At 35.5% G+C, this 62,334-nt stretch overlaps 3 protein-coding genes and 1 pseudogene across 5 annotated transcripts in view; 1 reads left to right on the plus strand and 3 right to left on the minus strand.

Annotated features, from left to right (window-relative positions):
* The first annotated feature begins 3,580 nt into the window (after positions 1 to 3,580).
* On the plus strand, positions 3,581 to 7,406 carry LOC132186339 (basic helix-loop-helix (bHLH) DNA-binding superfamily protein). 2 transcript variants are annotated; one of them, XM_059600268.2, is made up of 6 exons: positions 3,581 to 4,086; positions 5,682 to 5,804; positions 6,135 to 6,200; positions 6,536 to 6,601; positions 6,723 to 6,767; positions 6,947 to 7,406. In XM_059600268.2, exons 1-6 carry the CDS (start codon positions 4,045 to 4,047, stop codon positions 7,097 to 7,099), a joined length of 495 nt encoding a protein of 164 aa, XP_059456251.1. In that variant the 5' UTR covers positions 3,581 to 4,044; the 3' UTR covers positions 7,100 to 7,406. The 2 variants fall into 2 exon arrangements, with proteins under 2 accessions (XP_059456251.1, XP_059456259.1); XM_059600276.2 differs by having other exon boundaries at positions 6,536 to 6,595.
* A 21,693-nt stretch (positions 7,407 to 29,099) lies between these two features.
* On the minus strand, positions 29,100 to 31,231 carry LOC132167613 (GDSL esterase/lipase At4g16230-like). The gene is made up of 5 exons (XM_059578623.2): positions 30,949 to 31,231; positions 30,743 to 30,873; positions 30,048 to 30,293; positions 29,707 to 29,962; positions 29,100 to 29,615 (listed from the first exon to the last, which is right to left on the minus strand). Exons 1-5 carry the CDS (start codon positions 31,196 to 31,198, stop codon positions 29,392 to 29,394), a joined length of 1,107 nt encoding a protein of 368 aa, XP_059434606.2. The 5' UTR covers positions 31,199 to 31,231; the 3' UTR covers positions 29,100 to 29,391.
* An 11,192-nt stretch (positions 31,232 to 42,423) lies between these two features.
* LOC132192256 (peroxidase 29-like) lies at positions 42,424 to 44,141 on the minus strand (annotated as a pseudogene). Its single transcript, XR_015911308.1, has 3 exons — positions 43,929 to 44,141; positions 43,489 to 43,849; positions 42,424 to 42,818 (listed from the first exon to the last, which is right to left on the minus strand). The product of XR_015911308.1 is annotated as a peroxidase 29-like (transcript).
* Positions 44,142 to 58,301: 14,160 nt separating this feature from the next.
* The window catches only part of LOC132168161 (selenoprotein family protein), a 5,002-nt gene continuing 969 nt past the window's right edge, over positions 58,302 to 62,334 (minus strand). The window contains exons 2-4 of the mRNA XM_059579259.2: positions 62,153 to 62,211; positions 59,322 to 59,503; positions 58,302 to 58,631 (exon numbers count right to left, since the gene is read on the minus strand). Of these exons, the coding sequence (XP_059435242.1) occupies positions 58,559 to 58,631; positions 59,322 to 59,503; positions 62,153 to 62,211 (314 nt within the window). The 3' untranslated portion in view covers positions 58,302 to 58,558. The remainder of the gene's footprint in view (positions 58,632 to 59,321; positions 59,504 to 62,152; positions 62,212 to 62,334) is intronic.

Raw genomic sequence — 62,334 nt, forward strand, 5'->3', positions numbered from 1 at the left:
GGGGTAGAGGCCGCTAAACATGGGAGGATACCCATCTTCTTTGTACCGTCCCTCTGTGATGCCATCTGTGGGCCTTTCCTGTTCCAAGGGGTCATCGTCATCGGGGTAGAGGTAGCCAAATATGGGAGGGAACCACCCTTCTACGTACTCTCCTTCTAGATCGGATGGCAAAAGTCTTTCCTTAAGATCTTCATCGTCATCACTGCGATCGTTATCATAGATTGGTGGAAAATCCAAATCCCTGAATCCTTGTGAAATATCTTCATCATCATGATTTGACTCCTCATTAATGAACTAGAACACCTCATCAACAGATTCACCTTCCTCCTCCACAGAATATGGATTTAGTATGTGTAGTTGAGGATCGCGAATTACGGTCAAGTTAACCTGTTGCGGAATTGCCACCCCAATTCGTGCCTTCCTCCTTTGAGATTGTGCCTTACTAAAGATACGCACATCATCCTCATCCATAAAACGTGGAGTTGGTGGACGTCGACGAATGTTAGAACCATTCATATTGGTCACTTGGTTAGTGAGGACCTCTAATTGTTCCCACAGGGTTTCCATCTGATCATCCCAATGAATCACCGATTGACTCTTCCTCTCCGCCGCCTCCCTAGGCATCTTCTTTTTGTCGAACTTTTCTAACTTTTCTTTAATAAGGGACCTTTTGGGTTGCAAGCAACCTTGGAAGTCCGAGGTGTCGAACTTGACATCTGCGTCTTGTGGAATAACATAAGCTTGTGTTGTGGGAAACTCCCTGCGCACTCTACACCCTACAAAAGGATTGACAGGTTCATTCTCGAAGATAAATTTGCCTTCAGCCTCCGCATACCACAGTCTTGGTTGGCGACAGCGAACGTTCGTACCACCCATGTCGGCCAAGTGATCGGTAAGGACTTCGTGTGGGGTGCGCACCCTCTCCCTCTAATGCACGGCTATACCACCAAACATCTCCTCCATGTGCCGCAAACAAATCACCGGTTGTTCCTTACATGCCGCTTCCGTGCGCACGTACACTTTGTTCAAGTCTGCACAACATTTGCCCCTCTACATTCATGGAAAGTAACTTGGGCTTTGATACTAACTGATGCAGCGTAACTTAATGAGTTGCAGCGAATAACAACAATAAAGAACGGATATGTATTTCTAGATCTTGATTCTATAAAAGGATCTAAGAAATATTCTCTAAAATGCTAGATACTCTCTAGGTTTTGAAGGAAAATCAAGAAGAAACTCAACTATGAGTAATTCTTATTAAACAAACTTAAATATAATCAATAATTGCGTTCTAGGGTTTCTAAAACATGTATTTATAGAGTCCCAAACCCTAAACCTAAAAATAATATGAAATAGAGTCCGATTTGTAATTCTACGAGGCCCGTTCGAACGAGACATACCCCCCGTCCAGACGGGCACTAATTAAAAGTGCATGAATTAAACATAGCTTCGTCCAGCTTTTCAATCTTCCTTTTGCAGCCCGTTTTGACCTAGTAAATATCGGTATTAGCCAAACTTTGTGAAACCTGACTTTGTAGATCTTTGAGTTAGCTTTCCAACACCATAAAGCTTGCTCCAATCAGAGGTCTGAAACTCTAGATATGTCATTTTTAGTAAAATACATCAGGTACAAATTTTAGTAAAACACAAAAATAACATAGGCGTCCAGACGGTCTACATACGAGCTTGCAGACGAGGCTCTCGGGTTGAGCTCGTTCGGACGGGTTGCTAACAAGCTTGCAGACAAGGCTTGCCGATCTACGTCAAAATGCCCCAATCTACATGTTGAAAATCCTTTGAGCCCATGCAAATCAAGCAACGACTCTAGGATGCCTTAGTGAGTTCGTCAAGATACTTATGGGGTTTATTTAGTATTAGCAATGTATTTACGAAAGCGTAAGACGTCTTGCTCATGACACATTTTGTAAGTCATTTGAACCAGTCACATCAAGATAGCTAGCTTATGTTAGCGCTGACGAGGCTCTCAAGGGTACTACTGGAAGGGTTGCATCAAGACACCTTTGCTGAAGCTAATTATGTTCTTTAAGAAATAACCTCCATATGAAAAGAATGAAACACCTAACTGCAAACGAACTTACAAACCTTGTTTTTGTCTAACACTAAAACCTAACAAAATCTAAACCACAAGCCTAATTGGGCCATAAAAGCTAACGTGCCATTATATTAATTGCACAAAGAACGTTGAGAGTAGGGCATAGAGAATAACTATCCCCAATCTTGTCCTATGATTTTTATCTTGGTGAATGAAACAACATATTTAGATGTAGTTATGGTTGGCAATTTTTGACACTATCCGCGAACCCGATATGAAATTATAAGGTTAGGGCTTTGTATAAACAAATTTGATTCATAAACGTGTTGACTCGTTTATGATATTATATATATATATATATATATACATGTTGAAACAAGTCAAATGTGTTAAACGGGTTGTGTTCGGGTTGAAACAGGTCAAATATGTCGTGTTAGGTTAGGTCAAATAGGTTAAACATGTTGCATTTGGGTCTAAACGAGTCAAGCATGTTGTGTTAGGTTATTCGCGGGTCGGATTTGGTTTTAATTGTTTGACCCTGTTTAGCTAAACATCTGGAGTTTAGGTTTACCCTTGTCGGGTTGGCAGGTCATCTTGAAATTGACTCGCCAACCTGCTTTGCCAACCTTAGACGCAACAAATGGGTATTGCTTTCTAAACTAGATATCGAGATGTTGGAGTCAATTGACAAGGGGCGTAAAAACTTGAAATTCCTGTCCATTAGGTGATTACTTTACAGCTATGTGTCAATTACGCGATGAAAAGTCAAGAAATACATCCAAAACCCCCTATAAAAAATCTTGCAAAAAAATTGTCAAAAAGTTCCAAAAAAAAGAAGAAGCATGGCATAAAAATAGCCTATAAATTCTATTAATGTTAGCTCAGAAAAATTATTTAATTTAAGCATCGAAGGCTCCCCTAGATGTCACCTACTGATATTTCCTTTAGTCTTGCAAGTCCAAGTCTGATAGGTCAAATTTCCACATCAACAGCTAAAATTCGATTATACATTGCATTGGGATATAGATGGTCACATTGGTGATAATAACCATCAATATAACGGTATTCTTTTTTTTTTTTTTAAAGAGACAGTAACGGTATTTAGGGACGACCAAGGCCCCCCAAATATATATTACCTAAATTAAATTATAGAAAGTAGATGTAAAAAAAAAAAATTAGTATGGCTAACTTCGTCACTTCCTAAAAAATTCAAATATCATACTAATAAAGCATTAAATTATCAATTTTTGCATTTCTTGTTGGATAATTTGTAAAATTTGATTTTTCTCTGGGCTAACTAATAACTAGCCAAGCCACAACTAGTTCCTTCAACCATGGTTAGGAAAATGACTTCATCTATGGTTAAGTTAACTATGTTCTCTCTCTACACAGTTGGATATTAGCTGTCAAACAAATAATTCATATATATTTTTTGAGAGAACCTTTTACTAATTTTAAAAATATTTTCTAAAACTTTATAAAACACTCTCACAACTCCTCCTTTTTCTTCCCCCTCCTCTCCCCCCCCCCAAGGGCCCCAGCTTTCTCAGACGCTCTCTCTCTCTCTCTCTGGTTCAAGTCTCTCCCATTCTCCAACCATTGTCGTCCCTTGGAATTCTTCTCGGACTATTTTGGCCTTTCAACGCTCCATACCAGCCGATTTTTGTGGTTTAAGCAAAGTTATTTTGGATAAATGTACATAGCTGATTCAGTGATTTCAGCAAAACTTCGTCCCTGATTTTTGCATAAACTTCACGACGCAGAAACGTGAAAACCCAACAAATTCTAGCAGAAGTCTAAACTAATACACTCACAGAAAGAGACGCGGAGAAAGAAATAAGAGTTTTTTTTTTTTCTTCTCTGAAGGGGACGGGAGGGTCAAAGTAGAAACACCAATATAGGCCATTATTCATTGGGTTTTGACTAGAATTTCGTGTGTTTTGCGTGATTTCTGAAGTGGGTTCTGGAGGCTTTGGCGTACAAACCTGGAAATGATTGTGAGCTCCTTCTGCAATGCAGACTCAAAGTTCTCGGTGAGTTCCTTAAAAGCTTTAAACCTTTCCTTTATTTTCTCTCAATCTTTTTCCCCTGCTTTTATTTCTCTAGCTTTAATTATTATAGCTTTAAAGTAAACGTGTTGCTTATTCTTCACGCCAATTTGTGACTTTTTTTTTTTTGATGAATAATTAATCATGCCCAGTTAACCTTCCGATTAAAGTACTTGCGTCTACTCCTCTCTCTGTTTTTGTCTCTTCTTCTTTTGAGATGATTGAACGGTCAGGATTGTGTTGATGGCATTCTTTGGATATATACTCTGGCCCTGTGGATTGCTTGCTGTCTGCAGTATTTTGTGTTCATTAAGATATTATTCTGGGCCCTGGCTATTAAATAAAATGGGTAGGTATATGAATATGGGCATAATTGATTAGATTTTATGTTCGTTCATGCATGGTTTAATATTTAATTTGGTACCGCTAAACCCAAATTTCTTTAATTTAGTTTGTTCCCAATCATACCCACAAAAAAGATTTTTATTTATTATTGTCATCTAACTTTTGTATCATATACCCTTCTCTGTTTAATTAATTGTTAAGCTTGGCTAATCGGTGCGCACTGTGATTAACAAAATCATGGACTCTTGGCCCTTTTGAAAGAATATATGCGTCCTATATTATTTTATTGTTTTTATTAATTATATGATTTTGTCATCCTTAGTGTAGGTGATTCTGTTCTTCATGGATTCATGGGCCTGTTGTCTGCTTGTGAGCATATTGTTAATTAATTAATTATGATGATATTGTTTTCAATTATATAATTTATATATATATGATGTTAGGAAATGACGATTAACCTCTGACCAAAACAGTGCATGTCTTTTTTTTTATGATATAAACTTATTTTGCATGGTTTCGTGTACGATTCATGTAAAATTAGATTATTTTAAGGTATTATGAGAGTGCAAATATAGTATATAATGGGCTCATAAGTCATAACGGCTTTGCTCTTAATAGGATGATGCTTCTTAAGGTAAAGTCAATGACATTGGATGGTTGAGATTTAATTTTGTTATTACGTTGGGTATTGCAACATGGGTGGATTTTGCAAGTTTCAATTTCTCCATTTCCAAAATGCTTTTGCTTCTTGGGCTTTTATTTTAGTGTTTGATTCGCCCCATGAATATATAATGAACTGTTTCCCGGTGCTTTCGATGGAGTACTGCCCCAGATGGGTTGCAGTCTCCTTTGTTAAACAATGATCGGCCCAAAATTTAAAAATATCTAGGAATTTTAAAACTATTAATAAGTCCATTATTGATTTCTTAGAATATGGTATAAATAATTTTCTGTTCACATCATATCACATATGTAGACTTTGATATGAAGGTTCCTGTTATGGCATTTTGATAGTGTTATCTTTATTTTAATGTGTTCTACCTTCATTTGCATAATTAACTCTGGATTTTCTGGTGCAACTTGATGCCAATTGAGGAAAAAACAAGCTGATTAGTTGGTTTAGAGTTAAGTATTCTCCTTGTGGTGGTGTCTGGACATGCAAGTTGATTACTTTTGTTGCATTTTGTCTTTTTTTTTTTTTACAAAGACTGGTTCTTATTTCTGTTTCTAATTAGGTAGAAGAAGGGATAGAGGTAGGAAAGATGGCGACGGAACACAAAAGGAGCCCCTGTTCTGTTGAACAAAGCAGTCTCACTTCTCTTACATCTAAACGACACAAGGCCGATTTATCTGCCAAGGTTTCTTCTTGTCTTTTTCCTCCTTTTCAAATTTTCTTTTGTTGGAGTACGGATGTGCAGTCCCAGAGTATTAGCAATTATAATAGGCAGGTCATGTGCTTTAAGTAGCCTAAATTATTCATGTGAACATATGATATCATGTCTCGAAGGTGGTCTAAGATTCACCCTAAAGTAGCTTTGAGTCCCTCTTGGAGCTGGTTCAATTCCTATCTCTTGGATCTTACCCAATGAGAAGTAGCTTACAAGGGATCTGTCATATTTTGGTCTCTGTAACTTTCTTATGTTAGTTTTTTATTTTTATTTTTCTAAATTTGCTCACTTTGACAATAGGAGAGGAAGGAGAAGCTCGGTGAGCGAATTGTGGCCCTGCAACAGCTTGTTTCACCATATGGGAAGGTAAGTATGGAAAACTGATCTTTCTATTAAAGAACCCTTCTAGGATATTGATGTCATGAGCTTGAATTACTCACTGGCCATTCATCTCCAATGGAGTTTATGAAAATTATTTCTTGCCTCCATTTTAAATTACAAAAATAATCTTAAAGTGAACGTCGTTGAGTTGCCCTAGAAAAAAGAAAAAAAGACAAACAATCAACAAAAAAGGAAAAAAAAGATGTTATTTGGGGCATGCCATGCTTATGCTATTTAGGTTATATCTAATCTCTTACATTCTTTATGATAGAGATGTTCACCATTGCTGTGATTCTGAAACTTTTCTGATTCCACTGCAGACAGATACAGCTTCTGTCCTTTGGGAGGCAATGGAATACATACAGTTCCTTCATGAACAAGTTAAGGTTTGGCCTTTTCCTTCTATACTTTTCTGAACTATCATTAGTAGCCACTTATTTACTGCCATTATATGAAATACATTTTCTTTGCTGGGCTCATTGCTTTTGTCTTTATGGGTGCTTTCAGGTGTTGAGTGCTCCATACCTTCAAAATAGCCCAACTAAAATGCAGGTGAGCATGAGCAATCCAGGAGAAAAAACTTTGAATGTTTTTTTTTTAAGCATGTCAGATAATGGTTGTTTTATGATACCTAGGAATATTAGTGAGATGTTTTTAGTGCATTTACCCATTGACATGATAAAGGTTGTTTTATTTCATAGTTGGTGAAAAATTGGTTGTTTTGTGTCCAGGAATTAGGAGCATACAACCTGAGAAGTAGAGGATTATGTCTTGTTCCAATCTCCTGCACTGCTGGAGTGGCTCGAAGCAATGGTGCAGATATCTGGGCCCCCATTAAGACCACTTCCCCTAAACTCGAGAAGGCTATTTCACAATTCAATTGAGACAATTTGGTGCTCAGAAACCAGAGGGTTTTGATCATCAACCTTTTTATTGTGCAACAAATTTTTGTTGGGCAGATGCAAAACTTGTGATTGAATCTTTAGCTAGCACAAAGCATCATCCGTGGAAATATGGCGTTCGAATGGGAAAATCTTTCAACTGTCTGAAAACAGTATTTTCCCACACCATATACTAGTGCCGAATGTGTATTTCTATACTGATTATGCGAAAATGTATATTTAGAAACTTGAGAGTTGTATAAAGACCATCATAATATGAATTAATGAATATGTGGGGAGGTTAACATAATATTTCATTAATAAAAGCAAAGATTACAAAAAATTTCAAGAAAATAGGACACTATGTAACGATCTAGGAATAAAAGTTAGCCACATTTGCAATATTACTCTAAAAGGATTAGTCAATTTGTTGCTTTCTTACAATTTATTATAAAGTTTTGTTTTACCTTTTAACTAGGCAATGTGGGGTTTAGCATCCATGATAATTTTTATAAATCACCTACTTTATATAGGTTTTTTTTCATTTTCCCAATAAGAGATCGGATGTTGCAAACTTTTCATCTTAAATTCCTAATGTCCTCTATAGGGTCATGTCATGCAGTGCTCCAGTACAACATGACCTGGTGTTATTCGGTGGCTTTGATATCACTTGTAACGACTCAGGAAAAGTGTTGGCAACACCTAAGATATTACTGGAAAATGACTAGTAAATTTGAAGCTTTTTTAAAATTTATTAAAAAGTTCAGTTTCACTTAGTAATTAGGCAGTGTGAGACGTAGCATCTATAACTATCTGTATAAACTACCTATTCTATGTGGATTTTTTTTCATCTTCCTAATATGGGCCGGGGTGTTGCACAATACATAGTTAAGGATCCTAAAAATTAACTATCCTAAAAAAAAAATACAAGTTTAGCTTATGTAGCACTCATGGATCGATTAAAAAACCAGTTGTGTCAAATAAATTACTTGACTCAAAATTAAGGTTTTGTTTACTTTGACGTAAATTTTGTTCTTTTTTTTTTTTTTTTTTTGTGAATCAATAAGCGTTCAATTTATTCACTTCGGTGGAAAATCTAGAGTTGTAAAACTCTATACAGATAGAGCAAATTGCTCTATGGTAACAACATAAGATAATGTTAGGGGTCTCTTGTTGGAAATAATTTTAGATGGTGCACAAATTCTCATTGATATAAAATAATTACAATATGAATATTAAAAATAAAATAAATAAAATATAAGAGATGAAAATAGAGTATGGAAAGATCTCACAATGCTATAGAATCACGCAAGAACGTTGTCCTTAAAGGTTGATTCGTGTCTTCCGGAGTGTATGACTCGGTGTGATTGGATCCTTTGACACGCAACCTCCTAGGATTAGACTATAGCGTCTATCTTCGTTAATGACGCACTTCCAAATAACAAAGAGTAATAGAACAACTCAATTGTCAAAGTTGATGAAAGACTTCAGAATATTATTTTGTAGAAAAACCAATAATAAAGCATATGACATGAAACAAGTGTTTTGCAACACACTATATGGCCTTAGCCTTAGAAAACAAGTGATTTTTTCTTCTATCTCTCATATATGTTCTTACCTTCAATGTATTAGTATATCTATATATACAAGTGCTGGAAAGTATGTCATAAAGGAAATCTAATGACCAAACGGTCAAAACGTTAAAAAACTCTCAAGCATAAAACTTGTTATAAAATGAAATAAAACATATTAACTCCAAACGGTTATAAAACGGTAAGGAAATCAATGAGTTAATGACATAACACTAAAAAACGGTAAAACATTTGTTAATAATCAAATAGTCAAACTACAATAAAAGTTTTTTTTTTTTTTTGTTTTTTTGTTTTTTGTTTTTTGTTTTTTTGAAAGAAATACATTCCAATTTCATTGATAATAATCACGAACATAAAGCTCTTACATCGTAGGAGCACAAAGCCCTGAAAATGCAAATTATAGCCGAAGCTATAAGGATACAACATTACCTAAAACCTCTGCTAACCTATGACTAGTTTTCAATTGAAATAACAGATCTGCATAAGACAAACGCAATCCAATGCATAGGTAGCGCAAATTCCTCCTCGACCCAAAAGCCAAGATGAAGTTCACGTCCACAACTCGAAGGTTTGGACTAAAATTCACATCCACAACCTAAAAGATTTGGACCAAAGTTCAGTTCATATTCAAGCAGGCAGATCGAGTGGCCAAGCTTTATTACAAAACAGAAGCAAGAAAACCAAAATAAAACGTGGGCGAACCAAAGAGGCAGAGCCTTATTACAAGCAAATAACATGAATGAAATGCATACAGGGAAAAAACATGAACAAAGACAATACAAGGAAAATAAAACAAACGGGAACAGGCACACGTAGCGTGGATGTTGATTGTGCACTTGTCGGAAACTAGCACCGGAAGGGAACAATGGAAGCTCGACTCGGTGGGGACGCAGAAAAAGCCCAAAACAGTGGATGGAGGATGGCGAAACCGATCGCCAGCTGGCCGAAAAAACATTGCAGCAGGGGACGTTGAAGCTCATCGCTGGAGGGGCATGAGGAAAGACCCAGCATCGGACGATGGGCGGCAGAGCGGGCAGAGGAGATCGGCGGCGAACACAAAACAAAACTGGGGGGAGTTTGAAAGAAACCCCCAAAATCAGCACCCACACCGAGTGGCACACAAGCAAGGCTACAAGAACATCACACCAAAAACATAGCAAAAAAACAGAAAGGAAAGGAGCAGAAAACAACCAGAGAGCCCCGCCAAGGACAAAAGCGGAACAAAGAGGAAGGGGCGGCAGAGAAAGGGTAGGGAGGAGGCAACCTGGGTCAAGGACATCAAGTAAACTACTGGCATCTGGTATAAGGGCAGGCGAGGGGGAGGAGGGAGGCAACAAACGGCCCTCCCTCCTCCCCTCACCATGGGGGAGGGGGCTTACCTGAAGCTGCGGCGCTAGAGAGAAAGTGAGAAAACCCTAAGGCTCACGACCCCTCTGTTGAACCACCAAACTACAATAAAAGTTGTTAAACACTAACTGTCAAAACAATAAAAATCAATTAAAACTAATTTTTATTTAATAACTCATAACCAAGTAATAAATACAAACAGTCATAAAAGTTATATCTCATAACCAAGTAATAAATACAAACGGTTATAAACCAAAATGGTTAAAGATGATTTTTATTTCTTATAAAAACTTATGAAGATAATATCAAATGATAAAACATTTTCAAGTGACTAAAAAATGAATGTTTGTAACAAATATTACAACAATCCCCCACATGTTACAAATATTAGAATAAAAGGAGATTGAAAACATGCATCGATGTGGTACCCGAAAGTTTTAACCGCACCTAGGATAAATAAGTAGGAACTTAATGAATCATGGTAGAGTTAAACTCTTTTAACCAAATTCACAAGTTAAACAAAATTATCATCCACATAACTTTCTCCAAAAACAAAAAAGTAAATCAAATCAAATAAACAAAAAGTCGAATCTAATCAAATAAAGAAAATTGGATTGTTCTATAGCGGGTTGGCGCCTTATACAGGCCATGCGCCTCTGGGCTTCATGAGTGCTCTAGGGACTTGCCAAAGTCTCATAGGAGGCGGCACCACCTCCATACTCACATAGGTGGCGTCCATCAAGAATGTGTGCAGAGAGCATCCCATCCCAACAAGTAGGGACTATGGACACATTAAGAGTTTTAAACTCATTCTTACTCACTCTTCATCTTTTGTTATTACATCATAACATGGCTTTTATGAGCGTTCTAGTGACCTACCCAAGTCTTATAGGAGATAGCACCTCCACACTCATGTAGGTGGTATCCATTATGAGTGTGTGCAGGGAACACCCCATCCCAACAGGTAGGGACTATGGACCCATTAAGAGCTTTAAGCTCACCCTTAATCACTCTGCATCTTGTACTGTCTTACACCATAGGGATGGACTCATCACTAATCTTCTCAACAAGATAGATAATAAACATAAATTGACAGTACCATACCTCATTTCACTTGTGACTTTGTTTCCCATTAAACCTCATTCATGGGATCTCCAATCACAGAGGTTGGGTATCAATCACAGTGTCATGATTTAGGTATCAGTCCTATCCCCCTAGATGCTTCTCTCACTAGCCTTCTTGCTAGTGGCATGGTCAAAGAATCTGCAGAATTCTTTTATGACCTCACAAAGTCCATGGACATATACCGGTCTAAATAAGCTGCCTCACAATATTGTGCACTTTCTCATTATAAATTATTTACTCGAGCTTTGGCAGCCTGACAATCACAATAAACACATAGATTTAGCTATGTTAGCATATAAACGCAAATTAAATAAATTAACCAATAGGTTCTTTAGTCATTCATCTTCAGTTCATGCCTTCTTCAAGGCAATTAACTTTGACTCTATAGTAAACCTTGCTATGCAAGTCTTTTTGAGGACTTTCAAGAGATAGCTCCTCCAGCCAAAGTAAACACATAATAGCCATTAGTAGGCTTGGCTCATCTGAATCAATAATACTGTTGCCTTCCTTTCAATATAGCAGGATAATCACAATAAAACAAACTAAAATTAATTGTGCCATTTGAGAATCTCAACAATTTAAGATCGCATCACAATGGCTCAAAACCATGATTATGAGTATATCTACTCAATTTACTAACAATATATGTAATACCAAGGGATATACAGTTTGTCAAAACATCAAGCTACCAATGATTTGTGCATATTTTTCTTGCAAAAACACCATCACCATGATTCTTAACCAAGTGTATTTTTGAATCATATGGTGTAGATATAGATGGATAATAAAAGTGCTCAAATCTTTTAAGTATCTTTTCAACATAATATGTTTGAGATAAAATAATGCAACATTATCCCTAATAACTTTAATGTCCAATTTGACATTAGCTTTACCTATGTCTTACATATCAAAATTAGATGCAATAAATAATTTAACTTTATGCACAACATCAATGTTAGTTCAAAATAAGCAAGTCATCAATATATTAAAAAATAAATAATGACACATTCATTATTGTAAAATTTGCTATATATTTACTTGCACCATTAATCAAATATGCAATAGACATTACCTTGTCAAACTATTCATGCCATTGTTTAGGAGCTTGCTTTAATCTATACAAGGATTTCACTAGTTTGCACACCTTATGTTATTGACCGAGAATTACTAGTCCCTCGGGCTGCTCCATATAAATCTCTTCATCATTTAGAAAAATAATTTTGACATCCATTTGATGTACAACAAATTTATAAATATAAGCAATGACAAATAACATTCCAAAAGATGCAATTTTAGTAACCGGAAAATAAGTATCAAATAATCAACATATACATTTACTTGTAGCTTTTAGCTACCAAGTCTACCATGTGCTTATCTATTGTATCATCTGGTTTAAGCTTATTCTTAACCACCTATTTATAACCAATTGATTTGGTCTTATGAGGTAACTCAATGAGTTCCCAAGCATGGTTAGACATAATTGATTTCAATTATTTATAACTTCTAACCAATTAAAAATAAATAAAATGCATCAAAAATAGATTTAATTGCTTCACCATAACATATTGGATCATCATCAACAATATAAGCAATAAAATCCATACCAAGATTCCTTTCGTTCTAGCTCGCTTGCTTCTTCTCAATTCTTACACATCATCAACAATTTTAATAGAAGCACCAAAAAATCATGAAATAATTTTTTTCTTATTTTTCAAAGGAGCGCATGCTCAAAGATAATAACATTTTTTTAGATTCAATAATATTATTGTAATATAAAATATCACTCTTGATAGTAGGAAATCTATAGCATGAATTATTACATGTAAAACCAATAAAATCAAAATCATAGGAAACCAAGTTTCCTCATTTTAGGTTTTGGGTAACATAACATTTGTCAAATACCCCCACACTTCGAGGTATTTCAAACAATGCTTATGAATATGACAAACAAAATAAAGGCCTCCCCCCACACTTTGGTGGATAGCCCAAAAATTGACAATCATAGCATTCATCAGTTCTTTTCACTTTCTTGGTGTCACCAAGATTTACATGTATAAATCTATCATACCGAATGAAATTAATCAAGTAATCACAAGAGAATAAAATTTCATTAATAGCTCACAAGAACTTTAAGAAATAACTTCTATGAGCCCATTTTTCTATAAGTATAATCTATCATTTACTCTTCTTTCTTTTCTGTCAATTGACAGTTCTAAAGACGTTTTAAAAATACTAATCACCACTTGTGATTTTTCAACATGATCCTTATATATTATATATATAGGGGTTGCATATTTCAAGTTCTATCAAGATTTTAAAAATAAAATCTTTTTAACAAAAGCCCCAATAAATATGCAAAGTATCAAGCCCAACCAAATAATAATCAACTATTATTGGCTCATTTTAATAAATATGCCAATGATATCATTCTTATGATATGATAAATTTATCATGTATCAAATGAACCTCAATAATCACATATATTTTATTTTGAACCATCATGTCAGAGAAATTTGAAAGCTGAATGATATATATGTGGAATTACCAAATAACTTAAAGTAGTTATGCTAATCTAGCATGTCATAGCTAACATAAATGCCAGATACTATTTATTTTTTGAAATAGATGAATCAATAGAAGCCATCACTTATCATATACAAAATTCATGTAATTATAAAATTTTGCACCAGCTTTAATTCAATCAAGGAGCACCATCATAACTTTATTTTTCATTTTTTCATTTTAATAAATGAAATGTATATTATGTCTTAAAAAATAAGACATATGAATCACAGTTTAAAACTCACAGCGGAGCCAACAGCTTTACTCCAAGATCTTCCAAAATAAATTGTCGTCACCACATACCAACTAGGTGTCGTGAGAACCAATCGATTCAATACGAGCACGACATCTCTTCCTCTTACTATGTGCTTACCTGCAAAAATCTTTTGCAAAGTGGTATTCTTTGCACACAATTAACAATACCTATGTATTTTCTCTATCACAAAAATGAGTAATCACTCAAAGTTATTATTCTTAATTTACATGGATGTTTTCCAGCCAAGCTTAGCACAACATAACCAAAAAAAATGCTAAGTTCTAAAAAATCCATAAAAAGGCTTAACTCTTTTTATTGTAAGAATAGTAACCCAACAATAAAAGATTATTTGACAATCAATAAATTGAGTTCAAATAATTGAAAACTCTTACAATCAAAATATTTTCATTTTCAACAACTACACAAGAAATTAAATTCTTTTTTCTGATAAATGAATACAAAATCTTTCTACTCAAATATTTGATTTCATCTTTCTCATATGCGAATTGCATATTGCAAACTCTTATAGTATTTGCCTTCTTATAAGTTTAAATACTATTGTTATGATACTAATCAAAATATTTGTGCAACCATCACAAATCAACCTTTAAGATTGTTGGAAATAATTTTGGATGGTGCACAAATTCTCATTGATATAAAATAATTACAATATGAATATTAACAATAAAATAAATAAAATACAATAGATGAAAATAGAGTATGAAAAGATCTCACAATGCTATAGAATCACGCAAGAGCGTTGTCCTTAAAGGTTGATTCGTGCCTCCTGGAGTGTATGACTCGGTGCGATTGGATCCTTTGACACGCAACCTCCCAGGATTAGACTATAGCGTCTATCTTCGTTAAGAACGCACTTCCAAATAACGAAGAGTAATAGAACAACCCAATTTGTCAAAGTTGATGAAGGACTTCAGAATATTATTTTGTAGAAAAACCAATAATAAAGCATATGCCATGAAACAAGTGTTTTGCAACACACTATATGGCCTTAGCCTTATATAGAAAATAAGTGATTTTTTCTTCTATCTCTCATATATGTTCTTACCTTCAATGTATTAGTATATCTATATATACAAGTGCTGGAAAGTATGTCATAAAGGAAATCTAATGACCAAACGGTCAAAACGTTAAAAAACTCTCAAGCATAAAACTTGTTATAAAATGCAATAAAACATATTAACTCCAAACGGTTATAAAACGGTAAGGAAGTCAATGGGTTAATGACATAACACCAAAAAACGGTAAAACATTTGTTAATAATCAAATGGTCAAACTACAATAAAAGTTGTAAAAGACTAACGGTCAAAACTATAAAAATCAATTAAAACTAATTTTTATTTAATAACTCATAACCAAGTAATAAATACAAACGGTTATAAAAGTTATATCTCATAACCAAGTAATAAATACAAACGGTTATAAACCAAAATGGTTAAAGATGATTTTTATTTATCATAAAAACTCATGAAGATAATATCAAATGATAAAACATTTTCAAGTGACTAAAAAATGAATGTTTGTAACAAATATTACAACATCTCTTCTATCCAAATCCTCTCTCCTAGGTCCCTAATTGCAGCCTTTGCTAACCCGTGAGCGGCCCAATTTGCCGTCCTTTTTACATGCCCAATATCCCATCTTCTAAAGGCTTTCAAAACTTCACGAATCACGAGTGTCTCCCACGGTATGCCCATATTTGTAGCACATGAGACCCGTAGAAGTTATGGCATCTACTACTTGCTTGAAGTCTCCTTCAAGGATAATGTCAAAAAACCTGAGATCCTAGCAAAATTCTGCTGCACCAAGGGCCCCCAAAGCTTCACCAATGACCGGATCTTGCAAGGTTTCCAACGTTCTACTCAATGCTGCTGAAACCAGCCCTTTGTCATCCCTAGGCCCATGCGCTTCTGGTTTGAATCAATCGTAATATCCCAGTTCACCTTGTGTCGGCCACAGAGAGGATTTTTCCATCTCTCTTCCATAGCAGGGCCTGTCAATGGTTCAATATGCACCCCATCAACCTGCGCCAACCTGAACTGATGTAAACTGTTAATTGTCCCACTCACAATGGCATTTGGATGGACAAAAGCTTCCCCATGCACAACGGCGTTCCTTCTTGTCCAGATTCCCCTTGCCACTGCACAAAGTTCTACGTCCTCCCTGCAATAGCGGTCCGTAAGCCCTTCAATCACGACTTGAAAATCCCTGATCGTGGTTAGCATTTTTTGAATCCTGGGGTTACAGACTCCCTAAACATCTTGAGCAGCAAGACATGTCCATAATGCATGGAGAATAGTTTCAAGTTCCATGCTGCAGAGCTTGCACAAATCATCTTCCACAACCCCTCTTCTGGCTAAATTCACTTTGGTAGGGAGAATACCACAACACGCCCTCCAGAGGAAAGATTTGGTGGTGTTTAAGACCTTCATTTGCCATATTGTTTTCCAAATGGTATTACTTTCAGGTGGTTTGGACCCTTCACCCTGTTTCCTTTGCATTCTGTCTAGCTGCAGGAAATATGCACTTCTAACCGTAAACTCCCCTGACGGAGTAGCCCGCCAGTATAACATGTCGCTTTGCTTATATTTACTGAAGGGCAAGAGACATATAATAATATCGGCTTCTTCATTGCTAAAGGACTCCCCGGACAAGTGAACAATTCCAGCTTGCTGTAGAGGGGTCTATTAACGTGCTGAAAGTTGCATTCCTATTTAGCCCTCGACATGAGAATTGAATTTGATAAGAAGATGGCATTGGCAGCCACCTATCCCCCCATATATGCACCTTTCTACCATCCCCTATTCCCCACATCAACTCCTCTTGGAGCAAATCGGTTGCAGAGAGGATGCTCCTCCATGCCAAGGCAGGTCTATTCCCCACCTTCGCCCCCAGTAGCTCTCCGTGAGGATAATATTTCGCCTTTAGGATTGTGGCAATAAGGCTATTCGGATATTGAAGTATTCGCCATCCTTGTTTGGCTAGGAGAGCTTTGTTAAAACATGTTAGGCCTCGAAACCCCATATCTCTTTGTGCTTTTGATCTCCCCAACCTTCCCCAACTCATCCAATGGATTTTCTTTTCATTCTCCTTATGACCCCACTGAAATCTCTACATAATAGAATTAATCTCCTAACACAAAGACTTAGGCAAAAGGAAGATGCTCATACTATACATGAGGATAGCTTGCACCTCAGCTTTCAAGAGAATTTCCTTCCCTGCTTGTGATAAAAACTTGGTCTTCCAAACGTTAACTCTTTTGCTTACCCACTCTTTGATAGATTGGAATTCCATAATTCGGGATTTTCCTACCAAGGCTGGCAAACCCAAGTATTTATCGTACCTTTGTGTTGCTGAGACCCCCGCCAATCTAAGGAGCACTTCTTTAAGCTCATCGCAAGTATTCTGACTGAAGAATATGGATGTTTTATCTTTGTTGAGCATTTGCCCTGAGGCCCTTTCATACACCTCCAAAATCTCCTCCAAACATTGCCATTTTGAAGGAGTAGCCCTGCAAAATAATAGGCTGTTATCTGCAAAAAATAAATGGTTAATACGAGGGCCTTTAGGAGAGGTGGGCACCCCTTTCATCTTCCCCATCCGTTCTGCCTGCAAGAGTTGTGAGCTCAAAGCCTCCACACATAAGAGGAACAAGTAAGGGGATAAATGGTCCCCTTGCCTAATCCTTCGTGTTGGATGTATACTCCCTGTTGGCTCACCATTCATAAGAGCTGAATACTTCACCGTAGAGATGCATTTCATTATCAACCCCATCCATTTATCCGCAAAACCCAACCACCTCATAACTGCTAGAAAGACCCACTCCACTTCATTATAGGCTTTTCTCATATTCAACTTGATAGCCATATATCTAGTCTTTCCCCACATCCAGGTGTGCATGGAGTGTAAGGTTTCATAGGCCACTAACACATTGTAAAAAATTAGCCGCCCCAGTATGAAGGCACTTTGGTTAGTAGAAATTAGGGGTGCAAAGGCGGGCGGTTTTTAACCGCCCGCTAACCGCTAACTGCTCTAACCGTTAACCGCTCTAACCGCTTAACCGTATTAACCGCTAACCGCCTAACCGCTATAACCGTCTAGCGGTTATTGGGTTTACTAACCGTAACCGCTAACCGCTTACCGCCTTTTTATATAATATATTTTTATAATTATAATTATAAAAATATTTATACATATAACATAATTACTTGATTATTAAATCACAATTTTTTTTTTAAAATAATTAAATCACAATTTGAGTATTAATATATTATCACTATAATTTATATGATTATATTACATGAGATTGATCATTAAATCATTTGATTATATAATAACAAATTATACATATATAATATGACATAACTCATTAGTATACCAATTCATATTAATATAACAATTAAATATCTTGAGACTTATTTTCAATGTACGTTATAAACTTATAAGTCTATATATGTTATAAGTCTATATAAGTCTATATATGCATATGAATAATATAAATGTATAATATCAATACTTAATCATATGATTCAATGACAATTCAAATACTTTATTCAAGACTTCAAGTGAATTATATTATTAATGTACAATGATGATATGATTCGTATAATATCAAATTAAGTAATTGACATTGGATTAAACAATGACCAATGTGTTACTTATAAACACAATTTAAGTATTAATGTATTATCATTATAATTTTAATAATTTATATATTATCACTGTAATTGATATGATTATATCACATGATGACTTGATCATTAAATCATATGATTATATAATAATAAATAAGACATATATAATATGACATAACTCATAAGTCATAAGTATCTAAGTTAATTATATGATTCATGTACAATGATAATCACAATTGGTTCTATTGAATTAAACAATATATTATTTATTCATAGATGTGACTCAATCTTCAAGTTCAAGTGTTGCTTCATCTTTTGCCTGGAGGTTTGTTAGTAACGAAGGTTATTATTTTTTGAATTGTCATAGTATTTTAATTACAATACAATTATATTAAGCACGTTTTGATATGTGTACATGCTTGTGCCTTAATATTATAACTTTTCTTCTTTTGATGTCCACATGATTTGCTAGAGGATCAAATGAGAGGATTGATGAAGTTTTAATGTTTTATTTGAACTTATTTTATATGCTTTCTGTTGAACATTTTTTATATTTTTTTTATATGTTGTGACAGTTGTCTGAATTTTGAACTTTTTTTTGTATGTTGTGTTGAATTTTTATTTATTTATTTTTTAAAAGTTAACCGGTTATGATTTAATATTTAAGGAAATTTTTTTAAAATACAAGTAAATGTAAATTTTGGGTCAAATATTTTTGATTTTTCAATATGGGCTCTTTTTATCGCAATTGGGCCCAAGAAGATATTAAAAATACAAGAAAAAAAATTGAGAGTAAAAAAAAGCCAAAAAAAAAAGCCCAAAAAAATAGTCCAATTTTAAAAAAGCGGTTAGCGGGCGGTTATCTATTTCGCTAACCGCTAACCGGCGGTTAGTGGTTGCGGTTAGTGAAATTTACTAACCGCTAGGGCGGTTACGGTTAGCGGTTATTGTCACTAACCGCTAACCGTAACCGCCTTTGCACCCCTAGCAGAAATGATATCTGGTAAAAAAGTCTTCAGTCGATTTGCCAATGTCTTTGAAATAATTTCATGCAAAGGAGATGAAGTACCGGTTTGCCTTAGCATATTCATTTATTCTCCTTGTTGTATTGATGTTTTATCCCGTGTATAATAGATATTCTTCAAGGTTAATGTTACCCTGAGCATGTAATGAAATGTGTAATGGAAACTATTGTAATGCATCTTGAGTGAAATGTGTAATGAAAACTTTATGGTGCAATGTATTTTGTGATGTGGTGTTGCCCACTTTTTTTGTGTAAGACAAGTAATTTACCTAGTATTTTTTTTGTGTAAGACAAGTAATTTACCTGCTGTTTTTGTGTAAGAAAAGTAATTTACCTACTATATTGTGTAAGACTTGTAACTTACATACATTAATATCAATCAAAATAGTCATAATGTGCAATTACCATGGCACACTTTATAGTAATTTACCTACTATATCGTGGTGAACAAAAACATTACCATTGACATTTACCATCATCCATAATTACCATCCAAAAGTCACCACATTGGCAAACACCCTGAACATCAAATATTACAATTACAAAACATGCGCAAGTCTTCATGCCACAAAATAATTATATAACATTCATTAACTCACAAAACACTCCAACTCACAAACATTCAAAAACATTACTATTGACAGTCACCATCATTCACAATTACGATTCAAAAAGCCACCACATTAGCTAATATGGTGAACACAAAATATTAGAATTACATATGCCTGTCTTCATGTCACAAAATAATAATAGCACATACATGGGCCTGTCATCATGTCACAAAATAATTACAAAACATGGGTCTGTCTTCAAGTCACAAAATAATTACATAACATTCATTAACTCATAAAACACTCCAACTCACAAACATTCATGGTTGCCATATTTTCTGCTTCCCTTTCCCCTACCCCTTATCCGTTTTTGCATTTTGTTTACCTCTAGTTGGAATTGTGTCACTTGCTACCACTTGAGATTTGGATATGTCAAAATCGGGGGGGGGGGGGGGGGGGGGGGGGGAAGGTAAAACCACATGCCCGTGGAAGTACCCAAGCACATAGTGGTCCACCTCTTGGAATTTTTAGTGGTCCAGCAGGCTCACTCGTGAAATCGATTACTAGCTTGCCCTTGCAGTTACGCTCCCTAACATTGACAGCATCTACCCTTAAACCACCAGTAGCTCTTGATCTTGTGGCTAACCCTAACAATTTCTTCCTGGTTCTAATTGCAGGACCTACCTACAAATTTTAGATAAAATCATATATCGGATAATCAATTCAAAATTAGCAAATACAATAAATAACAAGGCCTTACATTGGATTCAAAATCAGCATATACAATAAATAATAAGACCTTAGATTAATTCAAAAGCAGCACATACAATAAATAACAAGGCCTTATATTGGATTGGCTATTACGAAGTTCAGTTGGGGCATGTCGTTGGGATGTGGGACCATGAAGTAGCTTTTTTAGTTGGGTGGACATGCAAACCACTTATACAAGAATAGCAGTAACAACCACTTAGACAACATAGGGGACCGCATATATACAATAAACAATTACAGCTACAGAGGGGACCACATTTGCCAATAGATGCTTCCTTAAACGCTTAACACAAAACAACAATATGCAAGAACCTTACGAAAACAATGCATGCTTTTAAGGATGTCAAACTTTAATGTTATTATGGGAGAGCTTTATATGATTTTCTATATATATATAAAAACAATATCCAAGGAAAGGATAGAAAAGGAAGAGCGCTGAGAATGGTGAATACATAGCAACTTATAAGAAAAATAACAAAAAAAAGATATAAAAAGATGGTAACATAGTTAATTAATACGAACACTATGGGGGTGTGTGGGATCTAACAATTGTGCAAATATTATATGACAATTGGGCCGATTGATATAATTAATATACTATACTATATTAAACCATAAACCTTAAACAATATGCAACAAGCAGTGCCGTTTTCCAACTTGTGACCCTAAACCCTAAACTCACAACATGCCAAAAATAGTGACAAATAAACCCTAAGTATGCATTGAATTATTGCTAAACCCTAAGTATGCAGTGATTTTTTGCTAAACCATCCAGAATATTCCAAAAAGCATTAAACAAGCAAACCCTAACAGATAGTCAACTTTCTTCAACTGACAGTAGCCAATTAAAAAATGTAAAAAGTTCCAACATTTTGCTAGCATCAATTCGACCAACAAAAGTGGAAACTTTCTTTATTCAATCCACCGGCAGCATATGACCCACAAATCTTTTTTTTTTGACAAACTTTTGACCATAAAAGCGTATGACCCATAAATAGACAACAATAAAAATAAAGGGGACCACAATGGTAAACTCGGCATACCTATAAATAAAACAACCAACTTCATTTGACAAAAGGGACTATACCTGGAAAAGACGGCAGTGACGAAGAAGACAGCTCACGGACGAAGCTTCCAATGCAAATACACGAGACTTCAATTGGGTATTGAAATGACTTTCTCGTATTCGATTTAGGGTTGGAATTGGTTTAGTTGGGTGGAATTGCGATTTAAACCTTGGTGGAATCGTGATTTAGAGTCACTGGGTGGATTGAAAATTTCAGTGATCGTCGACTCACAATGTTAGGGTTCTTCATGAAGACGGCTGTCGAACTCACTATTGCTTTTAGTGATTTTGAGAAATAAACCCTAAAGGTGTTTGTATACTTGGTGTTTTCAGGGGAAAACGAGGATTTCAATAAGTTTTCCCCACATGCGCAGCACGTGCGACCCCTTATGTTAGGATTTCACAAAAAATCCTAACGAAATGGGCAAAGTGAACAAAACTAAAAAATTCATATATGAAAGTGAGAGTTTTTGAACAATGGAGAGGTGTCTGCGAAAAGCGCGAAAGTTTTTTTTGAGGGGGGAGGGGGGGGGGGGTAAGTGAAGTTTCCCCTAACTTTTTTTTAAAGAGAAAATTTTAAAACTAAGGGACCCCTAGGACTATATGTTATATGTGGTTCTGTCCTTGATATTAAAGTTTCACTTTGAAACCCGTTATTAGGGCTGAAATAGCGGTTGTGGTTGCGGTTAGCGGTTAGTGGCTAAAATCGCTAACCGCAACCACCTAGGCGGTTAGTAATTTTTACTAACCGCCTCCGCTAACCGGGTAGTAGTTAACCGCTTTTTCCTAACCGTTTTTTTGGGCTTTTTTTTTGGACTGATTTTGGGCTGATTTTGGACCGGTTTTGGGCTGGTTTTGGGCTCACTTTAATCATTTTTTTTTTTGCTCATTTTGAACATTTTTTTTTTGTTTTTTGTTTTTTTTCCCTTTTCATGGCCATTTTAGCATTAAAAATTGCTATATACCAAAATCTTGTTGGCTACCTTCTACAAATCTACACATCATACAATATACAAATAAAATTACAACAAAATCATTACTTCACTTGTAGTCTTATACACAACATAGAAATAAAATAAAACACAAACAAGTTCATAAACTCACAAGCAACCAAAAAAACCAACATGGTTGAACTTGAAGCTTGAGGCCCATTTCAATCAACCAAAAAAACTTCATAAAAATTCAAGGGTTAAATACTTAATATCCTCCTGGAGTTTGATAACTTTATTTTTTTCCCCCTGGGGTTTGGTTTTTATCACAAGAGGTCCTTGTGGTTTTGATAAATGACAAAGTTAGTCTCTCCGTCAGTTGATCGTTAGTTGACCTAACAGAATTTCACGTGGACCAATCAGATGTTGACATGTGGCACCTACTTAATTTTTAATTTTTTTTTTTAAATTACAAAAAATGTATATAAAAAAAAACAACAAGAAAAGAAAAAAAAATTGGTCTGCCACCTCCTTGGCCATTTGGGGATGGCTCGGCCACCCCCTTTGGCCATGGCCACCCTCATCTGGCTGGATGGGTGTGGCCGAAACCACCCCCAATGGTGGTTGGGGGTGATTTCGGCCACCCCCTTAGCTCCAACGGGGTGGCTAGGCCACTAACGGGGTGGCCGAAATCCACCCCCAGTGGGTACTGGGGGTGGCTCGGCCACCCCTTAGGCTCCATAGGGGTGGCCGAGCCACCCTCAATTTTTTTTTTCCTTTTTAATTAATTAATTGATTTATTTTTTAATTTTTTAAAAAATAAATAAATAAAGTAGGTGCCACGTGTCAATATTTGATTGGTCCACGTGGAATTCTATTAGGTCAACTAACGAAGGGACTTACTTGGTCATTTATCAAAAGCACATGGACCTCCTGTGAAAAAAACCAAACCTTAAGGGGGAAAAAATAAAGTTATCAAACTCCAAGGGGGTATTTAGTATTTAACCCAAAATTCAATCAACCAAAACAACCCATTTCAACCAACATTTTCAACGAAATTCATGCCAATCCCCTCCTGTGCAGAAATTGGAAAACATTAGCGAGTAGCATCTAGCATAAATAAATTAATAAGTAATGAAATAATAACCATGATTACCATGACAATTCAATTAAATATTTATTCAGTCAAAAGATGATTCGGTCATTGAACTTGAAGCTTGAGGCCCATCTACAATAAAATAAGTTAAATGAATTAATAAGTAATGAAAAATAAATAAATTTGCAAATCACTAATTTAAAAACATTTACCTATATCATCACAGCTTTCCAAAAAATCCTCAAACTCATCATGGCTTAAGCGGTCCAATAACCCGTTCTGTGTGCAAATCAAGGCCTCAACAGTAATTGGAGACAATGAACTCCTAAAGGAATCCAATACACGTCCACTGGTGCTAAATGCGGACTCAGATGCAACAGAGGAAATAGGTATGGCCAATACATCACGAGCTATTTCTGCGAGGATAGGGTAGTTGGATGCATGAATCTTCCACCAGGCCAAAATATCAAACTCTTTTGTTTCTACTACAGGCCTATCATGTAAATACCGATCAAACTCGGACCTACACTGCAAATCATTCACTTTCTCAACATGTTGGGAGAACATCTTTCTAAATTGTGCCTCGTTATCTTTCGAGTTATTACAAGCAACATTAACATAAACATCATTTGAACTTGTGATATTCACATCAACAAGCGATGACCCCATCTGAAATTTATTGTATTGGTCCATCAAACGTTTTAGAAGATCTTTCATAATTTCCTTTATCTTATCTGCCCACTCAGATCCATTGCATCTTTCCAACCAAAACTCCAATGCCATCATCTTAGAACGGGGGTCAAGAATAAAACCAACATAGATCATGAAGTTGATGTTATCCATATTCTCCCAATACTTTTCGTATTTAAGTTTCATATTCATACTCACAACACTTAAGATATGATCAAGACTAAGACACCCAACATTCAATGTATGCTGAATGATACAAAGTTGCATGAAATATGAATTGGAGGTGACATGAGTTGAACCTAAAAAGTAATAAATAACTGAAATGAATTAATAAATAATGTAAAGTAATTTCAATTTGCAAATAACTAATTTATCAACATTTACATGAAAACTTCAAAGTGGCATCATAAAAAACCTTCAAAAATTTCACAAGTGCTCTACCATTTTCCCAATCAGTAATTGAAGGAACAATAAACAGATGGCCATCATCTTCACCTAGTAAGTCAAAAGTTTTTTGGTACTTCTCAGCGGTGCTCAATATTAAATATGTAGAATTCCATCTAGTTGCAACATCAATGTACACCATCTTCCCACATTTAATATTTTTCCACACTATACAACTTTTAAACTTGGCGAACCTTGATGGTGAAGACCTCACATATTTCACTGCATTCCTTATAATACCAACACAATCTTTCAAGTCATCTATGCCTTCCCTTACAATAAGATTTAAATTATGGGCAGCACATCGCATGTGAAAGAATTCGCCTCCTAAAACAGTTTTAGGCTTTTTTTGCATCATACCCTTTATATGATCAATCCTCCACTTATTGGCGGAGGCATTATCAATTGTAATAGTGAAAACACTCTCAATCCCCCACTCTAACAATGCAGCCTCCGAGTTTCTTCCAATAGATTCACCCTTATGATCGAAAATTTGACAAAACTTGATTATTTTTTTATGCATTTTCCAATCACTATCTATCAAGTGAGTGGTAACACACATGTAGCTCAAATTTTGAATAGATGTCCATGTGTCGGTAGTTAAGCAAACCATTTTACCACTCAAAAAACCCTTCAACACAAGCTTTTCTTTTTCATACATTTTCAAGTAATCTTTTTGTAAAGTAATACGACATGGTAATTTTAACCTAGGTTCAATTCCATTAAGCAACTTTCTAAATGAAGGACTTTCAACATGCCTAAAAGGCCTCTCTCTTTTAATGAAATACTCAGTCAACAAAATCCTACGTCTTTCAGGATCAAACTTCATGAATCCAACTTGGTTGCTAATAGTGCTTTCCACTGATTTCATAAGTGATATTTACAATAGAGTTTGGTCTTTGGTCACTTTAGATTTTTTAAGTAGAGAGTTTTGACAACCGGAGGTAAGATGAGTCATCATGGATGACGTTTCATTTCTCCTATAGTGACACCCTATTAACCTTTGGCAGTAATTGCAACTAGCTTTAGGGTTCTCCTTGTCAATAGGTTCCACTTTCTTAAAATGTTCCCACACAATAGACTGATTTATAAGTGGTCTTTTGGTTTGTTGTTGTTCAGGGTTGAGAGAAGAAGATGATTGGGTTTTAACATTTTCAGTAGAATCTATCTGAAGATGATGGGTACTTGTGTCTGTGGCCTTACTTGCATCACTCAAAGTACCATCTATCTGTTATTATATAGATAATAATGAGCAACAATAACATTTGCTTAATGCATGGTAATTGTAAATAAACTCAGCAATAACATTTGATAAATCAGTTTTCTTACAAAAATATGGTATGTTTTCTTTTATGATAAATGAACAAAAAATAAAGGAATGCAAAATTTAAAATCGGATATTTTCACTTTTATGTTGGTCCTATAAATTGCAATCACCTGAAAAGTAAAGTTTTAACAGAGACCCACTTTAACTATAATGCACCTACTTAAATAAAAAATGCAAAGTCTTGCATAACATTCTAACATATGCTATTACAGATCTAAAGATATATACCATATAAAAAAATGAAAAAGAAAAAGTGAAAACTTTATTTGATAAGTGTTTTAGAGGTTTTAGAGTTGCCCCTAATTGATCACCATGAGTATGAATAGCAGCCAAACTATACTTTATTTTGTCATCTCACAACTGACAACACTGCCCCAATAATGTTGAACATAGCATTTAAAAGCTCATTTTTATAGCTACTAACAAATCAAATTTCAAATAGTGAGATAATGAAATAAATTCTAAAATTCCAAACCAAAATAAAACACAGAAATCAAACAATAAACATTTTCTTGTGTAAATAGTGTAAGCATACCAAAATCAAAATCAAGTTACTAAACTTACCTTGGTTGGGGACGAGAGATGGCGAGTTGAGAGAGGGAGTGACGTGAGACTGTGTGAGACTGTGAGTGAGAGATTGAGTGAGTAGCTAGAAAAAAAATAAAAATCATTATAGGTAAAATCTAACAAACCCTCAAAATCGAACATCTAACATCAGAGATTCATGAAAAAATACCTATTAATGAATTTGGGGATTTTAGAACCTAATAGCCATCACAATACCTTCTGCATCCTGTAAAAAGAATGATAGAACAGATGAACAGTATGAAAAATTAACATATTTTTACTATAACCTTTCTGATTAGAGGCCTAAGGATAAAAATCATAAAACTAAACGGAGAAGATAAGGAAGACAACATTTAGAGCCCAACCCCTTGACTTCTTCACCAACTAACTATGAAGTGGGGGTGATGACAGGTAGAAGCTAAAATCTCACATCCAAACAAAAACAAAAGGATTATTTATCAGAAACTCCTATGAAACAGAGAAACTCATAATCTTGATCAGGATTATTTATTTGAATATCCAAACAAGATTAAAACCGAATTAAATTCTCCATTAATGGGTTGCAACAGTACTGAAAAGCTCTTAAACAAGAAGAAATCAATAATAAATATTTATAAAGAAAATTCTCTAAATCCAAAAGAACCCCATTGTATGATCAAAATAAAAATAATGATCTAAATATTTCCAGGTCATACGAATATGTACAAAGGAAAAAAAAAAAGAAAAAAAAAAGAGCATGGATTTTTTTTTGTTTTCCTATGCGGCATTGGACACAGTTGAGAACGCATGGTGTCAATATGGAGGAAGAGAGAGAGAAATCTGGATTTTTCTGATGCAATGATGCACCGTAGTGCGTGAGAGTTGAGGCAAGCTTAAGAGTTGAGAGGCAGAGCCGCAGATGCAAGGAGCTTTGGACTTAGGAGGCTGAGTTTCTGAGAAATAGATTTAGGGTTAGAAAAGAGAGGAATATATAGAAGTGCAAAATGAACTGAGGTTTGGGAGAATCAAACCCTGGAAATCTTGGTGAAAAAATGGCGCATGTACCACTATGCTACAAGAAGTTATTGTGATTTATTATATGAAATATATATATAATATAAATATATATTATATTTTTAAATGGTTAGGCAGTTAGCGGTTGCGGACTTGCGGTTAGGCAGTTTTAAATTTCACCCCAACCCGTTATTCCTCCTTTTTCTATTCAGTTTTTTATTTTATTTTTATTTTTATTTTTATTTTATTTTTTATTTTTTATTTTTTATTTTTTTATTTTTTTATTTTTTTTTAATTTTTTAAATTGTAATTGGATCTATGGGTCCTATAAATTTAATAGTGGATTTTTAAAAAAAATTATTGGCAGAGATGGATTGAATAAGAGATGGATGGAAAATCGAGAAATAACATTTCTCATTCACTTTTGTTATTATTTGACGTGAGATTCCATCATAAGCAAGATTTTAATTGATAATTCAACCGAAAACTTGTCATAGAAATGAAAATGAACCCACCATACAATATGAACAAAATTTTTCTCCAAACTGAGTTAGATGAATTTCCTCCAACCTAGTACAACATGTCTAATTCATGATGTAGGACAAAAGGATTTAAGAAAGAACAACCTTTTCCTCCAAATAAAGTTGGAGAAATTTTATTCAAAAAGCATATGCTTTTCACATGTAGAGGACACATGTCATTTTTATAGAATATGTTAAAGGAATTTTCTCCAATTCAGTTTAGAAGAAAACTCAGTCGAGAAAGAAAATAGAAGTTTGGTGAAGTTTCACCGTCAAGAAGAGGAAGAAGAGGGAAATCTGGTGGAGTCTCACCACCAAGAAGAAGAGGAAGATGACTCAAACCAAATATGTTTACTTACTTATTCATCAAATCTGTCTCCACTAGAGTATAATAGTTCACTTAAATAGACTCAACAATAATACTAATTTGACCGACTTTTAGCCAAACCTATTATTGAATTAAGAAAAAAAAAACTTAAATTCCTTTAAATAGAACATAATTCCAACTCAATTAAGTAATACAATTTAAATAAAACTATCGAACCCAATTAACTCTGTCTTGTCCGGCATCACTTCCTATTGAAGATAGGAATTTACTACAGCTTGTAATCAAAATTCTTGGGGTACATCAAATGCTTTTTTTATGGCTTTATTTTACTAATAATTAATAAACTTTCTATAAACTATGTCTCTTAATGTCCCAGAAAGAGTACGAAATCTCCCATCCCATGCACCAACTTTTTATCAACTCATCCTTTGAAAGCTCTTTGCAATCTTTAAGATCACAATCCAGCAAGTTGCCTGATGTTGATTGGTGTGATTTCATTGGAGTCACCATCCAAGAGACGCCTGGCAATGATGACATTTGAAGCATCAGACGGATGGTATGGATCCCAGAACACATACTTTGATCTGTCCCCACAAACTTTTGATGGAGGACCACAGGGGATCAATCCCCCATACTGCCCAGAAACATAGCAGCAAGCAGAATTTGCGTTCTCAAAACCTGTTAAAACAAAAAGCAAGGATCAAGATCATCAAAATCTAATCAACAAAAAACCTGTAAACTAGCAGTAAAGTCTACAGCTGCATCATACCATATGATATGAAGTTTTGCAGGATATCTTGTACAATGTGATAAACATCTGCATAGGCAAATTGTGATCCCTGCAGATCTGTGCTGAGCTCTGTGACAAGGCTTTTCAGCTGGGTGTTGAATTGTTGAGCTAATTGATTCGGCAAATTAACACAATTGTCTCCTGCAGCTGGATTTGAATCCCTCTGATATGGTATACACCCAATGGGTCCTACATTTGCCACCACAATCTTTCTAGCACCCAAGTTGTAGAGTCTCTGCTAACAGAAGAAAAATATGTTATAGAGTGCATTTCAATTGAACTATTATAGTAGAAACATGACATGAACATGAAAAGTTTACCGTTAGTTGTAGTCTGTATCTGGAAATCATGGTGTCAACAAACATTTCCGGTGAAATTAACTTCTGTTCAGGAACTGAGAGGACAGGGGTCAGGTAGTTATTGATGAAGTCATTTGAGCCGATTGTAACTGAGAACAAGGATGTTCCAAACAATTTTAGAGCCGCAGGAGCACCAATGTTCGAGATTATGTCTTGTCTTGTGTTTGCAAAATTATCCATCTGTGCGTCCAGGTTGATTCGGCCTCCCTATGCATCATGTACAAATATAGTAAGAGGGGACATGCCGGTTTTAAGTTCTTTCGCTATTTGCGACGGTCTCTAACATTATCAACAACAACAAAAGTCGCGGTTGCTAATATGTCATTATTAACAACAATTGAAAAGTTGTCACTGAGAACATTTCTCGACGGAACAACTGCGACGACTAGTCATCGGTAAACGTTATTAGCGACAATTTTTAAACTTTTAACGGCCACGAAAGTCAAAATTTTTGTAGTGATAGTTGTACTGCAACGCATGAGTTCAAAGTCATGATTTTGAATTCTGTATTGAAGGAAGATAGGATAACATCGATCCACATACTCCATTGAGCTGCTTGTGAGAATAGCAAGATAAACACCATCTAGATTTGAAGTGATTCTCAGACAAAGAGAAGAAAAAGCTTTATAAATTGAGCAAGCATGGAGAAACCTTACAAAGATCTTTCCAGTGGTATTAAGAATTCCACCTCCACCAGAGGCGTAATTGACACCCTGCAGAAGTACAAGCCCTGCTGTAGATGGAGCCAAGTAGGGAGGAGTGAAGTCTTTGAGACCCAATTCCTGACCTGCTAAGAAAATATGCTTTGAGTATTCGAATATATATATATATATATGGTGATACTGCTATATAATAAACTTGCCTATGATGTCGACAATTGTTCTTCCATTTGTGTATCGTCCTGTAGGCATTCCAAAATCGATCCCATTGGGAACATAATTAGCCTTGGAGAGTGAAACAATGTAGTTATTGTTTCCTGCATCAACCAAGGAATCTCCAAAAACAAAACTAGCAGGAATATTCTTTGCAAAGCAGATCCCCACAAGGATTGAGACAGTCAATATTCCAGGCACAATCTCAGCAGTCATTTGTCTATCCAAGAAGAAACCCATTACAGGCAATACGATCAACAATATGAATCTATATTTTGCTCTTTCAGTTGTAAACTTGTAAGCAGTAGTTGCTTTAACCTATAACTTCACTAACTTATAAGAGGCAAGAGAAGCTTTTGAAGAATTTAATGATTGAGAACACTCAGTTAAAGCCGAGTGGGTCATTCAATCGAGCAGGACAAGGACATCTATAGAAGTGGGCCTTACAATGAATTTGGCTAAAAGAATAAAAAGGTCAACAATATTAACCACTTAAACAAAAGTACTAGCTATGACCATCCACAGGGGTGCTGGTTCGGTGTCTTCAAGAAAATCCTCAAAGTGATTTAGGTATATATTAAGATGAGAATCCAATTTAGAGAATGAGAATCTTCAATTCTATTAGTATTAGCTGTCTTGAATCTTATTGATATTGTGATGGGATTTGATCAGGCTATAACTCAGTCGAACTTGAAGGAGAGCCTAGAATTCTATTGTCCACAAATAGGTACTACTGTGGTCACGCTTAGCTAGAATAATTACAGTTGGTCTCCTCTGCCTGCATTCTCACTTAAAAAAAAAAAAAAAAACTATGAAATGAGAATATTTATTTAACCATGGGCAACCACAAGAAAGATCAATTAAAACAGTTAGACGTTTCTCCTAAATCACTTAAGATGTATCTTTCACACCTTGTTAAGCCATTGAGGAACACAATCTCATGTAAAGATTACTCCACAAAGTACGTACCTCAGAGGAAAAAATATATCCCCATCCCCATAAGGCTTCAGTATGGGGAAAAACATAGCGCAGTTGTTAGATTTAAGAGATTGGGTATTCAATGCGCTGCACCATTCAACTACAACCCATGATAGTAAAGCTGTTGTTAAGCATTCAATGTGAAATATAGATTACGGCGATGTAAATATACTATGGAACTTTTGAAAAATGCTACTTATTAAAAGGAGTTGCTACTTTAGTAAAGCTGTTGTTAAGCATTCAATGTGTAATACAGATGACGGCAATGTAAATCTACTATGGAACGCTTGAAAAATGCTACTTATTAAAAGGAGTTGCTATTTTTCTACAATATAAAGCATAAGAGCATGTTTGAGATTGCGTTTTAATGCTTAAAATATACTTTTATAACAAAAAAGTTGTGCCAAATAAAAGCTCGCATGTTTCGTAAAAAATTTCAAAAGTACTTCTTCCGACTTTTTTACTGTAAAAATAGTCAAAACACACTTTTAGCAAAGGTTTAAAAATGAGAAAGTTTTTGCTAAAAGTGGTTTCTGACTTTAAAAGCTCTATTTTTTAAACACTATTCCCAAAAATGCTCTAAATTCTCATTAGTAACATGTTAATAGTATTTTTCAAGCCATTTGATGCGAGAAACGTTCTGAATTCACCAAATTTTAAAACCTATCCTCTCAAAGAAATTGCAGAAGATCTCTCTCTGCCCTAAACTTGTGGGTAAACATTTTTGAATTTTCCCAGCTGCCAACTTATCATCACCTAACGACAGCTTGGTTTTCAAAACACATGTGGGCAATTTAATGCACACGGCTTCCTTAACATGGCAACACCGGCCAGAAAAATAAAACGGCCTTTTGGGCAATGCAGTTGCAGTGTATCATTTTTTTATTCCTGCAGTACAGATCTAGAAGATGACAGCCAAGGAGCATTTATGGCTACGCACTCCATGCAAATGGGTTTGGTGAGTTTTTTCAAATTTCTTGCCTCCAAATTCTACCGGATCTCATCATCATAATGGCGTTTTATTTTCTTGTTAGGGTTGTCAGGGAATTAGTCAGGCTTCAAAGCGTACTTTGCTGGAAAAAGATGGCAGGCTTCTAGGTATAAAAGGGTATTATGGATTTTACCTCAATAAATTCTTAAGAAAAAAAAAAATTGGACGTAATTAGTTTTTCATTTCATTTCAACTTCATTTTTAGGTTTTCAACTTCGACAATTAGATGTATTTAGATTTGCGATTTGAAAAAGTATGATTTTAAAATGTGTGCGATTTTTAAAAATGCAATTAAAGCATTTGAAAAAATTTTCAGTATGACATTTAAAATCGCAGTTTAACCTTTAAAATTATAGGTTTAAAAAAACACATCTTATTACCTGCTATTTGAATCGCAGATTTTCTGCATTTTCAAATTGCAATTTTTTAAAAACGTAATGCCAAATAATCTATTTTTTGTGATTTGATTTAAAATCGTACTTTTTTGTTTATGAAATCGCAATGTCAAACGCACCCTTAAACCAAGTTCTTTCATAAACTAACCATTCAATTAGTTCACATATCATATTAGACCAATCAATTAATTAATGTCACGTAATTCTCATTTGACACATGCATGTATAAATTATGTGTCATGATACAAATACAATTACTTTAAATTACAAATATACTATCAACAAACAAAATTATATATATAAGCTAAAAACAATTTTTGCCGAAAGAGAGGTATATATATATATATATATATATATATATATATATATATATCAACCACCCCTCATTCGGTCATGGGCAGGCTGGGCAGCCTCACCCCAAAGAGGGGTTGCCACCCCCTCTCCATGAGGGGTGCCCTATGTATACCAAGGAAAAACAGAAGGTAAAAGGGAAATAGAAATTTAGAGATAATTATACAAAATAGTGAATATTGGCAGTACTCTGACTTAATATCCATGGTATTATACCTGAGCTTCACATTTAACAACAGTGGAGATTTTTGTAATCGGCGTTTATTTTTCGTCGACAGATCTGGCTTGGTTGTTGACCATGCTTCTCCTGCAACAATCACTTAGAAGGTGGTGGTTGCCTTTACCACATGGAGCTTCTAACAAAACCCTTTTACCTTTGTATATTAGTTCGTGTGGCCTTTAGAGAGGTCCAAATCCTTTTGATTTCATTGCTTACTGTTTGTTTTTATTACGACTATGTATTGCCTTTATTGACGAGAAAAACAAAAACAAAACATCAAAGTAAATATGCCAACGCCAAAAGATGAACAGAAAACATGAGATAGCACAATAAAGGCCATAGGCCCATACATGTTAGATTATCTAAAGTTGGCCGACATGAATTAGGTCTCCAGTACTACTGCCACCACTTATTTGCTGAAATAGGTGGCCATTTCTATCCTTAATTATTTCAAAAAATTAATGCTACTTTGAACATGGTTTACAGCAGCCAAAAAATGAAGAAACTTCACGGCGGACTGCGGTGCTTCCATGTACGGCTGGGAAGTGATAACATACCGCTACATATGCGGCCCGCAGTCCATTGGCTTCCGGTTCATCTTTGGGAAGACTTACAAAAAAAAAAACATATTTTCAAAGCGAGAAATGATATTTAATACTCTCATATTATTACTGTATAATTATGATAATGTGACAGTAATAAATATCAACATCTGGACCAACAAGAACTTGTAAAAATAAAAATTAATAGCTGATGATATTCACTGCCATATCATAATTGTATGACAGTAGTAACTAGTATGAAAGTCTACTAAATTCTTGAGCTTAGTGCAGCATATAGCAAGCCAAAAAGCATTTACATATGTACATTAAAAGAAGGAAATCTATATAATAAAATAAAATTGCTTGAGGGAGTGGTTCCTTTACATTATTAGAGAATATTAAACCTCCCAAAGTTCACTCATTTACCTCTCCCGAATTGTCGAGGGAACGGCTATATATGGAGATAGATGAGCTACTTATTATTATTATTATTATTTTATTTATATATGAGAAAGATGAGGTACATAGAGTTTGGAAATTAGGATATCTTAGTGAATCTATGAATCTTTCTCTTAGGTGTGTTGTAGTGTTACAAACACTTTCATTTTTCTACCCGTTGGTTACTAATTTTTTTACAGTTACCTGCAAATACTTAACGGTTTCACATTCAGATACATTCATGAGTTTTTTATGGGAGAAAAAAAAATTCAGATATAGGTTTATGACCGTTTGGGCATTTAAACTTTTACAAGCTTCATTCTCTTTTACCGTTGGTTTCATTAAAACCCATTTGTTTTCAATGCATGGTCATGTGTTGACATGGATTATATGGTAATGATCCTTAAAAGAAACAACATCCCATCACGTCTATATTAGAAACGAGGGCGGTTCGAGCTTTAAGATTTTAATACTGGTTCGTTTACGAAGATGTTTATTCAAGTCGAGCTATGAAATATGTGTTTAAGACTAGCTCGTTAGAAGCTCGGGCGAGCTCAAACTAGAGCTCATTAAGAATGCTATTTGAGCCAATTCGAATTGAGCTGGGCTCAACTCGGGCTTGAACTAGGCTATTAAATATTAAGTAACTAGGTAATATATTAGTTTATGAACTAACTAGATAGTATGTTAACTAATACACACACATAAATATTAAGTAACCTATATAACATATATTACTTAATTATTAATATGCATACTAAAATTTATATAACTAATTTTTAGTAATATATATATGACGAGCTAACAATTAGTCAGGCAAATGTAGGGGTGGAAAGGTGGTTACGGTTAGCGGTTAGTAGCAATAACCGCTAACCATAACCGCCTTAGCGGTTAGTAGATTTTACTAACCGCAACCGCTAACCGCCTAGCGGTTAACGGTTAGCGGTTAACCGCCGGTTAGCGGTTAGCGAAATAGATAACCGCCCGCTAACCGCTTTTTTAAAATTGGGCTTTTTTTTTTGGCTTTTTGGACTTTTTTTTTGGGCTTTTTTTTACCCTCATTTTTTTTTCTTGTATTTTTAATATCTTCTTAGGCCCAATTGCTATAAAAAGAGCCCATATTGAAAAATAAAAAATATTTGAGCCAAAATTTACATTTACTTGTACTTTAAAAAAATTTCCTTAAATATTAAATCATAACTGGTTAATTATTTAAATTCTTATCATATTTACTTATAATCTTTTTTCTTTGAATTGAACTTAATATCAAATGGTAAATGGTAATGTTCAAACTCCTAAATCCTAAATTCCTAAAGTATCTAGTAATGCTTTAATTAAATTACAGACTTGTAGTTATAAGTAATATATTATTTAATTCAATTGAATCAATTGTGATTATCATTGTACATGAATCACATGATTAACTTGTAGACTTATGACTTATGAGTTATGTCATATTATATATGTATTATTTATTATTATATAATCATATGATTTAATCATCAAGTCATCATGTGATATAATCATATCAATTATAGTGATAATATATAAATTACTAAAATTATAATGATAATACATTAATACTTAAATTGTGTTTATAAGTAACACATTGGTCATTGTTTAATCCAATGTCAATTACTTAATTTGATATTATACGAATCATATCATTATTGTATATTAATAATATGATTCACTTGAAGTCTTGAATAAAGTATTTGAATTGCCATTGAATCATATGATTAAGTATTGATATTATACATTTATATTATCCATATACATATGTAGACTTATATAGACTTATAACATATATAGACTTATAAGTTTATAACATACATTGGAAATAAGTCTCTAGATATTTAATTGTTGTATTAGTATGAATTAGTATACTTATGAGTTATGTCATATTATATATGTATAATCTGTTATTATATAATCAAATGATTTAATGATCAATCTCATATGATATAATCATATAAATTATAGTGATAATATATTAATATTCAAATTGTGATTTAATTATTTTTTAAAAAAATTGTGATTTAATAATCAAGTGATTATGTTATATGTATAAATATTTTTATAATTATAATTATAAAAATATATTATATAAAAAGGCGGTTAGCGGTTAGTGGTTATGGTTAGTAGACCCAATAACCGCTAACCGCTAACCGCTAGGCAGTTATAGCGGTTAGGCGGTTAATGCGGTTAGACAGTTAGGCGGTTGGCGGTTATAGCGGTTAGAACCGCCCGCCTTTGCATCCCTAGGCAAATGATCAGATCGAGCTTTAAAAGAGTTGAGCTTGCAAGCCCCTACTGAGTTTTATCGAGCGAGTTGGGTATGTATTTATTAATTGCGAGTTTCTATAGTAACGAACAGGTTTTTATAATATCGAGCTCGAGTTCGAGTCGAGCTAGACCGATCGGGTATTAAGTGGGTTGTCGAGCAGACTGATTTATTTACGGCCCTATTAGAAAGTGTTCAACTTTGACAAAATCTCATTCAAAAAGTATTATACTCTTTAGTGAATTTTTATTTTCTGCTCCAGAATTGTTCCTTTGTTGCTAAAGAGAGAGATAGATCTACTCATTGTTTGTCATCTTCCAATTCAATCAAAAGGTTGCTTATTTGACTTCCTTTATTTGGAAGTGCGTTCTTAACAAAGGTAGACGTTATAGTCTAATTCTTATAGGTTACATGTTAAGAGATCCGATCGCACCGAGTTAAACACTCCGAGAGGCACGAAATCAACCTTTAAGGAAAACACTATTGTGTGATTCTATAGCTTTGTGAGATTTTTCTTGCTATATTTTTATTTATTTATTGCTTTTTTTATTTATCTTATTGTTAATTGTTTGGATTAATTTTACTTTTGCACCATCCAAATAATTTTAGGGAAAAATGTAAAATAAGTCCCGGTAGTTTACCTGATTTGCAATTAACTTTCTATGGTATCAAAATGAACTCAAAGGTTCTTGGAGTATGCCAAAATAATAATAATAATAAAAAAAATCCATATAGTCAAATTCCATTTACTGACTTAACAGATTATGATAGCGTGAAACGTTAGAGCCAATAAAATTATGATACTTATCATATTTAAGTCAGTGTCACACTAACGAAACCTATTAAATTAGTCGACGGAATTTGACTGTAGGGACTAAATTGTTTTTTTGGCATGCCTCGGAGACCTTTAAATTCATTTTAATATTACAATTAACTAACTGTAAATCAGATAAACAACAAGGACTAATTTTGGATGCGTAGTTTCGCCCCTTGAATTTGTTATAAAGGTTCACATATCATGAGTGAGGGATCCATTGTCTTTTCCTGTGGATGTGAGCTTCACATTTAACAGAGAAACAGACAAGATGGCATGGTAGTACAAAGGCCATACATGTTAGATTTTCTAAAATTTGACGACATGAATTAGGCCTCCGGTACTGCCATCATTTATATCCTGAAATTGATGGCCATTTCTTTCCTTCATTATTTCAAAAAAAATTGGATTATTAATTTTTAATTATTTTATCAATTATGAATGGTCTGACTAAATTGAAAATGTTTTTATAATAAAAGTTTGAGTCCTTTTTACCAGAATGTGGTGTAAAACCTCATTCTACAACATTCAATAGAAATTTAACAGATCTGGTAAAAATACCAAATACAATAAATATGAAAATACCATATCTTTAATTTAAATTAATATCATAAAATTTTTTATTCATTCTAACTCAATGCCAAGAGTAATGTTAGAAGTCATTCTTGTGTCACTCTAAGAATTATTTGGTTTCTAAAATCACTATTAACCTTGTTATTGATTATTATTGAATTTTGATTAAATTGTAATTTTATAAGCTACCTCATTCTTAGAGTGACACAAAAGGGACTTTTAGAAATACTCTAATGCCCAACACTCATCACAAAACACACCCCCCCCCCCCCCCCCTCCGTCTCACCTCCGAGCCCCTAACAGCGAAGTCTCAAAAACCAACCAAGACAGTAGTTCTGATAGTTTTGTCAATGAGGTATTTTGTGAAGTGAACAAAATTATTTAGTGTGAATAGTTATATTTTATGGTAAAGTCAACATATCCTCTCAAACTACGACCTCAATTGACAATGTCCTCTTCAAACTTTCAATTGTAACAATGTCGCCCTAAAGCTGGCAAAAAGATAAAAATGCTCCTATATATTTCTCAATAAGACAAAAATACCCCTATAAATTCAAATAAATAAATAAATAAAATTTTTTAATTTTTTTTTAAAAAGGAAAAATTTTAAATTAAAAAGAAGGATTTTTTTAAACCAAAATTTTATTTAAAAAAAAAAAAGAAATTTCTTTTAAATGTTTTTTTTTTTAAACGGAAATTTTTATTAAAAAAAAACAATTTTTTTTTTTTTAATTTTGTTTTAGAAAACGAAAATTTCTATTTTCTTAAAGGAAAATTGTTCATTTTTTAAAAACGGAAATTTTTATTTAAAATAGTTATAAAACAAAACAAAAATTTTCAATTTTTATAACAAAACAAAAATCGAAAATTTTTAATTTTTTTCTTAAAAAAGGATTTTTTTTTTTTTGTTTTGTAATTTTAAATGTGCCACCCTTTGGATTTTTATTTTATTTTATTTTAGTTTTAGTTTTTTTCTAGAAATTTTTATATTTATTGTTTTTATTTTACTAAGAGTAGTTTCGTCATTGGGAAAATATTGACAATTTTTGGTAGTTTGGAGGGGACATTGTCAATTTGATGACAGTTTCAAAAAGGTATGTGAACTTTCTGCTATTTTTTTTAGTATTTTAAACTTAGAAGCCTGTTTCCTATGCGAAGGCGCAAAACACTTTGTTTACACCCCCGAACTAATCCAAGTTATTCTCTAAAAGTTATAGTAACTCTTACATTTTTTATTTTCTGTAAATCGTAAGGTCCACTCAAATTTTGAGGCAATAATTTCAATGAAGCTAATTAGTTATTAATGAAAATATACATAATACAATGCATGGGTTTATAAGAACTTTTTGAGTTTTCTATTCAATATAAATAGGTAGTTATTTTGATGGAATAAAACTTTCAAATTATTTTAGGTAACTTCACTTTAAACTTCTAAATTACCACGCGATTTGAGAAGATCCCTTAATGTTCAAAACCTCTCAATTTAAATCCTTGAACTTTCAATTGCAGTCAATTTGAACCCATCCATCAGATTTAGTCGTTAACTTCTACCGGTAATACCTAAAAAGACCAAAATATCTATGATTTTGTTTTTTTTTAAAAAAAAAGAATAGGTGAGACCCACGTTGGGTCTTGGCCAGAGACCCACACTGGGTCACGGTTGCGACCCAGACGTGGGTCAGCAGACCAAACCCACGTGGGTCTGGCCGTGACCCAGCGTGGGTCTGCTGACCCATGGCTGGGTTGCAGCCATGACCCAGAGTGGGTCTCTGGCCGAGACCCTACGTGGGTCATGGCCAGACTCGCATGGGTCTGGCTTGCTGACCCACGGGTCACAAGGCTAGAACCCTTTTTTTTTTTTTTTTTTTTTTAAACTTTATTTTATTTATTTATTTTTAATTTGGAATTATGGACAAAATTGAAATTTTATAAAAAAGTCAAGGGTATAAACATTATTATCTTACTTTTAATGTTTAGAATCTAATAGATAGATTTAAATTGATTGCAATTGAAAGTTCATGGGTTCAAATTGAGAGGTTTTAAACTTTGGGGGGTCTTCTCAAATCACGTGGTAATTCAGGGGTCTAAAATAAAGTACCCCAAATATTTAAGAGAAATGCTATACATCTCAAATTTTATTCCCAAAAGTTCGTTCTCAAATGATGTGTCATCATCCCATGAATTGGTAACACACTTTCCAAAATAATAAATCTCATGAGATTGTGACACATCATTTGAGAACTAACTTTTATGAGAAAAATTTGGGATGTATAGCACTCCTCAATATTTAATATACTACTAACAAATAATGCTAGCATCCCACACAAAATGGTAGGCTAACAAGCATTTTTTTCCTTAAAAAGTTTTCATTCTCTCTCCTTTGTCTCCCACTCCCACACAAAATAGTGCTTGCTACATCATTTGGAAATGATTTTGGGAAGAATCATTGGATTGGGACAACTTGCCAGCCCTCACTACTAACATCCCATGATAGGTGGAAATGCAAAAGCCCAAGCCCAACGTTTGCCATTAACAAATTAACACATTCAAAGTCCACCCAAGCTGGGCAACTTGTAGTCAGCCCAGCCTTAAATTTGAAATTTAGTTGGCCCAAATGATTTGCAACCTTCCTTTCATATTTCAAATCAGCATTTACATCCGACTTAGCAAATTTATTTTTTATTTTAGCGAAGAAGTTATATATATATTTTTACCATAGCTATGCACTTTTTCATAACACTTACATCGATCTCTAAATATTTTTTCTCAATAATTTTTTTATTCTTATTGAGAAGAGAGAATATTAGAGATTAAAAAATGTTTTTATTTATTTATTTATATTATTTTTTAACATTGGTAAGTAAACAATGTAGCAGCTCACCAAATATTTATCGAATTGTTGAGTCTAATGTAGCTCATGTTTCATTAGTCAAGTTTGTTAGATTTTCCAAGAAAATCCAGCTTACCCATGATAGATTAAAAGATTAGGACCCTTTTGTCCTCTCCTATGGTTCTCACTGAATATATATATATATATATATATATATATATATATATATATATATATATATAAAGCTTGCAACTTATTATTGAGTTCTAATCCTTAATCTAAACTCAAAACTTTTCTCACAAATTAAATGTTGATCAATTTTAGAACAGTACTCACAAATCAAATAAATCTAGAATTAATCCATTTAATTGAAAATTTGAACATTTTTATAATACACTAAAATTAATAAGATCCATTAAACAGTAAATTTCAATTTTTGATCAAAGTACGTACTGTTGACATGATAACACCTATATAACTAGGCTTACTTAAGGATATTTACATAAGTTAATCTCGCTAAAACCACCCCCAAAGACAATCTTGCATAAAAGTAATGAATATGTGATGCAGGAGAAATTTGAGAAAATTGTTATTTTAATTATGCATGTGTGTTTTAGTTTTCTTTCTTCAATAAGGATTGGAGTTTTCTTTTCCTATTAGGATTTGTTTTCCTTTTCTTATTAGGATTTGTTTTCCTTTTTCAATTAGGTTTGCTTTTCATTTTCCTTGTTAATTTAGGAGGTGCCTAGCCTATATAAAGGCATATAATCTTTGTTGTTTTTTGAATTCAGTTTATACTATCAATTAAATTTAAGTCTTTCAGAGTTATTCCTCCGTTTTCTTATTTGGGGCAATTAGGGACTTTCTCTTCCCTATTTGTTATTTTCTCTCTTCCTGAATTTCCTTTTCAATCTTCAATTCTTAATTTCTGCTGCTATTATACGCTATCAGAACAATCTTAGTTTTGCCTGGCGTCAATATGTAAGTTGGTCATGACCAAAAGATGTTGAGCTTTATATATATAAAATAAACTGTTGGAAAACTTCTTATTAGTCTATTACATTTCATTTCCTTCTTATAACACCTTGATCCCCGGTGAGCACACCTGAGCTAGAGAGCTTCAGAAAGGCAGTGGAAAATGCATGAAAGAAATCATCCTGATTGGTGGCAAAATGTTCCAGAATTTGAGCCGTCCGAGGATCAATTACCATTTCAGCATCAATTGTCAACACACCACGGCCTTCCATTGCATTCATGTAATAATGATGATCGAACAGTGTTGGGGTAATATCATTAAGAACAAAAGTTAAGTTTGAGATTAAAGACCCTTTAGGACAAGTTAACCTCAAGAATGCTTCAAATGTTCCTTGATCCTCGACACCTTTTGGTTTGTAAAGACGATTCAGAATGTTTAAGCAATGTGTAATTCCTAGCGTATGTGAGCCTGCAATATTCAAAACGTACCATTTTCAAATACTATAAAATCTTCCCTAAAGACAGTTATGTTTATAGGCAAAGTGGGAGAAAGCCAAAGCAGGCAAATATGTGCAAGTGCATCCAGATCCGGAGTTTCATGTGGACTAGATTTCTAAAATACCGTGCAAATTAATGACAAAGTTTTCTTTTAAATTGAGTTGGAGGAAGTTCATCCAACCTAATCTATCAAAATGACACGTGTTACTTTTCATATATGAGAGAAACACATGTTTTTTAAATAGCATATAAAAAGAACATACTTTTTGAATAAAATTTCTTCCAACTTTGTCGTTGAATAAAATCATGTGTTTCTCACATGTAGAAAATACATGTCATTTTTATAGACTATGTTGAATAAACTTTCTCCAACCCAATTTGAAAACAAAACTATGTTTTTGTGCAAAAAGTCATTTTCACATGAGCCTAGTAAGGCTCGGGCTTTTGCTCGGAGTGTGGCTCTAAAGAATTGTTTGCATTTAATGAATTATTAAAGCAAGCTAATGTGTACTTAATAAGTATAATATTTATTACCCACATGCATATGTATATATGTATAGGCCAGGGATATCATATGCATATGCATGTATAGTACTATGCATGAGCATCAAAAGTATATGATGATTTCATTGAATACTTACCAATAATGGCGACAGATTCTTCCACGGTCATTCCTTTACCAGTAAAAATACGAAGCATCTCATCGACCCCAGTAGTTGCAGGAGGGATGAGAGAATCGGCGAGTTGATAACTTGGAGCAGCGGAGGAATCCCGCCGTCCCAAGGGAACCTTTATCAGTGGGCCCCCGGACAAAGCAACCACCTCACGAGCGGCCAGTACGAGGATGTCGGCACACGAAACTTGTCCGGGGCATTCATCTTCAACCAATGTTTTCAGATTGCCGATTAAATCCCTGTTCCGGATTCCAAAATTCTTCGCTGAAGTCATCTCTGATAGCCTGTTTGCCTTAACCGTATCAACCAGAATGGAAGCATCGCAGCCCTTGAAAATGAAAGTAAATCAAAAAGTTAAAAAAAGCAGATATGTCTGTGCACGTGCAGCATGCGTGAGAGAGAGAGACCTGAACTTGGCAGTCATGGAAAAAGAGCCTCAACAAAGCAGGAGCTGAGGTGGGATCAGTGAGGAAGATGGGATGAAGGCCAGTGCTGACAATGTCTTCAAGTATTGGGCAAGAATTCTCATAAAAGTTGTACTGGAGAGCTCCTCCTTCAACCCCATTAAACCTGAGGAAAAAGAAAAGAAACATTGAAGCTATGGTTCTCAAATCCATGTTATTCAGATGGGAAATTGAATTCTGTTATTAAATTTGCACTATTTATAAGCAGAGAAGCACCACAGTAGTACTAGTTCTTAGTGCTGCGGTCCCTAATAACTTAAGGCTCCAAGCCCCTCCAAATAATTAAGTTTCCTTTTATAAAACAAATAATATTAAGACTCTAATTATGGCAAGGAAGTTAGTCAATGCTCTTTTATTATGGCCTCAATTATGATAAAAATAATAAATTGAAATTTTATAGGAAAAAAAGTAAGAAGAGAAAAATGGAAAGTGACATTAATGACATTCCTAAGCTAGTAAACATAAAAATAATTAATTTTAGGAAAAAATTCACTTTGCTCCCCTGAAGTTTCAGAGGTTTTAAAATTTGAACCTCAAAATTTAAAAATTGGCAATGTATCCCCGTAATGTTTCAAAAATTTTCAATTTAAACCTTATGTTACTAATTTCCATAAAATTGGACGGAAATCTATGAAATTTCATAATTACCCTCAAGTTTTTTTTTTTTTTTTAATTTTTTTTTAATTTTCCTTCCAATTTAACGGAAATTAGTAACAGAAGATTTAAATTGAAAATTTTTGAAACATTAGAGGGGTACATTGCTAATTTTTAAACTTTGGGGTTCAAATTGAAAAACCTCTAAAACTTGAGGAGGGTAAAGTGGATTTTTCCCCAAAACATTACAGAGAGAAATTGGACAAAAATCTGAAGCCTTCAAAGGACTAGCAATTTTGGGAATTAAAACAATGGGTGAAATTCACATCCTCCTCAAATCTTCCCGTAAGGAAAAAATTTTAAATAATGGTGCATATCTCCTGTCCAACCACGCTCCAATGGTCGTGGAAAAATGCAGCCGGTAGACCATCGGGTCTCGGGACCTTGAGGCCTGCCATCTGCGAAATAGCCTCACTAACCTCCTCCAACGTACACGACCTTAGAAGCTGGTCATTTATGTCCTAGGAAACCTTAGGAGACATCCCCTCCAAACACCGATCAATACCAATAGGAGTAGATGTCGTGAAAAGTTTATGAAAATATCTATGAAAAGCCCTTTCCACATCCCCTCATGTGGAACATAAAACCCCCCTATCATCCAGGACATACATAATCTAATTGGATCTTCTTCTTTGCTTTACACACGCATGAAAATACATAGTATTTTTGTCTCCATTTTTCAGCCAATGCTTCTTGGCCAATTGTTTCCATTTCAGATTCTCTTCCTCCATGAGCTCGTTAATCTCCTCTAGTAACTGGATTATTTCTCCTAGTTTTGCCGTGCCCTCCTCTTCTTGGAGAATCCTGAGCTTGGATGATTTCTTGGTAATGCCACGGTCCCCTTCTTTCGCTTTTTTTTTTTTTTTCATTGGATAATGGTTTTTTTGCTATTGTCCAATTTATATAGCACCCTGGTCTAGTTGTTGGATTAGTGTCCTTGACCCACCAAATCTTCTTGATTACCTCTTTATTCTTCGTCTGTTTCCCCTACCCTGCTTCATACTGAAATTTTTTTTTCCTAACCGATTTGCAATGTTGTTTGTTCAATAAGGTCAACAGCAAAGGTAGATGATCCGAATTGCAAGCTGCCATAATCTCCACGCTCCTTTCTGGAAATTCATCAAGCTAGGCCGAATTTGCCAAAGCCCGGTCCAATCGTTCCTGCGTGAAATAATGATCTTCCTTCTTATTGCTCTAAGTGAATTTAGGTCCCGAATAACCATGATCGAAAAGTTGACAAGTCTCAATTGCATCTTGAAAGTCTTTCATTTGCCAGCGAGGTTTTTTAATGACCCCAAATTTTTCTGCATCCTAAATGATCTCATTAAAGTCACCAATACATACCCATGCTGGAGGTTGAAAAAATCTAAGAAGTCGTAAAAGACTCCAAGCTTCCTTGTGTTTCGCCACTTTTAGATGCCCATAAAACCCAGTAAATTTCCATGCTTGATAACTCCCCCTGCTACAAATCTCCGAATTTATGTGTCTTCTACTATAATTCTTGACACTTACCACGACATCGTCCTTCCATATTAATGCCAAACCACCGCACCGCCTTACACAATCTACAGTGAAGATACTCCCATAGCCTAATTTCGCTTTGATAATCTCTATCTGTGGGGCTCATAACTTGGTCTCCATTAAAAAGACTAAGTTGGGTATCGTTTTCTTCACCATCCGGCAAAGGTCCCGAACTATCCAAGGGTTCTCAAGCCCTCGGCAGTTCTAGCTTAGGATGCTCATGGTTGCTGGTGGGGTTGCACCGCAGCCGCCGCCTTAGATGTTCCTCCTGATCCCCTACCTCTTGCATCTCCTCTTCCTTTCTTCAAAACATGTATTTCCTCCCCACCTCCTTCCTGTCTGGCCACACCTCTCTTCTCGGGCGTAAAACGTTGGGTCTGGCTTTCCATAATCACTCCCCTAGCTTGCTTCTTCCACTTACGTAAATTGCCACCCAGTTGCAAGAGGGCAGGACCCAACAAACCACTTCCCACTTGAACCATCGGTTTTCGGTAGCCCACCCCATGCATTCTAGTGCCTTGCTCATTATCATTACACGTGGCACCACTCTCATTCATCCTCTCGTTGTAATCTTTTGAAAACTTATCACAATTAATGCCCAACTTCGTGGAGCGTAACCCCTCCATGCACTCCTCCAACCTTTCTATATCAAGACTTTCCATATACGTATGACTGTCATTGCTGGCCTGCTGCTTTCCATAGTTCTTATTGTTTTCCTCAAATCTCTGACCTCCTCCATTAAGAGTCCACCCAATAGTTCCCACATCTTCTCTCGTAACCGTTTTTCCCTCCATGGGAACTGGATCTGCTGTTACCTTTTTTGCGCCAAAATATGGATGAAATCCCCTATTTTGACACTGCTTGTCTTCTCCTAGTATGGACGCCCATAACTGCTCTTATGTTGGTGTTCCGGTGATAGGAATCTCATCGGATTTGTCCAATCCCCTTCATCCCAATATCAATGAGCCCCTCCCCATGGACCTCTTTGTTTGTCCGGCCCCTTTTTGGGATAGGACACTCACAACCAAGGCCTATACTCTGCATCATCATTGTCCTTAAGTCCCTTTTCCTTTCTCTTGCAAACTCCCGCTCCGTGCCAAATGATCCGACAGTGGTAGCAGAATTTTGGAATTTTCTCATATTGAAAATCGATCCAATACGCTCGGTTTAATTCTATAATGCCTCGGAAATTAGTTAACTGGTAATTAACTCCACGGTTCGTCTCCCAGCATTATTCAATTCCGAACAAGACTCAAGGACCTCTACTCCTCCTTAAGAGAGGATACTAAGCAGTGTAAAGTATTAAAAATTCTATAAACATAAATCATTACAACCAGAGCATCTACCAAAGACCATCAAGTAGCGGAAATCATACTATACATATCATCATTACAAGGGATTCATGTTATACTTAAATATGCAAGCATGCATAAAAGCTCTAAGTCTACAACACAACTCAAACTACTAGTTACCATGAGCGCTCGCCTAAGCTTCCAATAAGTCCTCAAGTATCTCTCGGATTGAATCCTTGAAGATAACCGGATGCTTCCCAATATCCATCTTCTGCTAAGTTATCTATAACAACATAATTGTACATATGGAGGAAAAAGGAAAATAATACAAGGATAAGTCTGACGACTTAGTGAATACAAATGCACATAATGTACCTGTCAGTATATATATATATAATCATGAGTAATAGTAATAGTTCAACAGTATGGTCTACCTGAGATATTACTCATTCTCAGCAGGGTAGATGCTGTCCCGAGGGACCTGTAGTACAACACCGATGCCCCGGATATTGCACGACTACCGTACATAACACTTGTGGCTGGATCGAGTCCGACCTCGAGTGGCCTATACCGCTAATGATGTCCGTCTTATAGTGACCATCCATTGGGAATGGCTACATCTTGGTCACGAAACCGTTGGATCCAAAGCCCATACACACACACACACACATTTGATCATAAAGTTAACCTGTGTAGTAAGCCCATGGCCGCTATCCCGCACGTACCGGTGTACCATGTCATACGATGCAATTAATCTTATCGGTCTTTTACATGCATAATTTTATAATGCTCATCATTATCTTATTAATCAACACACATTTTCGGAAAAGAGAGTTCATAGTAGTTCCAAAATGTATTTCATGAGAGTTGCAAAATATGCATGTTTGATATATATAAAATAGATGTGCAATGCGGAAAAAGTAACAACGAGCATCCATGTGAGTTTACACTCACCCGAGTCGTAAGGCTCCTCCGTAAAATTTCCTTAAGGCTTAATAACCTCGAATACTGAGAAAAAACCTATCATTAGTTCTAAATCCAAACCAAACGAACTTAGAACATGAAAACAGGAACTATGGAACAACAGGCCAAAGTAGCGTTTCCCTTGAACGCTTTTGACCGTACGTTTAGGCTCGTGGCCGTACGTTCGTTGAGAGAGTTTCAGGTAGAACCTTATTTGGTTCAACTGTCCTTCTAAATCCAAACCAAACGAACTTACCAAAATGCTATTTAGGGTCTCATAACTCAAAATGAAACCTCCATGCATACGAAATCATGTTAAAGCAAGTCAAATGCTAACATTATCAAGATTTAAGATGCAACCTAGCTATAACTAAAACTAGCAACTTAAGACAACATTTAAGTAGCATAACGACGTAAAAAGGAGCTAGGCTTAAGGGTATTACCTCCTTGAAGCGAAACTTCGAGAACCTCCTCTCCGATAGTACCGAACTCACAAACATCACACAAAACACACTCACAAGGAGCAATTTTTGTAGAGCCTGAGGGTGAGTTAGGTAGTGAACAGGGCATGTAAAACTGAAGGGGGTAGGGGTATTTATAGCAGAGGACGCTACCAACTTCTCTGAAAAGTAGCGGGTGTCCGATACTATTGGGGCATACGTCCGTGTACTATTTACACAGTGGTTCAAAGGCTATAGCGTACGATCCAGGTATTATCCAAGGGGTATTCCAAAAGTAGCATACGTCCCGTACTATTGAGGTGTACGTTCATGTACTATTTGTAGAGTATGCCGTACTATTGTTAGCATACGTTTGGTGGTCCCCCTGCGTACGTCCGCATTAAAAACAGAAGCTTACATCCTACAACCCTAACGTATGTTCTATACTACAGATAAGAGCGTATGATAAGTGCCAAATATTGGATACTTGGATCCCTTTATTTACATTAGTTAATCTTTTAACTGTGTCATTATTTAATATTTTATGTTAGTTTTGTGTTTTTAATGTTTCGTAGGTCATTAAAGAAAAACTATAACTTTAAAGGGAAAAATGCAAAGTTTAGAAGAAAGCATACTTTGAGAAGACCTAGATGATGTGGTTAAGTCTAACCAAATCCAAGAAAAGTTAAATCGGATTAAAGGTCCGATTGGATTAAAGTTCAGATTTGATAAAATTTCGGATTGGATTCAAATCCAGATTCTGCACATGTTTCAGTATTTTGACCAACACTTTCTGCTCAAATATCGGATTGAAGTGATTATAAAGGCATTGGAAAACTAAATCAAAATACTAGAGTTCGTTATGAAATAGGATTTTCCTAATTGAGACGGTTACTATGCCAAAATCGCCTCACAATAAAAGGACACAAATCTAGACGAATCTTATATATTCTGATTTCAGACTTCTATTTTGACTAGGAGACAGACCTCCGAATTATCTAAGTTTAATAGGGCTTCTAGGACTTCCCTAAGCCTATAAATAGACCTCTTTGCATTCAAGAAAAGGAAAAGAATTCCATAGAGCAAAATTCTACAGTTTTTCTCTTTTTATTTTAGGTTTTCTTTAGATTTATGTTTTATTTTTATGTGGAGCTAAATTCCCAACTAAGGTTGGGGATGAAGAGTCACCGATAAAGAATATCAATACTTTCATGTAAGTCTTTATTTATCTGATTTTATTGGATTTAATATTTCAATTGTTTTACTTCTTTTCAATATGTGGCATGATTCTTGGATATCTTGTTGTGATTCAAGGATACACTTGGTGATTTAAGATAATTTTACATAATTGATTGCTTGATTTTATTTACCTAAATAATTGGATATCCCTTGTGATTTGTTATACGGATACATTTTGTGTTTCAATTAAGATTGGATATCTTTTGTGATTTATGGATACATATGATGATTTAATTGATATTGGATTCCTTTGGTGATTTATGCAATGAATGGATACATGAATGATTTTGATTAACTGTTGAAACATAGTAAAACATATCTAAGATTTTAGTTATGAGAACTTCAAATTAATATTGATAAACATGGAAGTATGTTGTTATGATTCGATCAGTGTGAATTCCTAAATCTTAGTCTTTTATCTCTTAGTTTATTTTAATTAGTTTATGTTTGTCTTTTAATTTCAAAAAATCAAAATGCAAAACCTTTTTGGAACTAGGTTTGAATTTAATTAGTTTAGATTTAAATTGCTCTTTCAATAATACAATTTTCTGTGGGATCGACCTCACACTTGCAATCCATTAAACTACAATCGATTTGTGCACTTGCGAGTTAAATAAATTTTCACAACAGCGTACGTCCGGCAACCCTAGCGTACGTCTGTTTCGAAAGTCTGAAATTTCTAAAATGCCCTTCTAACTGTTCCTAGTGACCCGAAGTCCATCTTAACCCTCTAACTAAGCTACCTAAGCTTAATTAATTATTTGGGTCACTACATTCTCCCCTCATAAAAATTTTGTCCTCGAAATTTCGTAGCCCTAAAACACAAGAAGAAAAGGCAACAACACCTTAACGTCCTTAGTCTTATAAGGTTCGTGCTCAGCCCATTTTGAGAAAATCTTATCCCATCCATTATTTTGGCAATGAGCTCCTTCGTCGAATATAAAGTGACGTCGGCATCCTCCAAAGTTGTAACAAATCCACTTGTAAGTCACCAAGGGTGTCGTAGTCGATGTTACCCACACTATATCGACCATCGTCAAACTTAACGACCCCTAAATTCACCAAAACAAGTAGTTCCACATGGAGTCAATCCCATGGGTATCTTTGAAATGATGCCATACTTCCTAGCCGGAAGCAAACTTATCTTAATCGACTACTCTTTGATAATCCAATTGTAACGGTTACTCATATCCGTAATAGATATGCATACAGTCCAAAAGAAATTAACCATACGAATAGAATCCTTAAACCTCAATATAAAGACATGAAAGACATTGTACTTAGTGTTTCCTAGACTGTACCAGTCCTCGTCAATCTCGACACCCAAGTCGATCAACTCACAGAATGAGTAATTCCACATGCAGTCTGGATTGGTAGGTGTCTATGCCATAACCTTATAGAGGAAAATAAACTCTTCCCTACTCGACTATCCCTTTAACCAAAACAGAAATAGATATACTTTCCAAGTATAATCTTGAGAAAAAGAGTCATACCCAATCAAGTCTTGAACAAATGCGGATAACGGTTCCACATGTCCTACTTCACTTCTCTTCATGATTATGCCACAATACCTTGACGATGGGAATCGTCTTGGTAGTAGTACTTGTTCCTTCTGATCCATGATCTTCACTGGCTTCACGCTGTAAATCAATCCTTCCAGTATCTTCAAAGGTTTGTACTCCACCACTAAATCTAGATTAGTGATGTACTTCCTTAATATCGGGACAGGAAAAACATCATGTGTTCTAACCAAGTCTAGGGGTAAGGCAACCTTGTATGCCAATCTACCCTTCCATCCCAAACCGCATCACTCCCCTCTTCGATGACATCTTAAGGAACACATAATCTCCTACTTCGAATTCCAATGGTCGTCTCCTATTATCATCGTAGCTCTCTAGGATGCATTCATCCTTTGTCTGATGGTAAGCACTTTGAAACAAGTAGCTTGAGTCATTCCCGGCCCCAACGTTTGCCTCTCTCCGACGTTGTCCTAGTATAAGGGCGACTGACACTTACATCTACAAAGTGCTTCGTAAGGCGGCATCCCAATAGTCGCATGTAGCTAATACTGTAGGTGAGCTCGATCAAAGGTATGTACTAAATCCATCTACCTTTGAAGTCCAATACACAAGCCCGTAACATGTCCTCCATGATTTGATCAGTCCGCTCCGACTGACCATCCGTCCTCTGGCGCACACACTTGTTTGAAATGAGTGATCAACCCATCATCCTTAAGGCAAAAACCCTTGTGCCTTAGCATTTACTTGATCTTCATACACTTAGGGTTCTTCAACTAAGCAACCTTAATCCTAGTAAGCGATTTTGATTCAACCACCACATTAGATAAGCGTGCAGGCACACCCTCATCTACCACTTCTACTCCCATCATAGCGAACTCCGTAACCAACTAAGATTGGGAAATTCCGAGAGCGGCAAGCTCTACAGTTTACTTCCTACTTAAAGCGCCAACTATTATTTTAGCCTTGGCAGGATGATCTTGCGATCATAATCCTTTGATTAGCTTTATCCACCTCCTTTGTCCCCACAAATAATTGTACCTGAGAACTCATTAGTCCATTTAGGTACAAAAGGATCCTATAGAATCTCTTAACTCATATATGACCCAAAATCATATAATCCATGCATACAAGATTCAAAGGTACCAGATTTACTAATTGCCCTTTACCAACATACTAGAATCCAAGTTCAAAAATATCAAGCCTTAACATCCTTCTAATGGGCAATTAAGAAACTCCTGAATCTTATCATCACACATCAACATAGTGTAACAAACATCATGCATTAACAAAACTCTTAGTTAATGTTACACTTTTAGGTCCAAAACCCCAAATCAAGTGCAAATACAAAACAAAATACAACTGGTTGATGTTTAAGTATACAACTAGTAACTCAGCCTTTAACTTCAAAACAAAGCGAATTGCATGCCTTAAACAATCCTAGTGGTTACGCTTATCTCATGTCCTGCCATCATTTCCTTTCTGGCAAACCAGTACCATTCCTTTTGGCCTAGTTGCAGTTTCGAACGAAGTGTCCCACCTTGCCACATTCGTAGCACAAATTCTTCCTCGATCCACATTTTCCAAAGTGCAGCCTGCCACACCTATGGCACCAATGACTCTGTTTCTTGTTGGGCCACAACTCTTGGGGTGTCCTTCTCCTTAAGATCCATGAGTACTCCTAAACAACTCTTCCTTGAAGCGGGTCCACGTAATAGCCTCCTTGCTTCCTAATTCCATCACTAGCGAGTTCCTTTTAGTGTACCACCATCGCCTTGCTTCTCTAGAGAACTTGTAGGTCGAGTACTTGACTCTTTGCTGCTCAGTGTAGTCCATAACTCCAAGCAGCTCTTCCAAGTTCGTAAGCCAATCCCTTGCTTCTCCGGAGTTTAGATTCCCCTTAAACGCAAGGAAATGATGCTCATAAAACTCCTTAAAAGAACAACCTTTGCTTCCACTTAGAGTCCCTTCTCCTTGCACGTTGACCAAAGCCTCCACTAGAAGACTTGCCACAGTTTCCAATGCTTGAGTGGCGTCCAAAACATTCCTCGTCTTTTCATCAGGCTGGGATGGTCCCCTACCATCGTTTCTCCCAATGCCATCGTGCAGTGACATCTCTGCAGCCACAACGATCGTCAACCCCTACTTCAAAGCACTACGTCGCGTCTCGCTCAAAACGTCAAGCCTAGTCGCAAGCCTATCCTTACTAAGGGCTTAAACTACTACCACCTTAACCAAAGACCTACGGTAGATCTAAGCTTAAGACTGCATATAATTATCTTAGCGCATATCAAACCTAATCTCCAAAGTTGCATCATCAAAGCAGTCCTAATCTTGACTTCAATACCATATCAAATTCCTAAGATCCTCAAGTTCAACATCCTCAAGATCATCAAGATTCAAAACTCAGTATCCCTTGTTAAATCAATCCTATGCTCTTGAAGATCACTTCCTACAGTCCGCCGAGCGAAAAGCTTTGATAAATCATGACCTAATACCTAACAGATCAATTCCTGTGGTCCAAAGAGCAACTGCTCTGATACCAATTGTAACACCCTGAAAATTAGTTAACTGGTAATTAACTCTACGGTTCGTCTCCCAGCCTTATTCCACTCCGAACAAGACTCAAGGACCTCTACTCCTCCTTAAGAGAGGATACTACGCAGCAGAAAGTATTAAAAATTCTATAAACATAAATCATTACAACCAAAGCATGTACCAAAGACCATCAGGTAGCGGAAATCATACTATACACATCATTGTTACAAGGGATTCATGCTATACCTAAATAAGCAAGCATGCATAAAAGCTCTAAGTCTACAACATAAATCAAAGTACTAGTTATCATGAGCGCTCGCCTAAGCTTGCAATAAGTCCTCAGGCATCTCCCGGATCGAAGCCTCCAAGATAATCGAATGCTTCGCGATATCCATCTTCTGCTAAGTTATGTATAACAACATAATTGTACATATAGAGAAAAAAGGGAAATAATACAAGGGTAAGTCCGACGACTTAGTGAGTACAAATGCACATGACTTACCCGTCATTAGTTAGTGGATTCAGTTATTTATAAAGCACATGCAACATTATGACAGTTTATCATGGATGTGATATATATATATATATATATAATCATGAGTAACAGTAATAGTTCAACTGTATGGTCTACCCGAGATATTACCCCTTCTCAGCAAGGTTGACACTATCCCTAGGAACTTGTAGTACAACACCGGTGCCTTGAACATTGTACGGCTACCATACATAACACTAGCGGCACGACCGAGTTCGACCTCGGGTGGCCCACACCGCTAATGATGTTCGTCCTATAGTGGCTACCCATTGGAAATGGCTGCATCTTGGTCACAAAATCATTGGATCCAAAGCCCCCCCCCCCCCCCCCCCCCGCCACACACACACACACACACACACATTTGACCATAAAGTTAACCTGAATAGTAAGCCCATGGTCGTTATCCAGCATCTACCGGTGTACCATGTCATGCGATGCAATTAATCTTATCGGTCTTTTTCATGCATAATTTTACAAGGCTCATCATTATCTTATTAATCAACACATGTTTTCAAAAAAAAGAGTTCATAGTAGTTCCAAAATGTATTTCATGAAAGTTGCAAAATATGCATGTTTGATATATATAAAATAGACGTGCAATGCGGGAAAAGTAACAACAAGTATTCATGTGAGTTTACACTCACTCGGGTCGTAAGGGTCCTTCATAAAATTCCTTTGAGGCTCTATAACCTCGAATACTGAGAAAAGACCTATCATTTGTTCTAAATCCAAATCAAATGAACCTAGAACATGAAAACAGGAACTGTTGAATGACTGGCCAAAGTGGTGTTTCCCTATAACGCTTCTGACCGTACATCCGCTGAATTACTTCGGACCATACGTCCAGGCTCGAAACTGTACGTCCGCTCAGAGAGTTTCAGGTGGAACCTCATTTGGTTCAACCATCCTCCTATCCTCCCAAACTAATTTCTAAGGTTACCAAAAGGCTATCTAGGGTCTCCTAACTCAAAATAAAACGTCCATGCATACGAAATCATGTTCAAGCAAGTCAAATGCTACCATTATTAAGATTTAAGATGCAACCCAGCTAGAACTAAAACTAGCAATTTAAGACAATATTTAAGCAGCATAACTACGTAAAAATGAGCTAGGCTTAAGAGTATTACCTCCTTGAAGTAAAACTTCGAGAACCTCCTTTCCGATAGCACCGAACTCACAAACTTCACACAAAACACACTCACAAGGAGGGATTTTCGTAAAGCCTGGGGGTGAGTTAGGCAGTGAACAGGGCGTGTAAAATTGAAGGGGGAAGGGGGTGTATTTATAGCAGAGGGCGCTACCAACTTCTCTGAAAAGTAGCGGACGTTCGGTATTATTGGGGCGTACGTCCATCTACTATTTACACAGTGGTCCAAAGGCTGTAACGTACGATCCAGGTATTATCCAAGGGGTATTCCAAAAGTAGTGTACATTTCGTACTATTAAGGCGTACGTCCATGTACTATTTGTAGAGTACAACGTACTATTGTCAGCATACATCTGGTGGTACCCCGCGTACGTTCGCACTAAAAACAGGAGCGTAGGTCCGGCAACTCTAGCGTACGTCCTCTACTACAGATAAGAGCGTACGTCCGGCAACCCTAGCGTACGTACGTCCGTTCTGAAATTCTGAAATTCCCAAAATGCCCTTGTAACTGTTCCTAATGACCCAAAGTCCATTTTCACCCTTTGACTAAGCTACCTATGCTTAGTTAATTATTTGGGTCACTACAAATTCTAAACCGCAGAAATTCTCCCCATCCTATACCCTTCTCGTTCGTGTTGACCTCCTCCACAACTCCTACCGTGGACCCCAGCTTGTAACCCATTTCTCTGCCCATGCAAGCCAAAGGCAAATTTTGCATCCAGATCCAAAACGACTCCTAATCGAAAGTTATTTGGTTTGGGGGCTAGAGCCCATCAAATTCCGCCACCGAGAATAGGTTGCCTTCAAAAATCCATGGCCTTCCTTCCAGTACCCTTATCTTGTCCCATTGATGCTCAAAAAAGGTTCTCCCCAGCACTTTGAAGGATATATGATCTGTAGGTTTCCATCCTTTGATAATCGTGCCGCGGATTGACTCCTTCCCTACAACCCTCTCGATCAGCAACTTCCCCACTAGACAAGATTGTCCCTGCTTCGATACCTCCTCTAAGATATCCTCTAGCGCCTCAAAGCCTATACTCTCCTCCTCTATCAACGTGAATTTCCCCCACATCCGTGTCAGATCCTCCTCCATTACTCCCCACTCGTCGAGCTCCTTTCAAGTAAATAGAATGAAAACAACAAACTCTCCATAGTCTAGGAAAGACATGGAAAAATGTGCTTTTCCTCTAGGTTTCACAGCAAAACCATAGAGAGAAAATATTTTTTTATTTTAAATGCTAATTATAGAGCAATATTTTTTCTTTTGTTGAAAAACGGGTTTCTTATTTTTAGGTGTTTGATATGATCAAAAGTCATGTATCAAGCAGAATATATTTTTGGTTGATTAAGAAAATATTATTTAGGAGAAATTTCAATTTAGACCTCTGAACCACAGTGCATTTTGAGAAGACCCTATAAAATTCAAAAACTCTCAATTTATACTCTTGAACTTTCAATTTCAATCAATTTACCTATATGTTAGTTTTAGCTGTTAAGTTCTAACGGAAATGCCTAAAAAGATCAAATTACCCTTAATTTAAAAAAATAATAATAATAAAAAGAAAAAAAAAAAAGGAGGAAAAAAATGGGTCCAAGGTGACCCTGGGTCATTGTGGGTCAATAATAACTTTATTATTATTATTTAATTTTTTAATTTTAAATTAAGGATAAATTTGAAATTTTATAAAAAAGTCAGGAGAATAAACGTCATTTTATCACTTTTAATGTTTAAAATCTGACGAGTAAATTGATTGATATTGAAAGTTCAAGAGTGCAAATTGAGAGTTTTTAAATTTTGGATAAATCTTCTCAAAATGTGCTATAATTCAAGGGTCTAAAGTGTAATTTTTGTAAAATGTTTTTTTTTTTTTTTTTAATTGTAAATTATTTTTTGAGTTTAAGTTTTCCCTTCTCAATTTATCCGAGTTTGTTAAATTATTAGATTATTGTCGGAAGCTGTTAGCCGGTTTTTGGAGTTTGCCAAACCACTATGAGAAGTTGCCGGACCTTTGTTGGAGGTTGTCGATCATTTATTGTTGTAGCTAATTTTTCGAACCAAACGCGAAAACATATTTTAAGAAAGAAAATCATTTTTCTGAAGCATGATTTAGTTGAAAAATATTTTTGCCAACATTTTTCGTTGAAACAGTGTAAGAAAAAGGTCACCATGAATAGCAATTTAACTCAAAAGGTTAAAAGGATGAAATCCTTGGGAGATCTACTAAAGCAAGCAAGAAAGATTTGAAAGCCTCGGCAGGAAAGGCAGCATTGAAATCCATAGGACTCCCAACTGTTGAGAGGAACCACCGCAGGAAAAGCGTGAATAAAGGAGAAAGGGATAAAAGAAAGAAAAGAGAGAAAAGGAGTAAGAAGCTGTAAGAGAGTGGGTGCTGTTGTTAACAACTGGTGGGGAAAGGAAAACAGATTCTAACAAATGCATCCCACATAAATTCATCCTGCTCATAGTAAATAGTAGAAGAAAATGCAGAGATTATACATTCTAATTGGAAGGCTAATTCTGTGTCCAGAAACTACATTGAACAATGATTTTGTTGAAGCTACAAATTGATTCATGGAACTCACATACGTTGTATACAAAAACAGGAACATGATAATAAGTGTTAGCTTTCTCATGGTATACTTTTTCATTAAATTTTGTGAAAGAAGCCCACACATTTGTAATAATTAAGTTACAAATTGGAGTACAAAAAGGGAACAACGATAAACCACTTAATTTGCTGAAGTGGGCTTAACCTTCTCTCTAAGGAATTGTAGTACGTGTTCGCGTTTCCAGTTGTCGATCCTGTCACAAGGGAAAAACATTTTCAATAAGACCAGTTTGTAGAACTTATTTTCTTCCCTTGAATGATGGAAATGAAAGATCAAAGATATAATTAAACCTAACATCATAGCCATTGCTCCCTCGGAAAACCTAAAACCATACCCCTGTATTTCCAAGGTCAAAATTTTATTACACGACTGCCAACCTAAAATGCCACCAAATGGCAGCTATCTAACTTCTATGATATGAGGTTCAGATATCAACAATCTTGGATCAAGGCAAGATCAAGGTCCAGATAGCTACCGCTGTTGGATCAAGGCAAGACCTAAGCTATGCCTAATTTTACCCTATCATACCTGCTCGTATTGACATGACACGACATGACACGGGTACGCAAACAGTTCACTAGGAACTCCGAAATGGTGGAAATATTTCAAACAACAAATGTTTCACTAACACTTGGACACAAGCCAAACAGAAATTATCAGCCGATTAACATAGGGGCAGTCTATGGTGCATGACGAATGGGGGAAAAATGAAAGGGGATGGGGTCTGACCAACTAGGAAGATGTTGTACATCTACCAGTTTAAGAATTTTCAGCATCATCATTCCATTATCATCAATAAGGTCAAGCAAATCTCTCAACCCAAATTTCTATTCATCCAGTATAGATACTGGGGCTTAACAGTTAGTGACAAAAAGAAGCTAACCTTATTGTTTCTTTGTGTTGGCCAGCATCATCAAGCATCATCAGCTTTGGTGGAGAATTGAAGACATATTGAACTTTAACTGAAGGGAATTGATCCTTCTCTTCTTCAATGAAGCCCACAATTTCAGGATAGAAAACCAGTTTCCTCATGCAGACCTCCAGTACAGCACCGGAATAGGTAATCTGCAGCTCCACATAGTCAAAACAACATCTTTTTCCTTCCCTTTGGAGTAAATGGGTGGAAATATAAAGTCAAGAAGATTTAAGGCTCCAGCTCAGCTGGAACATGACGCATGTAAAGACATTATGAAATGGAACATGGTGCATGAAAAGACATTGTGAATTGGAACATGATGCATGTAAAGTCAAGAAGATTACAGGGAGGATGTGAGTTGGATAACTGGCATGGACACTTCTACCAAAGAGCCATGTCCAAGTTGGACATAGACATTTTTAATACACTCCCTCATTTTTGGGTCCAATACACCCAATACGTGTCCTCCGCGGTTTTTAACTAATTAAAATGCAGAACACTTAGCCAACATGGATTAATTATGTAACAAGAGGCTGAGAGATATCTGAGTGGGTCAGCGAGACATGGGCATAGTTAATATCAATGTCATAACATATAACTTTTAATAATTTATGAATGCATGTGTTCTACTTTTTATTTTCTTGTTTCCCCATTCTTAAATCTTAAAAATGCCATATTTGGCCCTATCTGAATTATATCTCGATAAGTTATTAAGAAACCATGTATATGGTAATTGAACATATATGACTTAAATTTCAAACATATTTGGACTTGAACTAAAAGCAGCATTAAATATGTTGTGTACGTCTGTCAACAGTATTGCCATGTGCCTCTTGGGTCTATGTTCAGCTCTTTTAGGATTTCCCATGTTCACATCTTGGTGTTGTTTTTTGTTCCACCTCTGTGTCATAGACTTGCAGCGAGTTGGTCAATCTAATGAAAAATACAGCCCAAGAGCACCACTCACTAACCACAATGACCTCATGGGGCCATTTCATACCATCTTAAACCAACTATATTCGGCCATGATGCCCATTCCTAGAATAGCCTAAATGCCCTTATATTTGACCGAACTTCTTCTCAATCAAAGTTTCTCTGGCTTGTAGAAAATTATCTAAAAAAATAGGTTATTTTTCTCTTATGTAAGTTGAGTACGGCAATGGACTAGGCAATTCTTTTGAAGCCAAGAGAGATGGAAACCAGCTATAAATACCTACATACATGGGGAATAATAGTCCTGTCATCTGCGTGTAATGAGAAAGCACCATGGGAGTTTTGACTCTTGGACTGCAGTAATGAGAGGTCAATAAGACAAAGCTTCATTCTAGCCAAGACAGTCATGTTGATACCAGCATAAAGTCAACTTCTCTTTTGTCTATGAAGAAATTTAAAGGGCCCGACATTTGAATTGCCAGTTGTAGAAAGGAAAAAGAACAATTGAGTCCATGGGACATTTGGAAGCTATTGGTGTAAAGATGAACATGCTTGTGAAAATTTAAGTCTGTGGCAAAGGGCTTATCAGGATGTATAAAAAGGTTCAGTAAGGGTCCATTCAAGCAAATAAGTTTGTGCCAAGCCTAAGGATATTATAGCCTGCCTCCTTCATCCCTACTGCCTCCTTCGGTGATAAGCTCCCTTCCCTTTTCTAAAATGCATAAAAGAAAATCCACCTTTTGATGAGGACAGCCATTTACAGGAATAATTGAGTCCATGGGACATTTGGAAGCTATTGGTGTAAAGATGAACATGCTTGTGAAAATTTAAGTCTGGCAAAGGGCTTATCAAGATGTATAAAAAGGTTCAGTAAGGGTCCATTCAAGTAAATAAGTTTGAGCCAAGCCTAAGGATATTATAAAAGGAAAATCCACCTTTTGATGAGGACAGCAATTTACAGGAACAATTGAGTCCATGGGGCATTTGGAAGCTATTGGCGTAAAGATGAACATGCTTGTGAAAATTTAAGTCTGGCAAAGGGCTTATCAGGATGTATAAAAAGGTTCAGTAAGGGTCCATTCAAGTAAATAAGTTTGTGCCAATCCTAAGGATATTATAAAAAGAAAATCCACCTTTTGATGAGGACAGCCATTTACAGGAACAATTGAGTCCATGGGACATTTGGAAGCTATTGGTGTAAAGATGAACATGCTTGTGAAAATTTAAGTCTGGCAAAGGGCTTATCAGGATGTATAAAAAGGTTCAGTAAGGGTCCATTCAAGTAAATAAGTTTGTGCCAAGCCTAAGGTTATTATAAAAGGAAAATCCACCTTTTGATGAGGACAGCCATTTACAGCCCCCCCCCCCCCTTTTTTTCCCCCTTTCTGCATCTTGCTCTTCAATTTAAAGTTTTTATGTTAAAGATCCTTTTTACTTACAAATTGGAATGGAAGATTTAAAGGTTTGTTACTCATTAAAAAAATTAGAAAAAATATATGGAGTGAACAAGCAAAGAAATTAAGCAGTAGTGAGTGTTACCCCCCTACCTGACACATTAACCTATGAATTATCCTCATCCATATTCTTTGAATTACCCAACATGGTTCATTTTTTTATTTTTTTCGATAAGTAATAGAAATATCATTAAAAACTGTAAGGCGCAACTCGAGCACACAAGAATTATACAAAAGAAGCACTTAAGAAAGAGAAGAAAAGAGAACAAAAAAAAACATGAAAGTTAAGCACAAAGGGAGTTAAAATTAAAATTAGCAAAAATTATAAAACGTGAATCTAAAGAAACATTAGATTCAAAACAAAGCTTTTAGCTTCTAGAAATTTAATATATGTAAAAATATTATCCATACCTTGCTCGTCGAATCATCCGAATCCTCGGAGCAACATTTCAAACAATCTGATACCAAATCTACAAACAAAACATGGACTTTAGCCTATCTATAACAATGCTGAAAGTAACACATAAAAATCTTATGCATGCAGAATTCCAGGAGCAAACTTGAGACCAAATAGAAGTCAAAATGCTGAGGAA

This window comes from Corylus avellana, chromosome 2, assembly GCF_965113065.1.
Source record: "Corylus avellana chromosome 2, dhCorAvel1.hap1.2, whole genome shotgun sequence".
NCBI classification, from domain to species: Eukaryota; Viridiplantae; Streptophyta; class Magnoliopsida; order Fagales; family Betulaceae; genus Corylus; species Corylus avellana.

Bases quoted from the DNA above. Each gene is read 5' to 3' on its own strand.
- LOC132186339 (XM_059600268.2), top strand. From the start codon at position 4,045: ATGATTGTGAGCTCCTTCTGCAATGCAGACTCAAAGTTCTCG. The intron at 6,201-6,535 runs GTAAGTATGGAA...ATTCCACTGCAG, and splicing joins TTGTTTCACCATATGGGAAG to ACAGATACAGCTTCTGTCCT. The intron at 6,602-6,722 runs GTTTGGCCTTTT...GGGTGCTTTCAG, and splicing joins TCCTTCATGAACAAGTTAAG to GTGTTGAGTGCTCCATACCT.
- LOC132167613 (XM_059578623.2), bottom strand. From the start codon at position 31,198: ATGGGTTTCTTCTTGGATAGACAAATGACTGCTGAGATTGTGCCTGGA. The intron at 29,963-30,047 runs GTAAACTTTTCA...TTCTGTTAGCAG, and splicing joins GATACAGACTACAACTAACG to AGACTCTACAACTTGGGTGC. The intron at 29,616-29,706 runs GTATGATGCAGC...TTGTTTTAACAG, and splicing joins GCAAAACTTCATATCATATG to GTTTTGAGAACGCAAATTCT.